Here is a 72089-nt window from a genome sequence, read left to right as displayed (position 1 = left end):
GGGGAAATTCTTTAACTCATGTATTTGCGCAATGACAATAGGGGATCCTATTTATTACTGTTCTGGTGAACTTATCAAACTGGGAGAGTGACGTAACTCTTCTCGTGTGCTGGATATTAATTGTACTTTCTGCAATTGGATACTGCTGATTATTAGAAGTAGATTATTTGTGTGCATATTTCATATATCGACCTTCATAGCTGCTGTACATTTATTGCTCTATTGCTTTTCTTATTTAACCACAGGGGTGTCCAGATCGTGTGTCTGATTGAGCCACAGAGAGTACCTCATGAATACAGGTATACTCACAAGACAATGGTATAATATGTAGAGCTATGTATTAGAAATCTGGATCTGATAAACGTCTTTCTGATTTTACAGAATAATGTATGGTGTTTAGAGATACAAGCTCAACACCCCTGCATTGTTGGACTGCGTATTTTTTATCTTTACAGGTTAGTGAAAGTATGGGTGACCACAGTAGATAAGATAGAGGGGCGTCATAAGATCAAGTAGTAATTACTATTCTCTTTTTTTTGTGTCTTGTTACAGGTCACCCTCCCTGCTGTCCCCATCCATTCCTTCCCCCGCTTAACCACCCTTAAGTCTGTGTGTACTTGTATCCAGACTTGGGACTGTTGAGAGGTAGACCCCTTAGAGCATCGGTTCGATCCTGAGGATACGTACAGGCTTGGGACAAAATTAATCAGCCCAAGAATAGATTTATCCTCCCAGTCGAGCTGATTCTAGGATGGCGACTTTAGATGACTTGATGGCAGCGCTGGCCCTGGTTCAGGTAGAGCTTTCGGCTTCACGCAATGAAACTGCTGCTTTACAGGCTAGAGTAGATAGAATGCAAAAAAATTCTTTCGATTTTGGGAATCCCACATAGCCGCAACCCAGTGCTATGGTACTAGAGATCCCTACTCCCATTCCTCTTGCCCCCCCCCCCCCAGAAAAATTCACAGGAGACATACACAAGGTACAGGTTTTTATCACTCAAATCCTCTTACATTTCAATTGTAAACCAAGTTATTCTCTACCAACCAAGCCAGAGTAGCCTTTCTTATCTCCTATCTTGCAGAGGATGCAGCTCAATGGGCAGTCCCTTTTGTCAGAAAGAATGACCCTATGTTGCATGATTGGAATGCTTTCAGGGAGGAATTTGAAAAAACCTTTGACCGCCGAGCAGATCCCTTTTCAGCAGACAGGGAATTGCTAGAGTTAAGACAGGGGAACAAGTACCTAATAGGGTATCTGAACAACTTTCGTAGATTGGTAGCTGAAACACAATGGCCAGAAGACAAACAATCAGCTATTTTTTTACCAAGGTCTGCATGACGATCTGAAAGATCTGATAGCTCAAGTGGACCCACAATCTCAAATGTGTTCTGCTTTGATTGAGTTAACCATGAGGCTGGATCACCGAATGAGAGACCAAAGAGGAGAAGGCAAGAGAAGGGAGAAATACCCACAGCGTTACGAAAGACCACGATCTCTCGATTTAGGAGGACGAACCCCAGAACCGATGGATATCGAAACAGTGCGAGCTTCGTTAACAGTGGATGAGAGGAACCATAGGAGAAAAAATGGTCTATGTCTGTATTGCGGAAAAAGGGGTCATTATTTGCGGGAGTGTCCCATCAATCCCAAGTTTAACCGGGCACGTCTGGGATCGTCTGTGGTTATCTGTGGTTATCGGAAAACTGCCCCGCTCGAGACTAGTAGAAGGGGAGTCTTTGAGTAAATCATTTATCCCTTCTCTAACTAAAGAAGATACAGCCTCTAAAGAACATTTTTTCACACCTATGGCGATCCATATTGATGATAGACTCTGTACTACACAAGCTATGGTGGATTCCGGTGCCACCAGTTGTTTCATGGATTCCCAAGAAGCCCAACGGTTGGGGGTCTGTCTTATCGCAAAAAGCATCCCTGAAAGGGTATTTGCTGTGGGCAGTAAACAATTTGAATCAGGTACAATCAGTCAAGCCACTAAACCTTACGTGGTGGAGTGTGTAAAGGATCACCAGGAGCTTTTATCATTCAACATTATTCATGGGGTTACCATGGCTATCTACCCATAACCCTAATATCGATTGGAGTAAAAGAACCTTGAGTTTGGATTCTGATTTCTGTAAAGAACATTGCTGGGTGACTTCCAAAAGAAACGTCCTCACCTGTGAACCTCCGTTGTACATTGCTACTGCTGCAGAGAAAGAGACAATATTGCCCGCATGTTATCAAATGTATGGAGATGTATTTGATGATCAAATGGCAGAAGTGTTACCCCCTCATAGGCCCTATGATTGTAGGATAGACTTGAAACCTGGTTCAGTGGTACCCTGTGGAAGAGTCTATGCGTTAACTGAACCAGAGAATCAACACCTACGCCAATATTTGGATAAGTATCTGGCTCTAGGATTTATTCGTCCGTCTATGTCACCTGTGACTTCTCTGTTATTTTTTATCCCTAAAGCTAACGGAGAACTAAGAACGTGCATAGACTCTCGTGCCTTAAACACACTCACTATATGCAATCAGTATCCGCTCCCGCTGATTTCGGTTTTGTTGGACCAGGTTAAGGGAGCAGTGATATTCACAAAACTGGACTTACGTGGGGCCTACCATTTGGTAAGAATGCGCTCTGGGGACGAATGGAAGACGGCATTCAAAACCAGATATGGCCTCTACGAATATTTAGTAATGAGGTTTGGCCTTTGCAATGCACCTGCCGCGTTCCAATTTTTTCTAATTGACGTCCTATGGGAATACTTGGATCAGATAGTGGTAGTCTATATTGACAATATCCTGATCTATTCAAAGAAAACCGAGGACCACATTAAACATGTGAGTCTTATCCTACAGGCTTTGAGAGAACACCACCTATATTGCAAACTCAAGCAAATGTGAGTTTCACGTTTCCACCGTATAAATTTTCGGAGTCATTCTCACACCATTGGGTCAAGAAATGGCAGAACGTAAAGTGACAGCTATAACAGAGTGGCCCAGTCCAAAAAATGTGAAGCATATTCAGTGTTTCATGGGCTTCGGCAATTTTTATAGGAGTTTTATTTTTCAATTCTCCAATAAAGCGGCCCCACTCACTCGTCTAACCAAAAAGAATAATCGGTTCCAATGGACCCCGGAAGCACAAACGGCATTTGATCGACTGAAGGAAGCCTTTGTCACCGCTCCCATACTAATGCATGCCAACCCCACCATACCATTCATAGTTGAAGCAGATGTGTCCTTAGGAGCTGTGCTTTCACAAAGAGATACTGTAACAGGGCAAATGCATCCGGCTGCATTTATGTCAAAAAAGCTGAACTGTGCTGAACAGAACTACTCCATCACATAAAAGGAGCAACTTGCTATCAAAGAGGCGTTTGGAGAATGGAGGCACTGGATGTTGGGAGCTCAACATACCGTAACGGTATACACAGATCATCGCAACCTCCCGTTTCTATAAACAGCTCGTCAGCTTACACCTAGATTACTTAGGTGGATGACATTCTTCGAAGAATATGACGTTTCGTCCTGGAAGCATGAACAAGAAGGGTGATGCCTTAACCCTACAAGATTCCTCAGTATTTCCTATTGTTAATCCTGAAAGACCCATATTGGAACCTCAGAAGGTGATAGGGGTTGTATATAATGACCATTTCCTACGTGGAGTTGCGAAAGGCCTTCAAACCTTCAAATGGAAGGATTGGTTAAAACACCATCCAGAATGGACAAAGAGCCAAGGAGTCGTGATGAAAGGATCTCAAGTGCTAGTTCCCACTCTCCAGCTGAGACAGACCGTCTTTCAATGGTGTCACACAGATCCTAGCGATGGTCATAATTGAAATGAAAAAACATGTGTAAAAAATCTTACGACAATTCTGGTGGCCTTCCATCAGAAAAGAAATCCCAGAATGGATCAAAACCTGCACAGTATGTGCTCAAAATAAGACTCCACCAGGTACACCACCAGGATTACTTCCACCTTTGCCCACTCCGGAGGTCCCATGGGAGAGGTTTTCATTGGACTTCATAGTAGGTCTACCATTAGATCGAGGTCACACAGTTATCCTGGTCATCATAAACTATTTGACGAACATGGGACATTTTGTAGCCTGTAAGTCGACTGCTGGAAGTTTAGCCTCGTTGTTGATGGAACATGTGGTAAAATTGCATGGCCTACCTACGGTGATCGTGTCAGACCGAGGTTCCCAATTTACAGCTAAATTCTGGAAAGTTTGGTGTTCAGCTGTACATATATTATCTGCATTGTCAACTAGTTTTCATACCCAAACGGATGGACAGACCGAATGACTAAATCGAACCCTTAAGCAATATCTACGTAGTTATGTTGATCACAACACAGACGCTTGGGTGGAATGGTTATGGCTGGCTGAAATAGCTTACAATAACGCACAACATCGCTCCACAAAACATTCACCTTTCCATTGTACATAGGGTTTCACCCTCGTTTTGTTCCCCTCACAGTGCCTGGGAGGTGTGAACGTATTCCAGAGGTACATGAGAGGATAGGACACATTCAGAAAGTATTGTTAAACACCAGGAAGCATCTTGTTCATGCTAAGGTTCAGTATAAAAAACATGCTGACAAACATCGTAGACCAGGGCCTACATATAATAGAGGGGATTTGATATGGCTCTCTACACGTAACATCCGTTTTTGGAGATATAGTGTATTCAGTCCCAGATATATAGGTCCCTACAGGGTATTGAAACATGTTAATCCAGTATCAGTGAGATTAGCTTTGCCCTCTCATATGCAAATCCACCCTGTGTTTCATGTCTCGTTGTTGAAACCTGCATATGGGCTGGCTCGAGCTAGGCCTTCACCTGTGTGGATTGATCAGGATGAAGAGTATGAAATGGCTAGAATCCTGGATTCCAGGATTCGATGTGGTAAACTTTGTTTTTTGATTGCCTGGAAAGGATATGGTGCAGAGGAGAACTCTTGGGAGCCTGAGGTTGCTGTGCATGCTCCTAGACTGGTGGCTTCATTTTTCAGGCGTCGCCCTGACAGCCCATGCGCCTGCCTGTGCTCTCCGGGAGGGAGATGTACTGTTGCGGGTCACGACATCAGCATGCACACAGGCACGCGCTGAGCTCCGTGGAAACTGCAATTCCCGGCAGTCTTGTTGCGGCGCATCATGTCGGACGTAGCGCGTCACACGTGATGCGGAAGTACGGACTTAACGGGGTGGCGAGAACCAGATGCTGCCGATTATTCTTTGGTCCGTGTTTCTTCATGCCGCAGATCCGTTTCCTCCTGGTCTGGTAAGGGTGCCGTTGGCACCACTCTTCTGTTATTCTGTCTGGATTCCTTGAAGGTGTGCAAGCTCTTATGTGGGACCTTGACTTACCGGAGCATTGTTGTTTCTTCGTTTTGGGCTGCATATCATCGGTTCTGCCACAGAGTGAATGCGAGTGAATTTGTGGATACAATCTTTGGCCTGACAATCTTTGCATTTATATTGGGCATACCTATGAGTGGAGATTTCCTTGATTTGGAGAACTTGTTTCCTTCAAGTTCATGCGGGGGAAATTCTTTAACTCATGTATTTACGCAATGACAATAGGGGATCTTATTTATTACTGTTCTGGTGTACTTATCGAACAGGGAGAGTGACGTAACTCTTCTCGTGTGCTGGATATTAATTGTACTTTCTGCAATTGGATACTGCTGATTATTGGAAGTAGATTCCTTGTGTGCATATTTCATATATCGACCTTCATATCTGCTGCACATTTATTGCTCTATTGCTTTTCTTATTTAACCACAGGGGTGTCCAGACCGTGTGTCTGATTGACCCACAGAGAGTACCTCATGAATACAGGTATACTCACAAGACCATGGTATAATGTGTAGAGTTATGTATGAGAAATCTGGATCTGATAAACCTCTTTCTGTTTTTACAGAATAATGTATGATATTTAGAGATACAAGCTCAACACCCCAGCATTGTTGGACTGCGTATTTTTCATCCTTACAGGTTAGTGAAAGTATGTGTGACCACAGTAGATAAGATAGAGGGGAGTCATAAGATCGAGTTGTAATTACTATTCTCTTTCTTTTGTGTCTTGTTACAGCTCTCCCTCCCTGCTGTCCCCATCCTTTCCTTCCCCCGCTTAACCACCCATTAATCTGTGTGTACTTGTATCCAGACTTGGGGCTGTTGAGATGTGGACCCCTTAGAGCATCGGTTCGATCCTGAGGATACGTTCATGCCTGGGACATACCCATTAAGCCCACAATGAAGCATTCTGGGATATGTAGTTGTTAAGGAAATGCATTTGATTAAAAACAACATGAAGTGCACATGTGTATCATGATATTTTCTTTTCTGTTACATGGATCTAGCACTGAAGAATGTTTTAAGGGCATTTGGCGGCATGCAACAGTAGCGATGTTCACCATAAGGAAATCACAAACAGCTGCAAGCATCTTGGAAGAGATTAACAGCAAGGTGTTTGAATGGCTTTGACCCAGAGGTCTCAGAATTGGATCTATTGCCAGGGACAATGGCAGTAATATAGCCAAGGCCATGGCCGATAGTGGATATTTCAGGGTCCTGTGTTTGGTGCATTGCATCAACCTGATTGTGCAGGACTTTTTCAAAAAAGAAGAGATAGCCTGCAACATACTGGGCTCCTGCCGGAGAATCAGCACTCATTTCATCACATTCTTTTAAAGCCTGGAACCAGTTGAGGATCATTCAGCGTTCTAATAGAGTACAGTTTAAAGCCCTCATACAAGAGGTGCCAATGCATTGAAACTTGAACTACAGCATGTTGCAATGTCTGTCTGAGCAGTACAGACCGATCACCGACTGTGTCCTACAAAGCGGAGGGTATGCAACTGGAAAAAGAGCATGACCATGGAGATATAAAAATTGGGGCTAGTCAAATGCTTGACACAAATGCCACTTCCTTTGAAGGTTTTCACATTGGAAGTCTGCAAGGGGAACAGTACGATGAGCCAAGCAATCTCATTGTTGCATCTCCTACAGGATCAGTAGAAAAAGGTGTTGCGAAGGTTCGCCGGTGAGATGAAGAAGCATATGTGTTGGTGCAGGGCTTGATTCTTCGCATGGCTGTTAATTCAAGGCTGCAAAGAAAAAATGTGTCATCCAAAGAGTACATAAATGCCACAATACTTGATATATGAATAAAAAATACTGGCCTCTTAAATGTTTTCTTCAGAAGGGGATGTTTCTCTTTGCAAGACTTAGATCGTCGATCAAGCAAGAGACCTGGAAGAAGAACAGCTAGAAGTTAGTGGCCTGGGCAGAAGTTCTAACATGCAGTCTTCAACCTCTAGAGAGGGAAGTGTTGTTGTCTCACAGCCATCACCATCATCGCCAGCAACAGCAGCAACAGAAGAATCAAACCCAACCTCTGCAATGGCTTGGTTTCAAGTACATGACTTACTTCAACCTCATAGGCGAAGGCAACAGAGGTCGAGCAAGTAGCAGCACCAGGGACCATTCATAGGATTGTCCAAGACAATCTGGATGACCCACAAGAGGTCTATCTTCATCGAAACCCATTGGTCAATTGCTATGGAAAGATGTGACAATGGCCAGAGCTCAGCTGGCTTTCAATTATGTATCTGACTTGTCCGGTAGCCAGTGTGTTTTCTGAGTGCAGTTGTCACAGTCAGAAGGACCAGTCTGTCACCTCAAAACGTAGAGAGATTGACAATGAACAAAATGTACCAACTATTCATACCACAAGATTACACTGTTCCTGAAAAAGCACAGGAGGAGGATGAGGGCGATTACTCAGGCTCAAACATGTTAGCCAATCAACTTCTACTTTCCTGACTAAGTAGACCAAAATAGAACTTTCATACATGATCGTCAAACTGCTGTGCAAAAAAAAGGGTTTGTTTGTTGCTTCCATGGGAAAAAGGAAGACACAATAGATAAATGTGCACCACACATGGAACAGGTAACTAATATTGCACCTATGATTGATATATTGAGTGGATGATTCATGTGGTAGCTGTGAGGGTGCTGTTCAACTAATTTGTAAACATGATTTGTAATATAGGGGGCCGGATGGATGATGCTGCCTGAGTTATTGCCTTGCTTTGACACTTTCCAAAATGTTGCTTACATAACCCACTTTGTTCCTGTAATTCATTTTTTCTGGTTCTTCAAAGAGCAGTCAGTTAATTAGCAAAGCTACACAAATGCTCAAACTCATTTGCTCTTCTTGTTCATCAACACTACAGGTCTATTTTTCTCAATCTCATTTGGGTCGAGACACTAAGTCAGGATGGGACTACCCCAACAGGCAGAAGAAGGATTTTAATGCCTATCTACTTCAAACAGAAACAACAAGACTGAAAGAGGCCTACTTATTCCTGTTGACAGGAGAGAGGTGCGTTGATTTGGGAAATGCTGTGTAGTGTGCTGGCTCAAATGTAAAATTCCTCTACTTTAAGTGGTTGGGGTCTGGGGTAGACTGTCACTGGACACACGTCACATGATGGACGCACTCAACTAAATGTTATAACAGTTAACATTTGTGAGACTGATCATCCAGGTGGTACATGTAAGTACTTGTTCGGGATTAGTGGTAAAAGTTTGTTCTCACATCTCAGTTAATCATGCATGTTTGCACCAGCCTATGATCTGCCCTCTTCGTTCTCATCAGCCATGAAGCTTACCTTCTCCATGACTCTACAATTTTGATATTTACCTTTTTTGCATTCCACAGGACTTCTCTTCTTCTGCACAACACGAAAGTGCCATAACACTCATACTTACCAGACTGGTTCAGCACTACACCCAAGAAGGATATTCAGAGAAGAGGGAATGCAGATTCACCGTCCATTTTGGCATTTATACAGTATTATTTGTCTTTTTTTAACCGTAACAATTTGTAGAACTGTTTCGGTCCTCACTATTTTGTATTTTTCAAACCTAATTAACAGAACAATTAGATAACTTTGGTCTCTGAGACTAAAAGACTGGTTTGCAATGCATTTAATAACAGAACTGTATCATTCCTTGATGTCCCCCAAAACAGATATGTTGATGAATCTTGTGTTTGTCTTTGTCTCACCTTTCCCCAACTTCCCTTTTCCATTTATTCATAAAACCCCTAACCTTCAACCCCCAGGTTGTGTGTTCTATTGAGCTGTGACTTAAGAATTTACACTATAAATGATTCACACACTTGGTGGGGTGGATGTGCTGAAAGCGACACCAACTCAGTGTTATGTGATTTTCTTAAATAAACAATAGCCCAAGCCAGCCCTACTTACCCCCTCAGGTATCAAAGGGACATCATCATCATAATGCAGACTGTTAGTCAGAACATGTCTGTCCCATGATAGGTAGTGCGAGAGTGCAAAATGTTACCTGATTTACAAAGGTAAAGTTACACTTTTGGTGTAAGTTTAATCTTGCAGTGTAACTGTACGACCAGCAGTAACTTTACATGTAGTAGCTTTATGAGTAGTGACTAGCTAGTAGTAACAGTTACACCAAAGTGATAGGGTTACTTACTACTCACAAAGTTACTACTCGTAAAGTTACTGAAGGGAAAGTTACTAGTCGGAAACGTAGACTGCAAGAGTAAAGTAGCACCAAACGTGTAACTTGTTTTTAAGATGGCTATTTGGGAAACCCTGCAATAAGGTTTGGAAAGTTTGAGAGAGGTAGCAGGCATCACTTGATCTATTCAGGTAAGAAGAACTAATTAATAACCTAATACTGAAGTTGTTCATGGGAAGGAGAGATCCATTAGATTGAGATGTCTATGTATGTTGCTGGCAGACCACATTAGTGGTCAATAGCTAGAGGGCAGGACAAGGATTGTAACTGAACTAACTAGTATACAGTATAACTGAGTAACTGACTGCTGCAAAACCTCATCAAGCAATAAAGTGAATCAGAATTCAAATAGCCAGTTTTCTGTTCCCAGTGCCACTATGGTGGTGGGGTATAATTAATGGACATAGGAAGAAGAAAGTAACCTACTGAAGAATAAATACATGGCAAGGGGCTTCAGCTAGTGAGTCTAAGGACAAAACATTGCTAGTGACAAACAAAAAACTAAAGCCCATTTTTTTCTCATTAGAAACCCATCCTCTCCACCCACAACAGGACCACTGCCCTTCACAAGCACAAAAGTCCCTTTCACCAACTTCCCTTCCCACCCACAACAGGCATGGCAGGGTTGGAGGCAGTCCTGGGTGGGGGTCCAAGGAACTGGAGGCCCATTCCTCCTCCGACTCCTCCTGGAAGGCCACCATGGCAATATTTCAGTGTCATGGCCTACAACTTTTGGAACCACAACTGGGTGGCTATTTCCTCCAGAATGGTTGCTGGCCAGCTCCAGCAGCAGGAATAGATATTTCAATAAAGTCAAAACAAAAATACGAATTGTGATGCTCAATGCAAATACTTATAAATACTTTTCTTTACAGTCTTTAGTGGCACAGTAGCAAAACATTGCTGGTCCCCTAGGGCTATTAGAATTTAATTTGGATGTGATGATTAGTCACAGCCCGGGCCACATTATTCCCACCCCTTCTTCACATAATGCAATAGCATTGACTGCAAGGAATTATGCCAGAACACCAACATAATCTAAAAGTGATTATATTTTGAAGGATTTCATAGTGAAACATGACAGACACTTTATGTGTGTTAATAAATTAGTTAGCTGCCATTAATGAATATAGCATATTTATGCACCACAATTAATACTTGACTATGCAACATTAAAAGAGCCATGCTGGTGGGTCTGCTTACTCTGCACCATGTTTTTGGAGCAGGTGTAGCATGTTACATTGTTAGCTTATAATTCCAAGAACCTGCTCTTCTCTGACTCTGTCTTCATTTCTAATCTTCAGTCCAAACTTAGAGGCTGACAGAGTCTGGCAGAGGAGATACTACGTCACACAGGTGGCAGATAACGGATATCCCTTTCGCCGTATTACAGTAGACAGTGAATAAAATATAAATGATGCACTGTAGTACAGTGAACGGGGCATACTTTATCTGTCACATTTTTCACAGAGTATTCCGTCCAACAAAGTCTAAATCAGGCCCTTAATTCCACATTACACCCTAGCCTCCACCACAAATTATTTTCAACAAATACCTTCACTTGGCAGTAGGGAAGTGGGGAAAGTTAGTCTACAGAGAAGTAAGTTATAGGGATTGGGCTAGGTAGAGGTTTATGTATGGCATGGTTGGGAGTAACTGATCATGTAAAATGCTTTTGTTTAGTCACATTGGTTGATAAAATAAAAAAAATTAAACCCTAAATCCATATTTGAAGCCATGAAATATAAGTCAGTTGGGCAGAAAAGTGTGGCACATGCCTAGATAGAATTTACATTTTTGAGTAGGCTGGGAAACAAAGAAAGAATGATGAAGTAAAGTATTAGTTGGTGACTGAGTGGGCACTGGGAAACACACCTTGTGTTCACTTTGTATGCAATGCAGACTTCAACATGCTGCAGCATACGCACATTTTACCGCCTGCACTGCAGCTCCAAATTAAACCGTGCTGAAGTTTTGGTGGCAAAATGCAGTGGGCAGGGACTGGAGGTGATGGGCAGGATACCTGCCTCACTTAACAAATGCAGTACTGTCAATAAGAAAGCAGGGTGACTTACCACTTGTCCCTGCCATCAATAGGACTTTTACCCCTCCCTCAACAGACTGGCCCACTTTGAAGTCCATGGCTGGCTCGCGCTTGTTGTGGCAACACAGGTGGTCTGTGTGCCTAAAGAAAAACATAATGCACCCATTCTAGATACCAGGTTGGTCATCTAAGTATTCCCTTTACACAAGGTACAGCAGCAATATCTCACTATTGTTAGGTTAGCTATCCATCAGCATTTTCTTTTATCGAAAGTATCACTTTGGAAAGTTTGTTTCTTTGTTTGTTGGTTGCCAACTTTTTAAAAACCAGGTAGTCATGATTTACTAAAAATGGTTTTCTCCTAATGGAGGCATAAAGGAAATGCATAAGGCTACAGAAGGATAAGGGGCGGAAGAGCATGCAAAGGATATATGGTATTGGTTGTGGTATCAATCCTGCCATGCTGCACTGCTATGAAAACTGATAGAATAAGACAACATTGAGGCCCATGACCACCATATTTCTATCCCTGTACTTTTTGAGTGTTTGTTCAAGTAAGCCTTCTCAACCAACATGTTTGGTGAATAGAATATTTGGGCCTGGCTGCGATCCTCTTTACATTACCAAAAATCTGTTCTCCTCTTAACAGTAGTACTACACAACAAGACATGTAAACAAGCATTTACAATGCAATGGTCTCGGCAGCATTAAAAGTAGAGCTATTGGCATTGCTCATGACATTTCTTTTTTTTTTCTTTAAATCATAAATAAATGGCATTGTCATTTACATTGCCAATACACAGCACTCTGCACTCAACAGCACACACCACTCTGCACCTGCACTCACTGCTCTGCACACTCACTCTGCATTCTGCACTCACTCCTCTGCACTCACTCCTTGGCACTCACTCCTCTGCACTCACTACTCTGCACTCACTACTCTGCACTCACTACTCTGCACTCACTACTCACTACTCTGCACTCACTACTCTGCCCTCACAACTCTGCACTCACTACTCTGCACTCACTACTCTGCACTAACTACTCTGCACTCACTACTCTGCACTCACTACTCTGCACTCACTACTCTGCACTCACTACTCTGCACTCTGCACTCACTACTCTGCACTCACTACTCTGCTCTCACTACTCTGCACTCACTACTCTGCACTCACTACTCTGCACTCACTACTCTGCACTCTGCACTCACTACTCTGCACTCACTACTCTGCACTCTGCACTCACTACTCTGCACTCCCTACTCTGCACTCACTACTCTGCACTCACTACTCTGCACTCACTACTCTGCACTCACTACTCTGCACTCACTACTGTGCACTCACTACTCTGCACTCTGCACTCACTACTCTGCACTCACTACTCTGCACTCACTACTCTGCACTCACTACTTTGCACTCACTACTTTGCACTCACTACTCTGCACTCACTACTCTGCACTCACTACTCTGCACTCACTACTCTGCACTCACTACTCTGCACTCCCTACTCTGCACTCACTACTCTGCACTCACTACTCTACACTCTGCACTCACTACTCTGCACTCACTACTCTGCACTCACTACTCTGCACTCACTACTCTGCACTCAGCACTCACTACTCTGCACTCTGCACTCACTACTCTGCACTCTGCACTCACTACTCTGCACTCACTACTCTGCACTCACTACTCTGCACTCCCTACTCTGCACTCACTACTCTGCACTCACTACTCTGCACTCTGCACTCACTACTCTGCACACTCACTCTGCACACTCACTCTGCACACTCACTCTGCACTCACTGCTCTGCACACTCAGTCTGCACTTTTCCTGTGTCAAGCAATTCATCAAATGATATTTTAGCCACTGGCCACCCACACACTCATAGTCACATCCAACACGGGCTTGCACTCATATTTAAACTGCTGTTTTAATACATCCACACTGTTTTTGCTGGGATACAATCAGATCTGTATGGGAACTAATATCTTCTTTTTTTGGCGATACGAATTTTACTTGTAGGATATCATTATTTCCACAGAAGAGGAGTCATTAGCTGTATATTTATACTAATGCACTTAATCATTGTATTAGATGTTTAGCTATTGTTTTCACACAAATCAATGTGGCTTCAAAACCCAGATGCCACAGTAAATGTAATTCTCGTAAAATGTTTTTCATGAAACATGGAAGATCATTTTTGGGTAAAATATGGATTTCAGTCTATGTGGTGACTAGGGAAGGGGAGCAACAGAAAATGCCCCCCGGAATCCCGCCGCGGCCGCACCGGAAGTCAGGCAAGGTCGCCTGTGACGGGGGCGGGGCCGCGTCCAGATCGGAAGAGGAGGTAGGCGGAGTCAATGCGTCTCGCGCCCCGGGGCTCCTGTGAGCGGTGGAGAGCCCCGGGGCCGCGCCAGCAGGAGGTTGCGCGCCGCGTGCTGACAGCAGAGTCCCCCGAGAATGGCCAGGTAAGTTCAAAAGGGCTGGGGGGGGCTTGGTGCACTCGTGTGTGTGTGTGTGTGTGTGTATGCTCGTGTGTGTATGTATGTGTGCGACAGTGACGGCGGCGGGGGAGGGGATGGGGGGCCTTGGTGCACTTGTGTGTGTGTGTATGTGTGTGGGGGGGGGTGTGTCTCTGTATGTATGTATGTGCGTGCGTGCGTGCATGGGCGCTTGTGTGTGTGTGTCTGTGTGTATGCGCATGCGTGTGTGGTGTTTCGAGCTTCCCAGGAGACAGCGCCTGGCCACAGCGCGCGTTCGCGTGCGTGTGGCAGTTTCAAATCGCCATGCGCGTGGCCAGGATTGTCTCCTGGGAAGCACACACGCCGACAAAAGGTTTTCGGCGGAGACGCCCTTCGCGCGGCTAGCCGAGACCTAAAAAGGGGTTGAGGGAAAGCTTACTAAAATTAAGCCCGGGCGGAGCTGGCGTAGTTGCTCTATGTGGAGTTCCACGGAGTTGGGCAAAAACGCCATAGAACTTCGCTCCGCGCCTCCACTCCCCCCAAATTAAATATATATTTTTTAAAATAAATAAGATACAAATAAATACACTTACCTTAGAGTGAATGCGAGTGAATTTGCGGATACAATCTTTGGCCTGACAATCTTTGCATTTATATTGGGCATACCTATGAGTGGAGATTTCCTTGCGTTGGAGAACTTGTTTTCTTCAAGTTCATGCGGGGGAAATTCTATAACTCATGTATTTGCGCAATGACAATAGGGGATCCTATTTATTACTGTTCTGGTGAACTTATCAAACGGGGAGAGTGACGTAACTCTTCTCGTGTGCTGGATATTAATTGTACTTTCTGCAATTGGATACTGCTGATTATAGGAAGTAGATTATTTGTGTGCATATTTCATATATCGACCTCCAAAGCTGCTGTACATTTATTTCTCTATTGCTTTTCCTATTTAATCACAGGGGTGTCCAGATCGTGTGTCTGATTGAGCCACAGAGAGTACCTCATGAATACAGGTATACTCACAAGACAATGGTATGTGTAGAGCTATGTATTAGAAATCTGGATCTGATAAACGTCTTTCTGTTTTTACAGAATAATGTATGGTGTTTAGAGATACAAGCTCAACACCCCTGCATTGTTGGACTGCGTATTTTTTTGTCTTTACAGATTAGTGAAAGTATGGGTGACCACAGTAGATAAGATAGAGGGGCGTCATAAGATCAAGTAGTAATTACTATTCTCTTTTTTTTGTGTCTTGTTACAGGTCACCCTCCCTGCTGTCCCCATCCATTCCTTCCCCCGCTTAACCACCCTTAAGTCTGTGTGTACTTGTATCCAGACTTGGGACTGTTGAGAGGTAGACCCCTTAGAGCATCGGTTCGATCCTGAGGATACGTTCAGGCTTGGGACAAAATTAATCAGCCCAAGAATAGATGTATCCTCCCAGTCGAGCTGATTCTAGGATGGCGACTTTAGATGACTTGATGGCAGCGCTGGCCCTGGTTCAGGTAGAGCTTTCGGCTTCACGCAATGAAACTGCTGCTTTACAGGCTAGAGTAGATAGAATGCAAACAAATTCTTTCGATTTTGGGAATCCCACATAGCCGCAACCCAGTGCTATGGTAGTAGAGATCCCTACTCCCATTCCTCTTGCCCCCCCCCCCCAGAAAAATTCACAGGAGACATACACAAGGTACATGTTTTTATCACTCAAATCCTCTTACATTTCAATTGTAAACCAAGTTATTCTCTACCAACCATGCCAGAGTAGCCTTTCTTATCTCCTATCTTGCAGAGGATGCAGCTCAATGGGCAGTCTCTTTTGTCAGAAAGAATGACCCTATGTTGCATGATTGGAATGCTTTCAGGGAGGAATTTGAAAAAACCTTTGACGGCCTAGCAGATCCCTTTTCAGCAGACAGGGAATTGCTAGAGTTAAGACAGGGGAACAAGTACCTAATAGGGTATCTGAACAACTTTCGTAGATTGGTAGCTGAAACACAATGGCCAGAAGACAAACAATCAGCTATTTTTTTTACCAAGGTCTGCATGACGATCTGAAAGATCTGATAGCTCAAGTGGACCCACAATCTCAAATGTGTTCTGCTTTGATTGAGTTAACCATGAGGCTGGATCACCGAATGAGAGAACAAAGAGGAGAAGGCAAGAAAAGGGAGAAATACCCACAGCGTTACAAAAGACCACGATCTCTCGATTTAGGAGGACAAACCCCAGAACCGATGGCTATCGGAACAGTGCGAGCTTCGTTAACAGTGGATGAGAGGAACCATAGGAGAAAAAACGGTCTATGTCTGTATTGCGGAAAAAGGGGTCATTATTTGCGGGAGTGTCCCATCAATCCCAAGTTTAACCGGGCACGTCTGGGATCGTCTGTGGTGCACAATACCAAAACGTTATCAAAAAACTGCCCCGCTCGAGACTAGTAGAAGGGGAGTCTTTGAGTAAATCATTTATCCCTTCTCTAACTAAAGAAGATACAGCCTCTAAAGAACATTTTTCATACCTATGGCGATCCATATTGTTGATAGACTCTGTACTACACAAGCTATGGTGGATTCCGGTGCCACCAGTTGTTTCATGGATTCCCAAGATCCCAACGATTGGGGGTCTGTCTTATCGCAATAAGCATCCCTGAAAGGGTATTTGCTGTGGGCAGTAAACAACTTGAATCAGGTACAATCAGTCAAGCCACTAAACCTTACGTGGTGGAGTGTGTAAAGGATCACCAGGAGCTTTTATCATTCAACATTATTCATGGGGTTACCATTGCTATCTACCCATAACCCTAATATCGATTGGAGTAAAAGAACCTTGAGTTTGGATTCTGATTTCTGTAAAGAACATTGCTGGGTGACTTCCAAAAGAAACGTCCTCACCTGTGAACCTCCGTTGTACATTGCTACTGCTGCAGAGAAAGAGACAATATTGCCCGCATGTTATCAAATGTATGGAGATGTATTTGATGATCAAATGGCAGAAGTGTTACCCCCTCATAGGCCCTATGATTATAGGATAGACTTGAAACGTGGTTCAGTGGTACCCTGTGGAAGAGTCTATGCGTTAACTGAACCAGAGAATCACACCTACGCCAATATTTGGATAAGTATCTGGCTCTAGGATTTATTCGTCCGTCTATGTCACCTGTGGCTTCTCTGTTATTTTTTATCCCTAAAGCTAACGGAGAACTAAGAACGTGCATAGACTTTCGTGCCTTAAACACAATCACTATATGCAATCAGTATCTGCTCCCGCTGATTTCGGTTCTGTTGGACCAGGTTAAGGGAGCAGTGATATTCACAAAACTGGACTTACATGGGGCCTACCATTTGGTAAGAATGCGCTCTGGGGACGAATGGAAGACGGCATTCAAAACCAGATATGGCCTCTACGAATATTTAGTAATGAGGTTTGGCCTTTGCAATGCACCTGCCGCATTCCAATTTTTTCTAAATGACGTCCTATGGGAATACTTGGATCAGATAGTGGTAGTCTATATTGACAATATCCTGATCTAATTAAAGAAAACCGAGGACCACATTAAACATGTGAGTCTTATCATACAGGCTTTGAGAGAACACCACCTATATTGCAAACTCAAGCAAATGTGAGTTTTACGTTACCACTGTAGAATTTTTCGGAGTCATTCTCACACCTTTGGGTCAAGAAATGGCAGAACGTAAAGTGACAGCTATAACAGAGTGGCCCAGTCCAAAAAATTTGAAGGATATTCAGTGTTTCATGGGCTTCGGCAATTTTTATAGGAGTTTTATTTTTCAATTCTCCAATAAAGCGGCCCCACTCACTCGTCTAACCAAAAAGAATGTTCGGTTCCAATGGACCCCGGAAGCACAAACGGCATTTGATCGACTGAAGGAAGCCTTTGTCACCGCTCCCATACTAACGCATGCCAACCCCACCCTACCATTCATAGTTGAAGCAGATGTGGCCTTAGGAGCTGTGCTTTCACAAAGAGATACTGTAACAGGGCAAATGCATCCGGTTGCATTTATGTCAAAAAAGCTGAACTGTGCTGAACAGAACTACTCCATCACATAAAAGGAGCTACTTGCTATCAAAGAGGCGTTTGGAGAATGGAGGCACTGGCTGTTGGGAGCTCAACATACCGTAACGGTATACACAGATCATCGCAACCTCCCGTTTCTAAAAACAGCTCGTCAGCTTACACCTAGATTACTTAGGTGGATGACATTCTTCGAAGAATATGACGTTTCGTCCTGGAAGCATGAACAAGAAGGGTGATGCCTTAACCCTACAAGATTCCTCAGTATTTCCTATTGTTAATCCTGAAAGACCCATATTGGAACCTCAGAAGGCGATAGGGGTTGTGTATAATGACCATTTCCTACGTGGAGTTGCGAAAGGCCTTCAAACCTTCAAATGGAAGGATTGGTTAAAACACCATCCAGAATGGACGAAGAGGCAAGGAGTCGTGATGAAAGGATCTCAAGTGCTAGTTCCCACTCTCCAGCTGAGACAGACCGTCTTTCAATGATGTCACACAGATCCTAGCGCTGGTCATAATGGAAATGAAAAAATTGTGTAAAAAATCTTACGACAATTCTGGTGGCCTTCCATCAGAAAAGAAATCCCAGAATGGATCAAAACCTGCACAGTATGTGCGCAAAATAAGACTCCACCAGGTACACCACCAGGATTACTTCAACCTTTGCCCACTCCGGAGGTCCCATGGGAGAGGTTTTCATTGGACTCCATAGTAGGTCTACCATTAGATCGAGGTCACACAGTTATCCTGGTCATCATAAACTATTTGATGAACATGGGACATTTTGTAGCCTGTAAGTCGACTGCTGGAAGTTTAGCCTCGTTGTTGATGGAACATGTGGTAAAATTGCATGGCCTACCTACGGTGATCGTGTCAGACCGAACTTCCCAATTTACAGCTAAATTCTGGAAAGTTTGGTGTTCAGCTGTACATATATTATCTGCATTGTCAACTAGTTTTCATACCCAAACGGATGGACAGACCGAAAGACTAAATCGAACCCTTAAGCAATATCTACGTAGTTATGTTGATCACAACACAGACACTTGGGTGGAATGGTTATGGCTGGCTGAAATAGCTTACAATAACGCACAACACAGCTCCACAAAACATTCACCTTTCTATTGTACATAAGGGTTTCACCCTCGTTTTGTTCCCCTCACAGTGCCTGGGAGGTGTGAACGTATTCCAGAGGTACATGAGAGGATAGGGCACATTCAGAAAGTATTGTTAAACACCAGGAAGCATCTTGTTCATGCTAAGGTTCAGTATAAAAAACATGCTGACAAACATCGTAGACCAGGGCCTACATATAATAGAGGGGATTTGGTATGGCTCTCTACACGTAACATCCGTTTTCGGAGATATAGTGTATTCAGTCCCAGATATATAGGTCCCTACAGGGTATTGAAACATGTTAATCCAGTATCAGTGAGATTAGCTTTGCCCTCTCATATGCAAATCCACCCTGTATTTCATGTCTCGTTGTTGAAACCTGCATATGGGCTGGCTCGAGCTAGGCCTTCACCTGTGTGGATTGATCAGGATGAAGAGTATGAAATGGCTAGAATCCTGGATTCCAGGATTCGACGTGGTAAACTTTGTTTTTTGATTGCCTGGAAAGGATATGGTGCAGAGGAGAACTCTTGGGAGCCTGAGGTCGCTGTGCATGCTCCTAGACTGGTGGCTTCATTTTTCAAGCATCGCCCTGACAGCCCATGCGCCTGCCTGTGCTCTCCAGGAGGGGGATGTACTGTTGCGGGTCACGACATCAGCATTCACACAGGCACGCGCTGAGCTCCGTGGAAACTGCAATTCCCGGCAGTCTTGTTGCGGCGCATCATGTCGGACGTAGCGCGTCACACGTGATGCGGAAGTACGGACTTAACGGGGTGGCGAGAACCAGACGCTGCCGATTATTCTTTGGTCCGTGTTTCTTCATGCCTGGCACCACTCTTCTGTTATTCTGTCTGGATTCCTTGAAGGTGTGCAAGCTCTTATGTGGGACCTTGACTTACCGGAGCATTGTTGTTTCTTCGTTTTGGGCTGCATATCATCAGTTCTGCCACAGAGTGAATGCGACTGAATTTGTGGATACAATCTTTGGCCTGACAATCTTTGCATTTATATTGGGCGTACCTATGAGTGGAGATTTCCTTGATTTGGAGAACTTGTTTCCTTCAAGTTCATGCGGGGGAAATTCTTTAACTCATGTATTTACGCAATGACAATAGGGGATCTTATTTATTACTGTTCTGGTGTACTTATCGAACAGGGAGAGTGACGTAACTCTTCTCGTGTGCTGGATATTAATTGTACTTTCTGCAATTGGATACTGCTGATTATTGGAAGTAGATTCCTTGTGTGCATATTTCATATATCGATCTTCATAGCTGCTGCACATTTATTGCTCTATTGCTTTTCTTATTTAACCACAGGGGTGTCCAGACCGTGTGTCTGATTGACCCACAGAGAGTACCTCATGAATACAGGTATACTCACAAGACCATGGTATAATGTGTAGAGTTATGTATGAGAAATCTGGATCTGATAAACCTCTTTCTGTTTTTATAGAATAATGTATGATATTTAGAGATACAAGCTCAACACCCCAGCATTGTTGGACTGCGTATTTTTCATCTTTACAGGTTAGTGAAATTATGTGTGACCACAGTAGATAAGATAGAGGGGAGTCATAAGATCAAGTAGTAATTACTATTCTCTTTCTTTTATGTCTTGTTACAGGTCTCCCTCCCTGCTGTCCCCATCCTTTCCTTCCCCCGCTTAACCACCCATTAATCTGTGTGAACTTGTATCCAGACTTGGGGCTGTTGAGATGTGGACCCCTTAGAGCATCGGTTTGATCCTGAGAATACGTTCATGCCTGGGACATACCCATTAAGCCCACAATGAAGCATTCTGGGATATGTAGTTGTTAAGGAAATGCATTTGATTAAAAACAACATGAAGTGCACATGTGTATCATGATATTTTCTTTTCTGTTATATGGGTCTAGCACTGAAGAATATTTTAAGGGCATTTGGCGGCATGCAACAGTAGCGATGTTCACCATGAGGAAATCACAAACAGCTGCAAACATCTTGGAAGAGATTAACAGCAAGGTGTTTGAATGGCTTTGACCCAGAGGTCTCAGAATTGGATCTATTGCCACGGACAATGGCAGTAATATAGCCAAGTTTCACAACAGTATTAAGTGATATGCACTCCTATTTTTATCAATTTAACTTCAATATCAACTAATTATATCTGGTGCTGACCCATATCTTGACTGGCCCCTAGTCAAGTTAGTATAAATGAAAACAATCCACAGAAACCTGTGTTATGGGGAGCACTATTCACTCATTCACAATAACGTGATTTGTTTTTTCTTATTTTGCATCCATATTCAGTCCAACTTAAACATAATAAATTTATCAACCTTATGATTCATCAAAAGTTCAAACTTAATGTATCCACAGTCTTATTGATCAGACTGAAAACCTTAACAAACAGGAAAAGTAAATGCTCATCAGACGGTGATCGTATTTCCTTTCTTCAAAGTTGTTTTTATTCTTCTTTTTCATCAATAAATGCGACAATCTGAGTTCTTCAAACAACTCTCCATTATTCAACAAATGAAGACATGTCCCAATGCATTTCGGTATGCACCTTCGTCAGGGGAATGCACTTCACTAAAACAATAGAACAAAAAAGTCGGCAACGGTCAAAGTCCGTGCTTTTCCTTTTTCGGTCTTCAAGACCCCAATTGTAAATCTTTGTGGCGCTATAACAATCAAGTCGTGCCTTTAATCTCTATCTTTTTAATCGCTCCGCGTTACTCTGGGGTTCTCTCGTTCTGTGGCTCTCTCGTTAGCTAAAAAGAAGAATAAAAACAACTTTGAAGAAAGGAAATACGATCACCGTCTGATGAGCATTTACTTTTCCTGTTTGTTAAGGTTTTCAGTCTGATCAATAAGACTGTGGATACATTAAGTTTGAACTTTTGATGAATCATAAGGTTGATACATTTATTATGTTTAAGTTGGACTGAATATGGATGCAAAATAAGAAAAAACAAATCACGTTATTGTGAATGAGTGAATAGTGCTCCCCATAACACAGGTTTCTGTGGATTTTTTTCAGTAATATAGCCAAGGCCATGGCCGATAGTGGATATTTCAGGGTCCTGTGTTTGGTGCATTGCATCAACCTGATTGTGCAGGACTTTTTCAAAAAAGAAGAGATAGCCTGCAACATACTGGGCTCCTGCCGGAGAATCAGCACTCATTTCATCACATTCTTTTAAAGCCTGGAACCAGTTGAGGATCATTCAGCGTTCTAATAGAGTACAGTTTAAAGCCCTCATACAAGAGGTGCCACTGCATTGAAACTTGAACTACAGCATGTTGCAATGTCTGTCTGAGCAGTACAGACCGATCACCGACTGTGTCCTTCAAAGCGGAGGGTATGCAACTGGAAAAAGAGCATGACCATGGAGATATAAAAATTGGGGCTAGTCAAATGCTTGACACAAATGCTACTTCCTTTGAAGGTTTTCACATTGGAAGTCTGCAAGGGGAACAGTACGATGAGCCAAGCAATCTCATTGTTGCATCTCCTACAGGATCAGTAGACAAAGGTGTTGCGAAGGTTCGCCGGTGAGATGAAGAAGCATATGAGTTGGTGCAGGGCTTGATTCTTCGCATGGCTGTTAATACAAGGCTGCAAAGAAAAAATGTGTCCTCCAAAGAGTACATAAATGCCACAATACTTGATATATGAATAAAAAATACTGGCCTCTTAAATGTTTTCTTCAGAAGGGAATGTTTCTCTTTGCAAGACTTAGATTGTCGATCAAGCAAGAGACCTGGAAGAAGAACAGCTAGAAGTTAGTGGCCTGGGCAGAAGTTCTAACATGCAGTCTTCAACCTCTAGAGAGGGCAGTGTTGTTGTCTCACAGCCATCACCATCATCGCCAGCAACAGCAGCAACAGAAGAATAAACCCAACCTCTGCAATGGCTTGGTTTCAAGTACATGACTTACTTCAACCTCATAGGCGAAGGCAACAGAGGTCGAGCAAGTAGCAGCACCAGGGACCATTCATAGGATTGTCCAAGACAATCTGGATGACCCACAAGGGGTCTATCTTCATCGAAACCCATTGGTCAATTGCTATGGAAAGATGTGACAATAGCCAGAGCTCAGCTGGCTTTCAATTATGTATCTGACTTGTCCGGTAGCCAGTGTGTTTTCTGAGTGCAGTTGTCACAGTCAGAAGGACCAGTCTGTCACCTCAAAACGTGGAGAGATTGACCATGATCAAAATGTACCAACAATTCATACCACAAGATTACACTGTTCCTGAAAAAGCACAGGAGGAGGATGAGGGCGATTACTCAGGCTCAAACATGTTAGCCAATCAACTTCTACTTTCCTGACTAAGTAGACCAAAATAGAACTTTCATACATGATCGTCAAACTGCTGTGCAAAAAAAAGGGAAATAGAAAAATATTGATATCTTTGATGTCTGACTTATGCAGCCTACCATGTATTCACATGTATGGACTGGAGTGGATTTAGACCAGGGGGCACGGAAGAAGCCTCTTCACTTGCTTAAAGGACATGAAAACAATGCCTCTCATCCCTATCCTTCTTATTTCTTTCCCTAGCATGGCTGCCAATAAAGATCAATATTTAAACTAGACTGCCATTGTTTGTTGCTTCCATGGGAAAAAGGAAGACACAATAGATAAATGTGCACCACACATGGAACAGGTAACTAATATTGCACCTATGATTGATATATTGAGTGGATGATTCATGTGGTAGCTGTGAGGGTGTTGTTCAACTAATTTGTAAACATGATTTGTAATGTAGGGGGCCGGATGGATGATGCTGCCTGAGTTATTGCCTTGCTTTGACACTTTCCAAAATGTTGCTTACATAATCCACTTTGTTCCTGTAATTCTTTTTTTCTGGTTCTTCAAAGAGCAGTCAGTTAATTAGCAAAGCTACACAAATGCTCAAACTCATTTGCTCTTCTTGTTCATCAACACTACAGGTCTATTTTTCTCAATCTCATTTGGGTCGAGACACTAAGTCAGGATGGGACTACCCCAACAGGCAGAAGAAGGATTTTAATGCCTATCTACTTCAAACAGAAACAACAAGACTGAAAGAGGCCTACTCATTCCTGTTGACGGGAGAGAGGTGCGTTGATTTGGGAAATGCTGTGTAATGTGCTGGCTCAAATGTAAAATTCCTCTACTTTAAGTGGTTGGGGTCTGGGGTAGACTGTCACTGGACACACGTCACATGATGGACGCACTCAACTAAATGTTATAACAGTTAACATTTGTGAGACTGATCAGCCAGGTGGTACATGTAAGTTCTTGTTCGGGATTAGTGGTAAAAGTTTGTTCTCACATCTCAATTAATCATGCAAGTTTGCACCAGCCTATGATCTGCCCTCTTCGTTCTCATCAGCCACGAAGCTTACATTCTCCATGACTCTACAATTTTGATATTGACCTTTTTTGCATTCCACTGGACTTCTCTTCTTCTGCACAACACGAAAGTGTCATAACATTCATACTTACCAGACTGGTTCAGCACTACACCCAAGAAGGATATTCAGAGAAGAGGGAATGCAGATTCACCGTCCATTTTGGCATTTATACAGTATTATTTGTCTTTTTTTAACCGTAACAATTTGTAGAACTGTTTCGGTCCTCACTATTTTGTATTTTTCAAACCTAATTAACAGAACAATTAGATAACTTTGGTCTCTGAGACTGAAAGACTAGTTTGCAATGCATTTAATAACAGAACTGTATCATTCCTTGATGTCCCCCACAACAGATGTGATGATGAATCTTGTGTTTGTCTTTGTCTCACCTTTCCCCAACTTCCCTTTTCCATTTATTCATAAAACCCCTAACCTTCAACCCCCAGGTTGTGTGTTCTATTGAGCTGTGATTTAAGAATTTACACTTTAAATGATTCACACACTTGGTGGGGTGGATGTGCTGAAAGCGACACCAACTCAGTGTTATGTGATTTTCTTAAATAAACAATAGCCCAAGCCAGCCCTACTTACCCACTCAGGTATCAAAGGGACATCATCATCATAATGCAGACTCTTAGTCAGAACATGTCTGTCCCATGATAGGTAGTGCTAGAGTGCAAAATGTGACCTGATTTACAAAGGTAAAGTTACACTTTTGGTGTAAGTTTAATCTTGCAGTGTAACTGTACTACCAGCAGTAACTTTACATGTAGTAGCTTTATGAGTAGTGACTAGCTAGTAGTAACAGTTACACCAAAGTGATAGGGTTACTTACTACTCACAAAGTTACTACTCGTAAAGTTACTGATGGGAAAGTTACTAGTCGGAAACGTAGACTGCAAGAGTAAAGTAGCACCAAATGTGTAACTTGTTTTTAAGATGGCTATTTGGGAAACCCTGCAATAAGGTTTGGAAGAAGAACTAATTAATAACCTAATACTGAAGTTGTTCATGGGTAGGAGAGATACATTAGATTGAGATGTCTACGTATGTTGCTGGCAGACCACATTAGTGGTCAATAGCTAGAGGGCAGGACAAGGATTGTAACTCAACTAACTAGTATACAGTATCACTGGGTAACTGACTGCTGCAAAACCTCATCAAGCAATAAAGTGAATCAGAATTCAAATAGCCAGTTTTCTGTTCCCAGTGCCATTATGGTGGTGGGGTATAATTAATGGACACGGGAAGAAGAAAGTAACCTACTGAAGAATAAATACATGGCAAGGGGCTTCAGCTAGTGAAAGTCTAAGGACAAAACATTGCTAGTGACAAACAAAAAACTAAAGCCCATTTTTTTTTTACATTAGAAACCCATCCTCTCCACCCACAACAGGACCACTGCCCTTCACAAGCACAAAAGTCCCTTTCACCAACTTCCCTTCCCACCCACAACAGGCATGGCAGGGTTGGAGGCAGTCCTGGGTGGGGGTCCAAGGAACTGGAGGCCCATTCCTCCTCCGACTCCTCCTGGAAGGCCACCATGGCAATATTTCAGTGTCATGGCCTACAACTTTTGGAACCACAACTGGGTGGCTATTTCCTGCCAGAATGGTTGCTGGCCAGCTCCAGCAGCAGGAATAGATATTTCAATAAAGTAAAAACAAAAACACGAATTGTGATGCTCAATGCAAATACTTATAAATACTTTTCTTTACAGTCTTTAGTGGCACAGTAGCAAAACATTGCTGGTCCCCTAGGGCTATTAGAATTTAATTTGGATGGGATGATTAGTCACATCCCGGGCCACATTATTCCCACCCCTTCTTCACATAATGCAATAGCATTGACTGCAAGGAATTAAGCCAGAACACCAACATAATCGAAAAGTGATTATATTTTGAAGGATTTTATAGTGAAACATGACAGACACTTTATGTGTGTTCATAAATTAGTTAGCTGCCATTAATGAATATAGCATATTTATGCACCACAATTAATACTTGACTATGCAACAATAAAAGAGCCATGCTGGTGGGTCTGCTTACTCTGCACCATGTTTTTGGAGCAGGTGTAGCATGTTACATTGTTAGCTTATAATTCCAAGAACCTGCTCTTCTCTGACTCTGTCTTCATTTCTAATCTTCAGTCCAAACTTAGAGGCTGACAGAGTCTGGCAGAGGAGATACTACGTCACACAGGTGGCAGATAACGGATATCCCTTCCGCCGTATTACAGTAGACAGTGAATAAAATATAAATGATGCACTGTAGTACAGTGAACGGGGCATACTTTATCTGTCACATTTTTCACAGAGTATTCTGTCCGACAAAGTCTAAATCAGGCCCTTAATTCCACATTACACCCTAGCCTCCACCACAAATTATTTTCAACAAATACCTTCACTTGGCAGTAGGGAAGTGGGGAAAGTTAGTCTACAGAGAAGTAAGTTATAGGGATTGGGCTAGGTAGAGGTTTATGTATGGCATGGTTGGGTGTAACTGATCATGTAAAATGCTTTTGTTTAGTCACATTGGTTGATAAAATAAAAAAAATTAAACCCTAAATCCATATTTGAAGCCATGAAATATAAGTCAGTTGGGCAGAAAAGTGTGGCACATGCCTAGATAGAATTTACATTTTTGAGTAGGCTGGGAAAGAAAGAAAGAATGATGAAGTAAAGTATTAGTTGGTGACTGAGTGGGCACTGGGAAACACACCTTGTGTTCACTTTGTATGCAATGCAGACTTCATCATGCTGCAGCAGACGCACATTTTACCGCCTGCACTGCAGCTCCAAATTAAACCGTGCTGAAGTTTTGGTGGCAAAATGCAGTGGGCAGGGACTGGAGGTGATGGGAAGGATACCTGCCTCACTTAACAAATGCAGTACTGTCAATAAGAAAGCAGGGTGACTTACCACTTGTCCCTGCCACCAATAGGACTTTTACCCCTCCCTCAACAGACTGGCCCACTTTGAAGTCCATGGCTGGCTCGCGCTTGTTGTGGCAACACAGGTGGTCTGTGTGCCTAAAGAAAAACATAATGCACCCATTCTAGATACCAGGTTGGTCATCTAAGTATTCCCTTTACACAAGGTACAGCAGCTATTTCTCACTATTGTTAGGTTAGCTATCCATCAGCATTTTCTTTTATGGAAAGTATCACTTTGGAAAGATTGTTTCTTTGTTTGTTGATTGCCAACTTTTTAAAAACCAGGTAGTCATGATTTACTAAAAATGGTTTTCTCCTAATGGAGGCATAAGGGAAATGCATAAGGCTACAGAAGGATAAGGGGCGGAAGAGCATGCAAAGGATATATGGTATTGGTTGTGGTATCTCAATCCTGCCATGCTGCACTGCTATGAAAACTGATAGAATAAGACAACATTGAGGCCCATGACCACCCTATTTCTATCCCTGTACTTTTTGAGTGTTTGTTCAAGTAAGCCTTCTCAACCAACATGTTTGGTGAATAGAATATTTGGGCCTGGCTGCGATCCTCTCTACATTACCAAAAATCTGTTCTCCTCTTAACAGTAGTACTACACAACAAGACATGTAAAAAAGGGGTGAGGGAAAGCTTACTAAAATTAAGCCCGGGCGGAGCTGGCGTAGTTGCTCTATGTGGAGTTCCACGGAGTTGGGCAAAAACGCCATAGAACTTCGCTCCGCGCCTCCACCCCCCCCCAATTAAATATATTTTTTTAAATAAATAAGATACAAATAAATACACTTACCATCTCCTTCCTGCACTCCTCCTCCTCACAGAGGTCTCTGCAAACCCCTACGTCATACGCACGTCGTGGTAGGACTGCGCGTGTATGCCAGGGCTCAGCACTCCCCTCTGGTGCGGAGTAGGAGTTTTGCCTACACTCCGCGTTCCCCACGGAATGCGGGGTAGGCAAAAATTCACAGGCTCTGCCAGAAAAGCGGAGTTCTCCACCCAACGTTAACTAAAATAGAGAACAGAAGAAAGCTACAGACAGGAGAAAGTCATCATCAGAAACCGTAAATATAGAAAATACAGGGTGTAACAAATATTAGAATGAGAGTTGAAAAAAAGTAAATAGTAAGTATACGCAAGGCGATAATTTTACTAGTGGGAATGGAAAGTAAGAAATAATACATTTGACGTACTAGGGCCAGCAGAACCATGAGCTAGTGGTGGTGGTGGTGGTTGTTCTATCCACCCCAGCGCTAGTGATGGTGGCAGCAGCTAGCTGAGATGCCTTCCTTCCCATGGGTGCTTAAGAAAGAAAGAAGATAAAAAACAATCATTAGTCGTACTCTCTACAAGAAACATTTTGACAGGCACTGCATTGTTATTTTTAAATCAGATAGCCTGTTCCTAGTTTCCTAAGCCTAACCTAAAATTACATTTTGAACTATTCATGCATTCTAACGAATGATCTTTGCTCTTCCGGCACTTTTGATGAGTCAAGTCGGTCTCCCTTTAAGTACTGCACATCAGGCAGATTGGGAATATTAGCTAAATAAAGCCACAGAGAAGAACGCTAACACCGCTGATATGCTACTATTGTAAGGGTGAGTGACATGAGTTGACAACCCTTAAATCAGCCCAGGCGAGCACCTGACTAGCTCACACTGGAACAGAATACTGGTGGTATCATTCACTTGACACCCACTCCACTCCTACATTCCTACACCCTCCCTGTCAAGCTTGCACCATGACACACTACTCTAACAAGCGTTTGTGTTGCCCTTGCCTCTAAGGATTGGTTTTGTGCATGGAGGTGTCCATTCCTGCACAAAAAATCCAGGGTTGTGTGTAACATGGTACCCTTGCACCCTGTTGCAAGGGTGTCTGCATTGGCGCTAGGCATGCCTAAGTACACCAGCACAGGGAGAGACCAGAAATGTGACATATCTTGAGAAATACCTGTGTTGCATTCTTGCCCTCTCCCACAGCAGGTTGTCTTACTGCCCTGTGCTGTGTGAAATTATGCTAACTCTTGGCCCAGCAGCAAAGTGTATAGATAAACCCCAGCATATTTACATGCCCACTCTTTTTGGAACAAAGACACTGAAGGCAACTGCAAGGACTCTCTGATTCAAAAAAGTCAATTTGATATGTGTGTTATGTCATTATGTGAGTTGCACACACTAAAACCCCTTGCCTAAATATAGTACCACGCCCATAAATAAAATGTTCTCTTTGCTCCAGAGGGAACATGTAACCACTGGCCCCAATCATTGCTGCGAAGATGTCACTTGAGATGTCAACAGAGATATAACTGAGCATGTCACGAGTGATGTAATATGTGACGTCATCAGCAGTGCATTACGGGGGCGTGAGTTATAGTTAGGTCAACTGACTATAACCGATGAATTTCTATGGTTTTGGGCGAGTGAAATCTCCAACTAACTATAACATCCCTGAAACCTATGTTTTTTCAGTGAATTTCTAAGCTTTTTAAATGCTAATTTCTAACTATGCCTACAAAGGTAGGACATGTGAAGAAAGAGGAAGAAAAGTGCAGAAAGAAGCAAGACAAATACAGAAAGAGGCAACAGAAGTCCAGAAAGACGAAAAAAAGTGCAGGAAGAAGAAGAGATGTGCAGAAAGAACCAACAGAGGAGCAGAAAGTCCTCCTGTGCCCCCAACTTTTTGATGATGGGTACTGGTGGTAACTGACTCTGACTAATCAGGCCTAGAGCCAGTGCTATGCTAAAATAGATTTAGAATACAGTGAAAACACCTACATACACTAGGGAACACTATGCGTTGGGGTACCGCTGTGATTAGCATGACCTCTGTATTTGCCATGAGTTAATGCCTTGGTCATTGCATAAGTACATGAGTAGTGACTGGATGATTAGAGTGCTACAAGGAGAGTGCATGGTGATTTTATAAGTGCTTGGGTTTTGGCGCAGTGATCGGATAACCACATAGGATTGGCTGGGTGATTGGAGGACTGCATAGGTAGTACCAGGGAGATTACTGGACTGCATAGGTTGTTCTCAAGGTATTGCAACAGTGCATGTGTTAGTGACTGGTTCATTGCATGAGTATATGAGTACTGAGTGGATAATTAGACCACTGCAAGGAGAGTGCATGGTGAATTTATAAGGTCTTAGGTATCGGAGGAGTGTTTGGATTAGTACATGGTAGTGGATAGGTGACTGGAGGAGTGCACAGGGAGTAACAGTGTGATTGCGGGACTGCATGGGTACTACCTGGGGAATTGAAGGAGCAAATGAGAAGTGTGAAAGTGGGTACAGGACTTTATGGGTAGGGCATATGGGATTGTAACAGTGATCAGTTAGTGCCTGGATCATTGCATGAGTACAATGCTACTGACTGAAAGATTAGAATACTGCTAGGAGAGTGCCTGAGTGAATTTATAAGTGCTTGGGTATTGGCGGAGTGTTTGGATTAGTACATGGTAGTGGCTGGGTGACTGGAGGACTGCACGGTGATAGAGCGCGCAGGTCACCCGACCAACAATTTCACCATATGCACACTTGGGCCCATAAATTTAATTTACCATATTTATTAATCGGGTAACCTACACTCTACTACCAGCAACCCTTATTTGTTCCTACCTATTACCTATGTACCTGACTTACCGAATCCATGTCACAGGTACCTATGATCACAATGGATCAGGGAGCTAGCTGAAAAAAGATAAGCAGTCACCAAAATACAATAACATTTATAATATTTGTACTCTTTATAATAACCACAGACTCAGGAAGTTTTGAAAACCTTTATCTAGTTCTCGTCCAAGTCGGAAAGCGGAAAATTCACAGTAAGTAAACTATCAATGACCAAAATCATGAAAATCGTATAACCGTGCAGAAAATAGATTATGCCAACCATTTAGAATTCTAAAGGGTAGGTAAGAACAGGGAGCATGCTAATAAAAGGTTTCAGAGATAAGACTTGGTATGTTGTGTCCAAAGGACGTGAAAATAAGGAACCTGATAGAATGTCACAGTTTGAGTATTTCCAGAAAGGAGAAATAACGCTAAGGAACTGAATTTATAATGATGTAATTTGCAATAACCAAGTAGCTATAGGGAAGGTAAGAAGAGTGAAACACGCTAATAATTCAGAGTAACCACGTTAATTCAGCTAAAGGTGGGTAAAGAAAAGGAACATCCATATTTCATGATCAGTATCCACAAATTGAGTTAAAGGATGGGGAAAAATGGAACATGATAATAAACAGCTAAAGGTAAAACTTTATCATTGGTCAGCACAGGGAGGGTATGAAAAGGAACAAATGTGCAAATAAGACTTTAGCAGTTTCAAAAAGCAAAAAAAGGATGTAAGTGTATCTCCTGCACGGATTTATATTTACCTAGAACAGTGTAGAGACCAACCCTGGCCACGGGTCAGTTAAGGACAGGAGAAACCCCAAGGAAATGCAGTCGCCAGTAGGCCAGCAGGTGCAGAATGGAAACCCAGGACAGGAAAACCAGATTAGGATCAGGACAGGACCACCAAGGTAAGACCAGCACCCGCAGTTCAGTTGCAACGCCTGCGCTACACCCTCTCTGCAGCTATCAGTCAAAACCCCGATTGGGTTCTCGAATTCCCCAGCAAAGTGCTTCACCAGCACTTAAGGTTCTCAAAACCCCGATTGAGTCTGTGAGTCTGTCTGACAGAGTGCTCTGCAGCACCTCTGTTTCTCGATCAGCTATTGAGTGCATAGGGTCAGTGACAGGTCAGCTATTCGGACAAGTCGGACAAATTCTCTAGCTAATATAGGCTAGTTATACTGTTTTCGGGTCAGTGTACCACCCCCCAAATGTTGCAAGTGTAAGAATCCCCAATTTCGTTTGGGCAAAAGAGAGGACAGGTCATCACACCTCCTAGGATTTGACTTTCTCTAGCCCATAATTTACATTTTCTGGGCACGCCTTCCGAACTTCAGGTTCACATGACGATTTAAATGTCTGAAACAATGGACAGTCTATTAATTTATACATTGTAGTTCTTTTGTCATCTCCTTAGTAGGGTCAGACGAATGGTTCCCAGGCACATCTTGGCTAGTGCTTCCATCTGGCTTGGTTTCAAGAACACCGAGCTCATCCCCTTGCGGAAAGCAGTCATGCGCAGAAGGGATTTTCAACATGGAGTATCCCCGTCCCTCATGCCCAAGGATTACGATACATGAAAAGTAAATAGAAACAGCTTTAGAACACAGAATAAATGAATTCACTGTATACCATGAATCCCTCCCATTATTTCATAATAACTATAGCATTAGAATTAATGCAAAACAAAACAGCATAGCGAAAGCAGCGATGCAAGCTTCAGGCATGTGAGAACACAAAGCAGCCGTTTCAGATCTACTGCGCAAGTGCAAAAGGTTTCCCACCAAACTGATAGTACGTCACATCACATGGGTATGACCGACGCATGCACAGAAGAAATTCCCGCGTAGCAGCAGCCATCTTAGTTGCGAGCATTTTAGGATTAGTAAACACATAGGCAAGCGTCTCTGGGACACCCAAAATGTCAGAATAAGGGCAAATTAGTAAGACAAACAGGTTGATTAATACTATTAGGGTTATTTTGAGGTTCATGAGTACAAGCAAGTCGCTTAACGTGCGAATCCTTGCTCCATCAATCCCCTCTTTGATGATATTCTATATCATCACAAATTAATAGAACCAGATGCCAACTTTTCACATTTTACCCAGTTCAATCTCCTCAAACATTCGGTTCAGTTTTTTCTCAGTCTCTTTATTAGGGTGAGATTTTTTCACCCTTTTATAAATCTGATTATTTAGTTCTTCTAATTCAAGCTCATCAACAATTCTTTTCACACCTCTCTTGTTCACAGTATACTTCTTTTGGTGTTTTCGACATTTGCAGCAAATTACTATTATAAACATTACTAACCCTATTCCCGCAATCGGCATCAGTACTTTACTCAAAAGACTTTTACCTAAGTTAGAAAACCAATGACCTACAGCAGAGAGACCATCAGTAAGTCTCTTCCAGGCACTGTCAACCTCCAGTGGTTTAAGCTCTTTTTCCAAATTAGTAATGTTCCTCACATACCCTTTTATTTCCACACTTTTGTCAGGTATGTAGGTGCAACAATGTTGCGCTTTCAGCATTCTGCAGACTCCGACCTCCTTTGCCAATAATGTATCAAGAGCAAGTCTGTTTTGTAAAACCATTGATCGGATCGCAACCATTTCGGTATTGACCATCAGGAAACCTCCAGCAGTGTCAGTTGATAACCAATCTACTACTGTTGACAATTTGCAAATTCTGTGTGTATTCAGAGTCACTCCCACTGCAGGTATCAATGCACTAAATATATCACCTACTATTTCACCAACACTTTCTCGTTTACTACGTACTAATTCATTAGTTCTTTCAGTGCTTCCAGTGATTTTCCCCACATGGTATATCTTTGGGAAGACAATACCAAAATAACAGCTTCCGTACCAATGGTCGGGCAATTTGAAATAGGCCTTGTTCCCACATATATAATAAATTCCAGGAAACACAGGCTCTGACCCATCTTTGAAACCCCAACCCACAATTACCTTGTAATTGTGTTCGCTTTCACTGGAACCAATGAAGATATTGTTATAATAACTTGTTCTTTCTCTGTGAAGACAAAGTTTCCCCTTTTTTTCGAAATCCAGTAACATAGCAGCATTAGCCCCACCATTGGAGGTGCTCTCTATGCTTTCAGCCCATTTAGGGGTTTTCTGATTTTTGTCTTTTGCTTTCTTTTGGAAACTTTCTCTTCTTTTCTCTACCATATTCAGGAACATTTTCTCCTTTTCATGTAATGAACAGGTCAAGTTAATTTTGTGTGCGTCATACATATCTATTTTACCTACAGTTAGAAAATAGTCACTCATGTATTTAGCTACATCTCTAGTTGTAGGTACAGGGTTCAGGTTTCTTCGCACAGGAAGTTCAGAAAATGTCACATCAAGGTTTGAGTAATAATACTGTAAAGGTCCTCTTCCTTAAAATAAACTAGTTAGTATACTACAGGAGATTCCATATGTTAATGGCAAGTGGTGGTACGCCACACCTTCAGCAACCGAAGTAGGCAGCTTCATACAGACATAACAGTCGTCTATTTCCATAGCTTCTACATAATGTACTAACAGGTTTGCGAAAACATTTAAATGGGTTTTGTTCTTGATCTTATTATAGTGTAATCCTTCCTCATCTGGTGCTTCTAAATCTAGTTTTGTTTGTTTAAGGCTTAGTGGCTTCTCTTTTGCATCTACTCTTTATGGTGTATTTCTAGTGTGTGATTATACAGTGTCCTCGGGTAAGTGATTATTTGGGTACAGGTTTGGGTCTTTACTCATCATAGAAGGAATGGCTATTGTTAGTCCTATCCAAAGTATCAGTACTATCGCTACACTACATAAACATACTTGGCAGCATGTTTTTAAACAACTTCGTCTCGGTCTCCCATTCACAGAAGAATCAGACATTTTTACTCAAAAGAAGCTTCACCCCTCTTTGTAACTCTGCAAAGTTTGCTTACTCAAGCAACTTTTCAGGTTGGTTCTGCTTCTTCTTCGGCTTGGTCAGCAATCAATTCTTCATCACTTTCGTCACTTATTTCCAAATTTTCAAATTCTTCCAATACAAAGTAAGTCCACTCAGGACTCTGGAACTTGTTATTCAGTTTCTTTATACGAGCCCTCCTTCTCTTTCCTTTTATCACAGCTGGGTCAGTTTGACTTGATACTTCATTTATTTGCTCAGGTTCTTCGTTTATTGTCTTTAATCTTAATCTCAGTCTTTTCACAAATCTAGGTACTGAATCACCTTTTCTGAGTCTTTTAACTGGCACTGTCTCTTGACTTTCTTCAAACACTCTTTTTTTTCGTTCAGTTGTGGCACAATTATTTCAAGTTCGTCTTCAGTATTTCTCCCTAACTGACTAGGTCCAGGTCTTTCATCAGTTTCTTCTGCCTGGTTCCTAAACTGGCCTTGTTCAGGTGTCTGCTGGATTTGACTTTTGTTTGTATCGTTTTCTTCTTCCTGAACACAATTGTCTATTTCTATCTGGTCCTGTTCAAGCTCTTCGACCTCTTTATTTTCTTCTGCTTGAACCTCTGCCCTAATTTTTAGCTGTCCCTTTTCTGGCTCAGGTGTTCTTGGTGGAGTGTCAATTACCTGTTCTTTCCCTATCTGGTCCTCCTTAGAATCAGATTTGACTCGGATTTCGATGATCTGAGTACCTTCTTCTATACTGTCTCGTCCTCACTATCCCACTGTCTATATATATATATATAGATGAATATCTCACAGGATCTATAGTCAGGTCAACTATTGGGATCCAATCATCTTGACTGGAGCTCGGTTGTTGTTCTTCTTCAGCTACTTCAGGACCGATATCTTGGGACCCCTCAGCTGCACAACCTTCAGCCTCAGTTTCTTCAGGTTCAGTCACTCTTTTCGTATGGCTGGCATGGATCCAGCGAGGTACTCCTGCACACTTCACAGCGGTGGTGGTTACTAGGATCACCTGTCGTGGCTTTCCCCACTTTGGTGCAAGGCAACTTTTCCGAGTGTGTTTTTTTATTACGACCCAGTCACCTGGATTCATGTCATGTGCTGGAGTCGTCGGCCTGGGGACGGCGTCTCCCCCAACCTGGTGAGAGATAGAACGCACTTGGTCAGCCAGTTCTTTACAGTATTCTAGTACCAAATCATCAGAAATGCTTATCAGTTTGTATCCTGGCACCCATGCTTTCCGCATTGCTCTTCCCATTAGTATCTCATGGGGACTCAAGCCTGTGTTCCGATCTGGAATACTTCTGAGTCCCATCAACACAAGTGGCAAAGCATCAGGCCATTCCAATTGAGTGTATTCACACATTTTTCCCAATCTTACTTTAATTGTGCCATTCAGTTGTTCTACCACTCCAGAAGCCTCTGGGCGATATGCACAGTGCAGTTTTTGCGTGATTTTGAATGCTTCACAAATCTGTTTTATTATTTCATTTTGGAAATGACTTCCTCTGTCAGATTCAATCGTGACTGGGAAACCGTAACGAGGTATAAGCTCCCTAACTAATAACTTAGCTACTGTAATGCTGTCATTTCTACGTGCAGGGTAAGCTTCCACCCATTTTGAAAATAGGCAGACAATGACAAGTAGGTACTTCATTCCTCGACAAGGGGGTAACTGAATAAAGTCTAGTTGTAGTCGAATAAAGGGGCCCGCTGCCTTTTCAATTGTTCCTGGTAATACCACAGTTTTCCTTCCAGGGTTAAATTGCTGACAAACCAGACACCTCTGGCAGAGTGCCTCTGCTATGTTTCTGAATTTCGAATTGAACCATGTCTGGCAAAACATGCGTCTCTTCCCAAGTGTGTGTCTCCATGTATCAACCTAGCCATAGGAGCAAGCAGACAGACTGGCAACACAGGCATACCATCCACGTAAACAATGACATCATCTTCCACCCTTCTCTGGCACCCAAAGTTTCTCCACCTTTGTTTTTCCTGTGGCTCTGCGGTGTCCTGTAAGTCTCTCACTTCCTCCCATGTATTCACTCCCTCTAGCATCATAAGCTGGCAGCTGTTTCCGTTTCCCCCAACCTTTATATTGATTGCTATTCGGTATCTTGCACAATGTTGGGCTAACTGGTCAGCATATCGATTACAGGCTGTCACTTTGTCATCGCCAGATTTGTGAGCAGCACACTTGACCACAGCCAATTCTTTTGGTAACTGGATTGCTTCCAGTAAATCCTGCACGTAATTTCCATTTCTGATAGGGGTGCCTGAAGAAGTGAGGAACTCCCTTTGCATCCATAGCTGGCCAAAGTCATGCACAACCCCATAACTATATTGGCTATCAGTATATATGGTTATTTTCAAGTTCCTCCCAAATTTGCAAGCTTTTGTCAAAGCAACCAATTCAGCTACTTGTGCAGACTTGACTCCATGTAATTAGGATGCTTCCACTGGACCTCCCAATGTACACACTGAGTAGGCAGCGCTTAGGCCTCCTTCCTCATGTCTCATGCATGAGCCGTCTACATACAGCTCATAATCTTCATTAATTAAAGGGTCTTCTTTTATGTCTGGGCGTGGTTTTGTACTGAACTCGGTCAAATCAATGCAGTCATGTTCAGTTTCCTCCCTCACTTCAGCTGCGAATGAATTAGGAAGTAAAGTAGCTGGATTCAGAATATTACATCTAGCAATGGTCACGTTTCCTGCACCTACAAGGATTCTCTCATACTTAGTCAGCCGACTATGTGTGAGATACTGAGTTTTAGTTCTTGTCAGCAAAATCACAACAGAATGTGGAACATACACTGTTACAGGATGTCCCATAACAATGGATTCACTTTGTTCAAGACTCATGCAGGTTGCAGCTACGGCTTTGAGACATCCAGGTAATCCAGCTGCTACTGGATCCAATGTGGAAGAAAAATATGCCACTGGACGTCGGGTCAAACCATGAATTTGGGTTAGGACTGAAAGTGCACAATTATCTTGTGTGTCACAGAAAAGTGCAAAATCTTTTGAATAGAAAGGCTTTCCTAATGCAGGAGCTGTACACAGACATTCTCTCAGTCTTACAAAAGCAGTCATGCTTTGGTCATCCCATTCCACAGCATCTTTTTCTCCTTTCTTTGTCATCTTTATCAGTGGTCTTGCCAGGACTGCAAATCCCACAAACCACTGCCTAAAGTATCCTACAACTCCTAGAAATGTTCTGATATCTTTCTGGGTGTTTGGCAATTCCATGTTTTGAATTATTCTAATTCTTTCTGTGGTAACTTTCCTGATACCTCTCTCTATCTGGTGCCCCAGATATTTTACTGAAGAGGCACAGAACTGCAATTTTTCTGGCGACATTTTATGTCCACCTTCACCTAAATGGTTCAGTAAGGCAATGGTGTCGACAACACAGTATTTCCTGCTCTTAGACGCCACCAAGAGGTCGTCTATATATTGCACCAGGACTGATTTTCCAGGCAATACCAAGGTTTCAAGGCACTTTTTCAGAATCTGATTAAAGATTGAAGGGCTTTCTGTGTACCCCTGAGGAACACGATTCCAGACATAGACATGGCTGTCGAATTCAAATGAGAAAAGAAATTTGCTGTCTGAGTGCAATGGAATCGAAAAGAATGCATGACATAAGTCAATGACGGTAAACCATCCAGCATTCCACGGTATTTGGTATAGAATCACTGCAGGGTTTGGGACAAAAGGACAGCAAGGAACCACAATTTTATTTACCTTGCACAGGTCCTGTACGACCCTGTACTTACCACTAGGTTTCTATATGCCAATTATCGGTGAGTTACAAGGACTGCTCAATACTTCTTGCAATATGCCTGCTTCTAGCAACCGTTTGATTTCAATAGCCACTCCTGCTTTCACTTCTGCACTCATTTTGTACTGTTTAGTATTTGGGTAGATTGCATCTTCTTTTATGGCTATTTTGATAGGATCAACATTTGCCATTAATCCTACATATTTTCCAGTAAAATCCCATACCTCTGGTTTCATTGTCTCTTGGAGTTCTTCAGGTAAGTCCTGCATTGTCAGTCTTTTAATTTCTGAGTCGGGTCTTGCTAACATTAATTTGTATATTCCATCTTCATCTGGGGTCTGAATTTCGACGCCATTTGGAGTGCAAAATATGGTACAATTCATTTTGCACCACAAATACCGTCCCAATAAGTTTACAGGACTGAAATCACAAACAGTAAATCTATGCATTTCTTTAAAATTCCCAATTTTAATTTCCATAGGTTCTGTAACTGGGGTACTAATTAGCTGATTAGAAACGCCCACTACTTGGATCGCTTCTCCCGAGAGGGGTAGGTTTAGAACGTCTGCTGTTCTCACAGTAGAACGGGTAGCACCAGTGTCCAACAGAAAGGTGACGTCATTTCCTTCAACCTTTCCTTCAATGTATGGCCCTGACTGGTCCACCGGCAAGGAGGCGCCAAGCACGCACTCCTCGTCCTCCCCCCTCAGGCACCGTCACTAGGTGTCGTCACAGAGAAACGTGTCATTTAACAAAAATTGTGACGTTGCTGCATTTCTATCCTCCCTTCCTTCCCAACCTTCAGTGTCTTCACTCTGCTGTGCTTTGCTCCTATAATTTGGCCTAGGTGCACGAGGCAACTGATTCTGTTTTACCTGCTGCTGGGTCTTCCGTGGAGTTTCTTTCTGCGTCTGTGGATTCAAATCATTAATTTGCACATTACCATTCTGTACAGCCTTACACTCGTCTCTCCAGTGACCTATCTTTGCGCACCCGTGACATGGGAACTTCTTCCGGGCCTCTTCTCGGCTAATTTTTACCCTCGGCTTTCCCCCACCTCCAGTACCCTGACTCTGATTACTAGTAATCTTATTCAGCTGCTGTTCTTGGTGCTCTGCTAATTTAACCTGTGCCCACATGACTTTTTCTTTCAATTCTTTTCGTTTATCTGCCAGCTCATCCTCGCAATATTTAGCATACTTCAGGACTTCATCGATTGGTTTAGCTTGCCAGCAGATTTTATTGTCTTTGATCCACTGTGAGATTTCAGGCCTTAACCCTAACACAAATCGATAAATGAAATGGGTCATGTCTTTCATCTCAATGTTATCCAGACTGCTGTATGTCTTGAACACCTGTAACAGTCGTTGATAGTATGAATGCACAGTCTCATCTCGATTTTGGGTAGTTCTATCAATTCGGGTCAAATCAGTTTCTTTGGCAGGCACCTTTTCTTTCAGGTACAATATTACCTGATCGTATTTCCGCATGACATCCCCTGAAGGAGCCCCTGTCTTAGGGTCCCTCGGGAATTCTTCACTAGGCCAATCAACAGCGATTTTACATTCTGTCCACAAATCTACAGGAACTACAATGTCAAAGAAACCATCTAAGTCTTTCAGGAGCCATTTTTGGACTTTCACAAATCTTTCAACCTGTCTGTACAATACTTTATATCTGCCAATATCTATTCCCATATGTTAGAAAGGCGAACCCGGGGGAGGCAGAAGGTGTCTGACTGACCACCCCTGGGTCTACCCCTCCTTCAGAGAAGGGACCGAGCGTTGTTGAGGGGCCTCCGGCGTGAGGGCCCTCTCCTAGAATCGTACAGCAGAGTAACCACACCCCTACAAATGTACACCACACGTAGATAGAGTTTTCAATCTTTATCTGGCAATAAGTATCGTTTCAATATATACAGCAGATCCCGAGATATGGAAAGTCTCGTGACAAAGGGCAAGGTAGCGGGACAGTCTTATAGATGGTCGGTTGCAAGGAGACTCTACGCACAGCTCTCAATCCTCAAGCTGGGGAGCTCCGGAAGGTTGGGCCGCGGCAGCGCCAGCAGGCTCCAAGATGGTTCAGCGAGTGTGGACCGCGGCAGCGCCAGCAGGTTCCAAGATGGTTCCGCGAGTGTGGACCGCGGCAGCGCCAGCAGGTTCCAAGATGGGTTAGCGAGTGTGGACCGCGGCAGCGCCAGCAGGTTCCAAGATGGTTCAGCGAATGTGGGCCGCGGCAGCGCCAGCAGGCTCCCAGATGGTTACAGCGAAGATGGACCGCGGCAGCGCCAGCAGGCTCCAGGTAGAACAGCAAGGGGAGTTCATCTCAGGGTCAGCCGCGACAGCGTCAGCAGGGCTTCTCGACTCCGGGATACAACTCCCGTCCTACTCCGGGGCTGGCCCAGATATAGGTCTGGAGTCCTTTGATGTCCGGACCCTCTCGCCTGGGGGTCAGAGGGGCCGGGATGATGGTGTCCAGACACCCAGCAGGGGGGTGGAGCCATCGCTCAGGGAGGCCGAAGGCTGATCGAAACCAGGCATCCGGGGACGGTCGGAGAGCCATCGAAACTCCCCTCTCCTTGTCTCTGGTTGAGTGGCCACTCTACCACCCGGAGGGTTCTTGGTGCCTTGATGGCGGGCTCGCTGGGGCCGTGGCCGCGGCTGGTCCGGGACCACGTGTCTGTGACGTGATGGGCCCAAGATGGCGTCGGGCCTGGAATGAGGGTCCGGGGTGGGCACCGGACCGGTAATGCTGGGGCGGCCCGAGTGTGCCGTGTCAGTGGTTGTGGGCCGCCGGGTGGCGGATCTGGTGGTTTGTAGGTCGTGCAGAGGTGTGCCCGAGGCCGACCCGGGCTGGATGGAGGGCCGATGTCGTCCGGGGCCCGCCATGCGGGAGGGGTAGGACCACGCCACGAGGCCGGGTCCAACACACGTCCCCTCCAGCTGAAGGCAGGGGAGAGTCACCCATCTTCTTGGGGATTCTCCTCGCCAAGGCGGAAGAATCTGGAGAGGCCGTCAGCGTTGGCGTGGTCGTTGCCAGGGCGATGCTCCACGGTGAAGTTCATCCCTTGGAGGGAGATGGACCAACGTAGCAACTTCGGGTTTTCGCCCCGCATCTGCATCAACCACCGCAGGGGCCGGTGGTCGGTCTGTACTCGGAAGTGGGTGCCGAAGAGGTAGGGCCGGAGCTTCTTTAGGGCCCATACGACGGCGAATGCTTCCCTCTCGATGGTGCTCCATCGTTGTTCTCAGGCCAGCAGGCGCCGGCTGATGAAGGCCACAGGAAGGTCGACTCCATCAGAGTTCATTTGGGAGAGTACGGCCCCAATGCCGTGTTCCGAGGCGTCAGTTTGGACGATGAACTCTCGGCTGTAGTCGGGGGCCTGGAGCACCGGGGCGGTGCACATGGCAGTCTTTAGTGTCTCAAAGGCTACTTGGCACTCGGGGGTCCAGTGAACCTTCGGGGGTAGTCTCTTGGAGGTTAGTTCTGTGAGGGGCCCCACAATGCTCCCATAGTCCTTTATGAACCGCCGAGAGAATCCAGTGAGCCCCAGGAAGGCTCGGACGGCGGTCTGGGTGACGGGGGGCTCCCAGGCCTGGATGGCGTCGATTTTGGGTTGAAGGGGAGCCACTTGGCCGCTCCCCACTTGGTGTCCCAGATAGGTCACGGACCCTTGACCGATCTGGCACTTGCTGGCTTTTATTGTTAGTCCGGCCCGTTGGAGGGCCGTCAGGACCCTCCAGAGGTGGGTCAGGTGCTCGTCCCAACAGAGGCTGTACACCGCAATATCGTCCAGATAGGCGGCACTGAACTCTTCCAGCCCTGCCAGCACCCGATTCACTAGTCTCTGGAAGGTGGCCGGAGCATTCTTCATGCCGAAGGGCATCACGTTGAAGTGGAAGTGGTAATCGGGGGTCGAGAAAGCGGATCGTTCTTGTGCCCCTGGCGTGAGGCCGATTTGCCAGTATCCGGCCGTGAGGTCGAAGGTGCTGAGGTACCTGGCGGCTCCCAGGCGATCGATCAGTTCATCCGCTCGGGGAATGGGATGGGCGTCGGTCCTGGTGACGGCATTCAGTCCCCGGTAGTCGACACAGAACCGCAGCTCCGGGGGCACCCCGGGGGCGGCGGCCTTAGGGACCAGGACAACGGGACTGGCCCATGGACTGTCTGAGGGTTCGACTACCCCTAGGGCTAGCATCTTGGAAACTTCGGCTTGGATGCAGGCCCGAACTCGGTCGGGGACGCGGTAGGCTCGGTGCCGCACGGGCGGACTGTCCCCGGTGTCGACGTCGTGAACACACCACTGGGTGACCCCGGGGGTGAGGGAAAATAAGTTCGCAAATTGACCCAGCAGTTTCTGGCAGTCCTGGCGCTGTTTGGGTGTCAGCGCGGGAGAGAGGGAGACCCCCTCGACGGAGCCATCTTTCTCAGAGGTGCTCAGGAGGTCTGGTAGAGGCTTGGAGTCGTCCTCTGCTCCGTCATCGGTAGCCAACAACAGGCTCAGTTCGGTGCGGACAAAGTGGGGCTTGAGCCGGTTGGCGTGTAGGACCCGGAGGGGGTTCCGGGGGGGACTCCATGTCCACTAGGTAGGTGACAGGGCTCTTGCGCTCCACCACTTTGAAGGGCCCCGTCCATTTGTCCTGGAGGGCGCCGGGGTCGACCGGGGACATGACCCAGACCTGCTGGCCCGGCTCGAATTCAATGGACGAGGCATTTTCATCATACCAGCGCTTCATCTCCTCTTGGCTGGCCTTCAGGTTGGTTTCGGCCAGTTCCCGGAACTTCCCAGTCTGGTTGCGGAGAGTCAAGAGGTATCGGAAAACATCGGGCGGAGTATCGCAGGCGTCCAGCTCCCAGCCTTCCTTGACCAGGCTGAGGGGGCCTCGCACAGGGTGTCCATATAATAGTTCAAAGGGGCTGAACCCCAGGGACTTCTGGAGTACCTCCCGGTAGGCGAACAGGAGGCATGGCAGCAGAACGTCCCATTTGCGCCGGAGGGGCTCTTCTAGGCCCTTGATCATTCCTTTCAGGGTCCTATTAAATCGCTCCACTAGTCCATTCCCTTGAGGGTGATACGGGGTGGTGAACTTATACGCGACCCCGCACGGTTGCCACAGGGACCGCATATATTTCGATATAAAGTTTGTGCCCCGATCACTTACGACCTCTCGGGGGAAGCAGACTCTAGAGAAGATCCCCATTAGCGCCCGACCCACTACGGGGGCTGTGATAGTCCGGAGGGGGATAGCTTCTGGGTAGCGGGTGGCATGGTCCACCAGGACGAGGATGAAGCGGTGCCCCTGAGAGGTTGGAGGATCCAGGGCCCCACGATGTTGATCCCTACTCGCTTGAAGGGAGTGGTCACCACGGGAAACGGTTGGAGTGGGGCCTTGATTCTCCCCCCACTCTTTCCACTGGCTTGGCAGGTCGGACAGGTTCGGCAGTGGTTGTACACATCGCTGCGCATCTTCAGCCAATAAAAGTGGGTCACCAGGCGGCTGTAGGTTTTGTCCTGCCCCAGGTGCCCGGCGAGGGGCACATCATGTGCCAGGTTTAAGAGAAAGTCCCTGAAGTGGAGGGGGACGACTAGCACTCGGCCGGCCCCCAGCTCGGCGATCTTTTGTTCACTGTACAGGAGGTCCTGGTCCCAATAGATCCAGTGGGACCCCGAGGAGTCTCCTGTGGCTTGCGTGGTGGCTTGTTGTCAGAGTCCCTCGAGGGAAGGACATGTCTTTTGTTCCCGACGGAACTGCTCGTGGGTGGGGCCCCCTTCTTGGCGCCACTGGGCTAGTTCGGGAAGGGGCCCGAGCTCGGGAAGTTCTTCATGGCTGGGGCCCTGCGGACCCAGTTTGGGCTCGGCTGTGGCGGGTGGGGGAGGTGCCGGCCATTCAGGTTCTTCGGGCAGATTGTCTTCGGTTGGGACGGCGTCCCGGGTGGACATGGAGCGGGTCGTTACGCAAACCCATTCAGGAAGGCCTAGCATCCCCAGATGCTCTCTTCGCTCGATCTGTGCCCAGGGGGAACTTTCCAGGTCGTTCCGTAGGAGGCAGTCCACCGGGGCATCGTCTCGGACGGTGACTTTCAGCATGCCGGACACTCCTCCCCACTCGAAGGGGATGCGAGCCATCTGGCACAGGCTCTCGGAATTGTCCGCTGACCGGACAGGGCACAGAACGTGGGGCAAGATTTGTTCTGGGGTCACCAGATGGCAGCGGACGGCGGTTATGCTGGCCCCCGTGTCACGGAGAGCCTCGGCCCGGCGTCCGTTGATGGTGACCCACTGGCGGTACTTCTGGGTGTTGATCGGAATCTGGTCTCGGGGGATCATGTCTTTGTCGCCCAGGTAGGCGAGGCACATGGCCGCGGACTCCCATTCTTCTGGTTCCATAGGGACCTCTTCTTCTTCATCCTTTTCTTCGCTCAGAGCGGCTGCAGCAATTTGTCGACCGGGGGGCCCGGTGGTGCCGGGCCGCTGGTTCATGGGGCAGAGAGGATCATTGGCATAGTGCCCCAGCCGCTGGCATCTGTGGCATGTAACGTTGGGGCGTGGCCCTGGTCGGGCTGGATGGGCCCCCCTCGGGCTGGAGGCTGGTGTAGAGGAGGCGGGCGAAGACCCCGGCGGGAGGTCTTGGCCTCGGCTGATGCCAGACCCGCCGCCTCGTGGCCGGTGGTTCCCCGAGGACCCTCGTCCGTATTCTCCTGTGGTGTTCCGGTGGACGCGGTTGCTTGCCCACCAATCTGCTTCGACCGCTAGCTTTCGCGGCTCGGTCAACTTGCTGTCGAGGAGGTGCTGTCGTAGTTCAATGAAGCAGTTGTTGGAGAGGTGCTCCCATAACATAAGGTCGACCAACTGCTGGTAGGTAGTGACCTGACTGCCTTTGACCCACCCCTCGAAGGCTCTGCTAAAAAAGTTCACATATTCCACCCAAGTGGTACCGGGGATTTTTTTACAGTCTCGGAACCTCTGCCGGTACATTTCGGGGGTGAGTCCGTAGCGCGTGAGTAGGGTCGTCTTCATGTGTTCATAGGAGGTCATTTCGGTGTCAGGGAGTTCCAGCAGGGCGTCCCTCCCTTCGTTGATGACCTTTCCCCACAGGCCGGCGCCCCAATCCTTCAGGGGCACCCGATGGGCGGTCATGGCCATTGCTGGATATCATCGTTCTTGTAGTATTCTTTGACTACATCTTTCGGTAGGTGAACCTTGGTGTCCACGGGAGGGGCCGAGGTCTTGGCCCCGGCCGCGCTATCTTCGTTGATCTGGGCCTTGATTTCTAGTTCTCTCAGGCCTCGTTCGTGTTCATATGCTAGTCGTTTTTCTTCGAGGTCACGTTGTCTCCGTTTCTCTTCTAGATCCCCCTCCAGCCGTAGTTGCTCGAGGGCTATCAATTTCTCCGCTAGCTGGAGTTCTCCGTCTAGCCGGAGTCGTGCAAGCTCCAATTCGTGTAGCCGGTTGCGCTCTCGTTCTCGAGCGTCTTCATAGATGAGGTCCGCGTTTAGTGTTGCGGTTCTTTCCCCCGTCGGGGGTGCGCTGGTTTCCTGTTGCCCGTTCGGGCTATTCTCCTCTTGGGGTGGTCTGTCTCGGGTTTCCACCCAGGCTTGTAGGGCCGATTTGAAGTCCTCTTTTGTGCTCTGGCCAGTGGTAGCAATACCCATGTCTTTACAGAATTGTTTTAGTTCTTTGTGGCTGTATTCTTCTATCTTCTCTTTCTGGAATTCGGCAGGTAGGTTGGTTCCTTGGGTCATCATGGTCTCTGTGTGTTTTTCCGTCGTAGCGGGTAGATCACTCTCTGTACGATTTTGCGTTGGCTCGGATCGCAGCGCCTGCCACCAATGTTAGAAAGGCGAACCCGGGGGAGGCAGAAGGTGTCTGACTGACCACCCCTGGGTCTACCCCTCCTTCAGAGAAGGGACCGAGCGATGTCGAGGGGCCTCCGATGTGAGGGCCCTCTCCTAGAATCGTACAGCAGAGTAACCACACCCCTACAAATGTACACCACACGTAGATAGAGTTTTCAATCTTTATCTGGCAATAAGTATCGTTTCAATATATACAGCAGATCCCGAGATCTGGAAAGTCTCGTGACAAAGGGCAAGGTAGCGGGACAGTCTTATAGATGGTCGGTTGCAAGGAGACGCTACACACAGCTCTCAATCCTCGAGCTGGGGAGCTCCGGAAGGTTGGGCTGCGGCAGTGCCAGCAGGCTCCAAGATGGTTCAGCGAGTGTGGACCGCGGCAGCGCCAGCAGGTTCCAAGATGGTTCAGCGAGTGTGGACCGCGGCAGCGCCAGCAGGTTCCAAGATGGTTCAGCGAGTGTGGACCGCGGCAGCGCCAGTAGGTTCCAAGATGGTCCAGCGAGTGTGGACCGCGGCAGCGCCAGCAGGTTCCAAGATGGTTCAGCGAGTGTGGACCGCGGCAGCGCCAGCAGGTTCCAAGATGGTTCAGCGAGTGTGGACCGCGGCAGCGCCAGCAGGTTCCAAGATGGTTCAGCGAGTGTGGACCTCGGCAGCGCCAGCAGGTTCCAAGATGGTTCAGCGAGTGTGGACCGCGGCAGCGCAAGCAGGTTCCAAGATGGTTCAGCGAGTGTGGACTGCGGCAGCGCCAGCAGGTTCCAAGATGGTTCAGCGAGTGTGGACCGCGGCAGCGCCAGCAGGTTCCAAGATGGTTCAGCGAATTTGGGCCACGGCAGCGCCAGCAGGCTCCCAGATGGTTACAGCGAAGATGGACCGCGGCAGCGCCAGCAGGCTCCAGGTAGAACAGCAAGGGGAGTTCGTCTCAGGGTCAGCCGCAACAGCGTCAGCAGGGCTTCTCGACTCCGGGATACAACTCCCGTCCTACTCCGGGGCTGGCACAGATATAGGTCTGGAGTCCTTTGATGTCCGGACCCTCTCGGCTGGGGGTCAGAGGGGCCGGGATGATGGTGTCCAGACACCCAGCAGGGGGGTGGAGCCATCGGTCAGGGAGGCCGGAGGCCGATCGAAACCAGGCATCCGGGGACGGTCGGAGAGCCATCGAAACTCCCCTCTCCTTGTCTCTGGTTGAGTGGCCACTCTACCACCCGGAGGGTTCTTGGTGCCTCGATGGCGGGCTCGCTGGGGCCGTGGCCGCGGCTGGTCCGGGACCACGTGTCTGTGACGTGATGGGCCCAAGATGGCGTCGGGCCTGGAATGAGGGTCCGGGGTGGGCACCGGACCGGTAATACTGGGGCTGCCCGAGTGTGCCGTGTCAGTGGTTGTGGGCCGCCGGGTGGCGGATCTGGTGGTTTGTAGGTCGTGCAGAGGTGTGCCCGAGGCCGACCCGGGCTGGATGGAGGGCCGATGTCATCCAGGGCCCGCCATGCGGGAGGGGTAGGACCACGCCACGAGGCGGGGTCCAACACCATACTAGCTGCAGTGTCCATTAATTTCTCATGATACACTCTGGTATTCCGGGTTATACTTTTGCAAATGAATAACAATTCCTCTTCATTAAGGGTGTTCAGTCTGTCCAAACCCACATTCCCAGCCATAAGTTCCTCTAATTCTATTCTCAGTTTGTATATATCCAACGGTTTTGGCTGAGGATTTGGTTTCTCTAATTCTCGGGTCCATCTGTCTATTTCTTCAGGCGTCACTACCGTAGCATTTCTAGTACCTGAAGATGACTCAATCTGAACTTCTCTCAAAGTAAAAGGAATGTTCTTCCTCTGTGAACTCCCTTCTGGCTCCCTTATCGGTAAATCCATCAAGGAAATCACAGATTCACATTCACTTGCCTGATCATCTACTATCAAGGGCTCTTTTCTCTGCTGTACTACAGATGGGGTTATAATTGGAGTTTTCGGACTACTTTGCTTATCCCCGTACAAAGGAACAACTGGTCCAATAGTTACTGGGATTGTCAAAGCCTCAGGACTGGTATTCAATTGGGAAATTTTCTGAATTAATTCTGTTCTTTGTTTAATTAAAGCCTCTCGTTCTCTATCCTGCAGCACCTTATCCATGGAGGTTTCATGTACTATCTGTGGAATTAAGGGAGGGCCATAACTCGGGGCACTTGGATTTGTCATACTTGGACCCTCGCCATAATTAGGTTTCAGGAATGGATTTCTCGTGCTTAAGGATCTTGGTTCCTCACTATAAGGTGGTGGATTTTTCATTAACAAATCCTCCAGATACTCATCGTCTGAATCACCAGTGATCATTAAATGTTTTGTTTTCTCTGTCCTTTTCCCTCCCATGGGCTCCTCTACTGTTAATACAGGGTATAGTCCTTCTACCATCATGTTCTGTATCCATTCTTTCATTCTTTTTTCTCTGGTTTCTTTCTTTACCTTCGGATAAAATTTTGCTAACCCTTTGTTAATTCTGGGTTTGTCTCGCTCAAAAGCCTCTATTTCCCATTCTTCTAAGGCCTCATATTGCGTTAGTCTAGGTCTGGGATGCAAATCATTCGTTCGGGTTCTCAGGTTAAACAAAATTCGGCCATTAAATGTACCTTCTAAGGGAAATGCTAAAATTCCGTCATCTTTAGTGTATTCCACCCAATTTTCCAGCCATACACAAGCATGGTAGCCTCTATCGAACAACATAAAGGATGCGGGAGTATTAGGTGGTGGAATAATAACACCTTCTCTAGTTTTAATGGGTTTGTCTTTCTTGAAATAATTCTTTACTTTGTCTACAAATGTCATTTTTCTCTTGCTTCCGTACATAATGTTATTTCTATGGCCTTTCCACTGATCTCTCCCAAAACCTTGATATCTTGGGTCAGGTCGAGTTTCTGGATGGGTTTGATGCCACATATACTTTTTCGCAAATTATTTTGTTTACAAAAACCACTTCCAATACAAATGCGTCTTTTATCTTTCTGTAACCAATCAATCGCGGAATTTCAAACAATTTCAACCAATGGGTGTGCGGCGTTTTCTCGTGAAACGAGTTCTCACGCTCCTGTGCTCACCCCTCCTTTACAATGCTGTCTCAGCTACACGCCCGCTGTCTCGACCAACATCAGTGCGGCACTGAGCGACGTCAGCGCAGCTCCGCACTGACTCCCTCCTTCACAAGGTACCGTAATATTTAATTCTTCATTTAAAGTGCAAGTGCTCTGTTTATTTTACAACGCAAAAACATTCGCCACTGTACTCGAGTGTCTAGAAAGAAAAGATTTGTTTCACTGCAAGTAAATCCTTTTCGGTTTACTTCTCATGTACTGCTAGTAGATCCATTCTGTCTACTCTCCACACAAGCATTAGAGAACCTGCTACTCCTTATATTCATCCACTCAGGTTATATACTAAGCCAAAAGTTTCACCAGTGAACCCCTTTGCTATCAAACAAGCTTAGATGAACCTGCTACTCCTTCCGTGTGACCCTTACTAGGTGATATCACAATAGAAGTTTTGCCAGCGAACTCTTTGCTATCATTTATTCATATACTTATACAGAAACCCTAATTAGTGCTTCCAGTTCTGCACAACCCGCACCAATTTTCCTCGAGCAACTGACCTCATTGCGACGTGGCTTCTATTTTAACACTCGCTATTCTGCCCCCGGGGATTCCAGACAAACATATAACAGTCACTAACGAGTTTGGTTAGAACATATATCAATATAGCAAAAAACGCAGTTGATGGACAGAATGTAGAACAATGTCATACATTCACCCCAGTACAAGGATCTGGGCCTAAATCCATCGTTATTTTGCACTCCACACCACCCTCGGTTAGACAATGGCTATATGCAAATCAGCTCTGACCCTGTGCCTCATGGGAACAGTCCAGTCCGAACTACCAAGCCATGTCTTTCCCAGACCGGAATCAAGCATCCAAGGACCGGTTTCTGGCTATCAGCCTTCATTCAGCCTGGATAGCTTGACTCCAGTGGTGTGGAGAGCCTGGGACTCACGTCTGAGCATCCCCAGCCCACTCGGGGTGAAAATTGCAAAAAACACAGTTGATGGACAGAATGTAGAACAATGTCATACATTCACCCCAGTACAAGGATCTGGGCCTAAATCCATCGTTTTTTTGTACTCCACACCACCCTGGGTTAGACACTGGCTATATGCAAATCATCTCTGACCCTGTGCCTCATGGGAGCAGTCCAGTCCGAACTACCACAGGGTGGTGTGGAGTGCAAAAAAACGATGGATTTAGGCCCAGATCTCTGTACTGGGGTGAATGTATGAAATTGTTCTACATTCTGTCCATCAACTGTGTTTTTTGCATAGATCAATATAGCAGCATATCAGAGAAAACTTTAAACATTTCATAACATTTCAAACAATTTAAAACAATTTTTCATTTGATCGATCGATTTTAGCAGCAAGTTTTATTATCACGGTTAGCAGCAGTTTACCTATCTACCTATCTTAACTAATCCTGCCTACCTTTAACTAGTCCCTAACCATAATTCTGCTACCAGAAAATTACTGATAGAGCGCGCAGGTCACCCGACCAACAATTTCACCATATGCACACTTGGGTCCATAAATTTAATTTACCATATTTATTAATTGGGTAACCTACACTCTACTACCAGCAACTCTAATTCGTTCCTACCTATTTCCTATGTACCTGACTTACCAAATCCTTGTCACAGGTACCTATGATCACAATGGATCAGGGAGATAGCTGAAAAAAGATAAGCAGTCACCAAAATACAATAACACGTATAATATTTGTACTCTTTATAATAACCACAGACTCAGGAAGTTTTGAAAACCTTTATCTAGTTCTCGTCCACGTCAGAAAGCAGAAAATTCACAGTAAGTAAACTATCAATGACCAAAATCATGAAAATCGTATAACCGTGCAGAAAATAGATTATGCCAACCATTTAGAATTCTAAAGGGTAGGTAAGAACAGGGAACATGCTAATAAAAGGTTTCAGAGATTAGACTTGGTATGTTGTGTCCAAAGGACGTGAAAATAAGGAACATGATAGAATGTCACAGTTTGAGTATTTCCAGAAGGGAGAAATAACGCTAAGGAACTGAATTTATAATGATCTAATTTGCAATAACCAAGTAGCTATAGGGAAGGTAAGAAGAGGGGAACACGCTAATAATTCAGATCAACCACATTAATTCAGCTAAAGGTGGGTAAAGAAAAGGAACATCTATATTTCATGATCAGTATCCAAAAATTGAGTTAAAGGATGTGGAAAAATGGAACATGCTAATAAACAGCTAAAGGTAAAACTTTATTATTGGTCAGCACAGGGAGGGTAAGAAAAGGAACAAATGTGCAAATAAGACTTTAGCAGTTTCAAAAAGCAAGAAAAGGACGTAAGTTTATCCCCTGCACAGATTTATATTTACCTAGAACAGTGTAGAGACCAACCCTGACCACGGCTCAGTTAAGGACAGGAGAAACCCCAAGGAAATGCAGTCGCCAGTAGGCCAGCAGGTGCAGAATGGAAACCCAGGACAGGAAAACCGGATTAGGATCAGGACAGGACCACGAAGGTAAGACCAGCACCCGCAGTTCAGTTGCAACGCCTGCGCTACACCCTCTCTGCAGGTATCAGTCAAAACCCCGATTGGCTTCTCGAATTCCCCAGCAAAGTGCTTCGCCAGCACTTAAGGTTCTCAAAACCCCGATTGGGTCTGTGAGTCTGTCTGACAGAGTGCTCCGCAGCACCTCTGTTTCTCGATCAGCTATTGAGTGCGTAGGGTCAGTGACAGGTCAGCTATTCGGACAAGTCGGACAAATTCTCTAGCTAATATAGGCTAATTATACTGTTTTCGGGTCAGTGTACCACCCCCCCAATGTTGCAAGTGTAAGAATCCCCAATTTCGATTGGGCAAAAGAGAGGACAGGTCATCACACCTCCTAGGATTTGAGACTCTGATTCAGAGACTCTGTCCCTCACCACCCCTTGTTGTAAATATTTTTGTCCACCCTAAGCGTGGAAGGGTATACTCAGACATGAGTCCCTTGCTCATTGCACCATCAGGATTCAAGCAAGCCGGGCCGAAGACGGCTGTAATGCCAGAAACCGGTCCCCGGAAGCTTGTTTCCTTCCCAGTGTAACAATTGGCTTTTGTAGTTTGGTTTGCCCTGTTCCCATCATGCACTGGGACAGGAACAGACTAATTTGCATACAGCCAGGTTCTGACACTGGGATGGTGCATTGAGCTAAAAAACGGTGTTGGATCTAGACCTGATCTCTTGACTGGGTGAGAGTATTCTGCTTAATTTAGAGACTCTGTCCCTCACCACCCCTTGTTGGAAACAGTTTAATTAACATTTTACCTGGATTTGTCAATTTGTGGACTGAATTAATTAGACCACTTCCATTTCTGTCTTTGGCATATGCTGGAGTATGCAAAGGCAGTATAAGGGAAAAGTGTCATTAATTGTGCAAAGGTATCCTTTATTAGGATTTCCAGTCCTACCAAAGTTAGTGTGTCTAGGTCATTTCCACCACAGTGCACAATCATGAGGTCAGGGCACTGGGAATCCACAATGCTTTTAATGAAAAGCAGTAATTGATTGCACTTCACCCTCTCTTGCCAAACCAAGGGGTCGATTATGATGGCGGACGGACCTGCGTCCGTCCGCCACCCCCGAGGTGGAGGGACCGTACGCAGGGGCAGGGGCGTTCCCGCTGTTGGGATAGGATGTGACTGCCACAATGGCGGTCACATCCCGTATATTTAAAATTGCGGCGGGTGCTGCTTTAAGCAGCACCCGCCGCAAAATTGAAAATGCATGCTGTGCATTTGCATGCACAAAGTGGCAGGCACCGCGTGATGCCTGCCGCATTGTGCATGCAACTGCAGGGGGGTACCATAGGTACCCCCCCATGTGCACCCCCCACCCCCACTTCACCCTGGGGGCCCGCAATGGGCCCCCAAAGCAAGGACCGTATGCCTTTTTGTGGCGGCATTGCCACCACGGAAATGCATAGCCTCCAGCACTTCCTAATATGGCTGGCGGTGTCTGATAGACACCGCCACCATATTAGAGCTATTCCGCCGCAATGCGGTGGACGGTCTTCCCGTCTGCCACGATCCCCCCCGCCATTGTAATATGGCGGGGGTGAAATAGGTGGCGGACGGGCAAGGATGGCAGACGGATCGCCACCGCCTGCATGGCGGTGGCGATCCGTCCGTTATCCTAATTGACCCCAATGTGATGTCCACATTAGGCAAACCCAAGTTCCTGTCAATACTACTAGCCCAAAAGACATAGAAGTGGCCCACAATCCACACTCTAACCATTTTAAAGTGAAGGAGAAGTAGCAGACATCAGAAGGAGGGGATAAATGAGACAGTTTTCTAAATGAAAGGCAGTTAAAATGAAGGTGTGCTCCTGTTTTTTTTTTTTTTTTTTAATACTTGATTGGGTGCTGTGACTTTGGAAGTAAATAAAATTAGGTAGTGTCTTGAAAGTATAAGTAACTAGATCTATGATTGGCTGCAGGAAAAATAAATAAAGTATAATGCAGACATGGATGCGGTTTTAATTCTGTGCTGTAAACCGCACCTGCTGAAGCTCATTTTGTAACTAGTATAGCCCTTCTAAAATGTGCTACAAACTTGTGACCTACTGGTTCTAGTGGGTTAATATGGAGACTGTACTAAGGATGTTCTGGGCGAAGGGTATTAAAGAGAGCCTGTTTTAAAAAATGTGAAATCTTTAGACTAATTGTTGTGTAACAAGGATTACATTTCCTAGTGAGAGCTTGCAAATAAAGTGTACTGTACTCTTAAGTCATAAAAGTACCACGCTAAATATGGTTTTGTACTCCCTTTTTTCTTCCAAATTCCTCATGGCGATCGCAAATAGTTCAGATTATGCACAAAAACTACCACATTGGACTTCTTTATAAAAGTGTATGAAAGGGTTCAGACATACTAACCATTCAGAAGTGGAATTACAAAAAAAAGAAATTAAAGATATGTGTTTATTTGCTGTCTTCCGCACTATCAGAGAGTGCAAAGTTGAAAAGGTAGCAATTAATGATTGATTTATATAAGAATGGTGTCCCATTCTTATGCTTAATTTTTACATTTCCTGAGAGTATTGTACCTATTTGTTAAGAGAAAAAAAGATGATCAACAAACTCAATTTTCAGTTATGTGAATTACATTATATTTGAAGAAAAAAATGCTTAAAATGTATATGTATATCTGAGGATGTTAAACACAGTATAAAATATTTTGAAAATATATTCAAACTACATGAGATGATCTATGAGTGGTAGTGTGATTCGTTTTATATATGTATTAAAAGGTGAGTAAGATGCTTCATAAGTGCATAAGTATGTAACAGTTTGTTTCATGTGCAGACTAGATATGTGAAGAAGTTGGTTCACAATGTGTTGCCTTGGAATTGTATATGGTACATCTGCTGTTGCACTGCATGGTCTAATTGCTAGAAAGAAAACTGTATGTTGAGGATTAAACTTATACTCAACAGTGCATTAGAAGATGTGGGAAGATTTACATGTCTACGTATGATGTGCTATTCACAAGAAATATTTTTCTTTGAATTCTGGGACTTGTAGTTCTGTTTATTGTATTTTAAAAGAAGAGTACCAGACACAGAATTGGAAGGAAAGAAGGAAACATCATGCACTGTAGGTATAGATCACACATGAATCTGTGAAACTTGCCAGAGCAGGTGTAGGTAAACTATAGGGCAGATTTGTATGTATTTAGCTGACAAGATATGCTATTTAAACTAATACTAAGTCGGATGTGAAGTATGAGAGTCATAGGCATAGTTAAACATGTAGTGTTTAAACATGGGTCAAGCCTACTACTTCTAACCCCGTCCATTCGCTATCACTTGCAGCTTCACTTGGCATGTAAAAGCTGTTTGGCAAGTGTTAAACACACGTTTTAGTTGACACACAGGTCACCTCTGAAATACACTGTAGATAGGCTTATAAAGCATGGTGCCTTGTGTTTACAAGGTGAGAGATGTCCTTTTGAGTTCCAAAAGTTACTTGTGCACTTGCAGGCCTCTGTGCCAAGTACCTACTAATGCAGATGAGTACACATTTTACAGAAAACTGTAGACTGTTCTTTAAAAATGTAGTTTTCAATTAGATCGACATGTTCATTTTCTATAAATTAAACTATAGCGAGAAACATTTACAAATAAAAACATAGCAAGTTCTTCAGGTAAAGCTCCACTTGAGAAAATTAGAAACAATTCTATATTCTTAGGCTGAGCAAATAGAAAGTAAAAACGATCCATCTAAGAATGCATTTTGAAAAATTATCTGAAATCCATAACAAAAGTGAACACATCGAAAATACATTGGAGTAAAAAACGAACTTCAGAGAAAGTGACAACTAAACTGGCATCTCCTTCTAAGACCAGAGAGCATGGTTCTGTCCTTTAAATACATTAAGTATGGAAATGCGCAATAGCATCAATCACACAACCAATAATACACCCATACTCTCACTAACTTATGCACCGAAAGATCCAAAGCAGCACCCACACTACAACTCACAGACACACACAGGCTATGATACAGCCAGGGGCAAAGCCAGAGACACATTCACACAGTCACTCACAGACCCACTCACTCACTAATACATTGATTGAGATAGTCATTTACACACTCCCACTCAGAGACCAGCACACACACTAATACACCCACTAACAGATCCAAATTGTTGATCATACGACTATTGTGAAACATTGCAGGTTAAAGTTTTGGAACATTTATTTGAAAACCTTAGAAATTCATTGAAAAAACAATGGTTACAGGGTTGTCATAATTAGGAAATAAAATGGAAGAAACTTTAGAAATTCACTGAAAAAACAAAGGTTACACGGATATTATTGTTAGGAAATAGAATTGAAAAAATCCTTCGAAATTCACAGAAGAAAAAAAAAGTTACAGGGACGTTATAGTTAGGCTCAGATTTCATACATACAAAACCATTTATATTCAGTAGTTGTTACCTGAGCTACCAGTAACTTACGCCCTTCAATGCACTGCTTATGACCTCACATATTACATCACTCACGACATGGTCAGTGACATCACTGATGACATCTCAAATGATAGCACTGATGATATCATCCAGAGCACCACTCATACACCTACTCACACATGCAACCACTTACATACTCTTACCGGGCCTGCTGCTAGAATACGGGGAAGTTGGTGCTGCACCCAGAAAATATGTGTGCCAACCTTCCCCTCGCTGAAGATGGGTCAGGGCTGCACCCCAGCCTGCCTGCAGCACCCACAAGGGGTGAGGATAGTGATGTCTGCTTCTGTTGAGTCTTCTGCCATTGAGAGGGAGTTGGGAATGGCAGGTGGAAGGAAAGAAACGGGAGGACGGACAAAGAAGAAAAGCCAAGAAAAGAAGATAACATTTTAAAAAGTCACAAAAGCACAGACATGTAAATGCACACAGGGAAAGACAGACAGTAATAAGGAAAAGGTGGAATTGGGAAGTGGGTGACTAAATGGGGTGGATTGGGTTGAATTGGAGTGGGATGGAATTAACAGCAGGGAGAAGGGCAGGCAGGGAAGCAGGAGCAGGCAAAACAAAATGGCTACATGCTAGTGAACCGTGTGTTTCCACTTCCACTGATTTTTCAGTGCAGAAGGTGCTGAATCACAGGACGAGCAGCGCAATGGGAATTTTCCACCCATTCACTGTACTCCGAGGAATCTCACAGAGTTTTTTTGTAAATCCACTGAATTCTGCGGAGCATAATTCTGCGAGTTCCATCATCAAGTACAGAAATATCAACGTACACATACATAATACTTCAAACTATAAACTACTATCAGATTGTCAAGGTAAGCATGCACAAGAATGTACTTGCTAAGTTCCTGATTCCTTGTTTGTTGGAATCAAGTTGCTTTTTATCACACTAGATAAATAACTGAAACCTGGGGTGCGTTATTTATTGGGTGCAATAAATAGCACCTACAATGAGTATCTCGAGAATAACATGTACATTTTGGTGCTTATCACGGCAACATCTGCATTGGACGTTCATACAGTCCACCTTTCCCCTGTTAAATTCAGGCACTTTTGACCTACAAGGATGTAACAAAGGGTGAGATTTTTAACACAACCAGTAATTACGGGGTGATGTAAATACAACCCAACTTGTCATTCTGACCACTACACATACAGGGGTTCACACAGGGGTTAAAAAACAATGACACATTCGTAATCAGGGCCTTACTATTCTAACTCTGTATCTACTTACCTAGGCAATATTATCTACTTTATATATGTTTCAGGCTGATACTAAAAACTCGGGGCCTGATTCACTAAGGTAAACTTAGACGTTTGGACTAAACTTAGACCAAACGGCTTAGCAGCCCATGCCGGTAAGAGCGGTGGGGCAGTGGGGCCGTGTGGGGGAGTTTGACAGACAAGGGAAAATTAATAATTTATTTAGTTTTCCCTCGTGGTCGTCTGTCGAATCCCCTCCCAACCCGGGCCCACCGCTCTTACCTGCACAGGCCACGGCTGAGGCTATTTTTACGACTTTGGAAATTCACAAAGGGCATATATGAGTACTATCTTTATGTCCGCACTCGGGCCGAATCTCTGCCCGAGTGCGGACATGAAGATAGTACTCGTAAATGCTTTTATGAATTACCAGACTCGTAAACGTAGACGTCTGGCCTAAGTTTAGACAAAACGTCTAAGTTTACCTTTGTGAATCGGGCTCTCAGTATTATGGTACAAGACAATCCACAAAAGGCCATAAGTGTTTAGTGGTCTTTCACGGTTGTCAGCTGCGTACAGGCTGGGTTTAGGCAAACAAAATGATTCCCACCAACTTTTAACACGCATTGAAAACCCCAAGCCATATCCACACTGGACACCCACAAAACAGGTGCATAGCTTGTTACAAGCTGGTAGAGTGGAACGAATCCCCTGACTCAAGCATGATCCGGGTTAAATCCATTAATGAACACTTTTTCCGTAAAGCACTGTCAACACTGATGTGAAATATTGGTCAGCTTTAATTAATGTACCTTGCCACTCAAGTCTTCGAAAGGGCACACAGCAGAACAAAGCTGTCTGTCAAAAAGCACTGTGAAAGAGTGCCTACATAGCATGTCTTTCTCGGACGCATTTTTAAAGTGCTCTGAAATAACCGCGGTACAGTGGCGTAGCAAGGTCATGTGGTGCCTGGTGCAGAACATTTCTTGTCACCCCGGCTTGACAAAATGGCAAAAATATGTGTTTAAAACTCATTTTTTCCCCCCTCACAGTGATGACACCCGGGGTGGCCCGCACCAACCGCACCCCCTTCCTACGCCACTGCAGCCATATCAAACACAGGAGCTGCCTCACATATCTGCACGGAACAATCAGCGCCCCAATTGTGTAGAGCAACAACAATGGTTCACTATGGAAATAGTGTGCAGAAACAGCAACAACAATTACAAATTGTTTCATTGATCACTCAATGATCCTCTAACATTCAATAACCCAAATGAACAAGCATTTACAATGCAACGGTTTCGCTTTTGTAAAAGTTAGAGCTTTTTTCATTGCTCATGACAAATTTTCTTGTATATGTTGTTGTAGAAATCTGATGAGTAAATGGCATCTAATTGATAATGACAATAACTTAATGTTTTTAATTGTGAGTAGTGAAGAGTTGTATTAGGGTTAGTAGTAGAGAGTGAGTATTATTTGAAGGTAGAGTAGTAGAGAGTGAGTATTAGAGAATGAGTAGTACAGTAGTAGGGAGTGCTGGTGATGAGAGTAGTAGAGTGAGTATTATAGAGTTATTATAGTTGTAGAGAGTAGAGAGTGATTAGTATAGTGTGACAAGAGTATGAGAAAGTGAGTATTAGAGTAAGTAGTAGTGAGTAATAGTGAGTAGTTATTGTTAGAGAGTGCGCGTACTAGAGGAGTAGAGCGTGTGTTAGAGTATTATATTTAGACAGAGTAATAAAGTTATTAATAGAGAGTGAGTAGTGATGTGTACAGTAGTGTAGTTATTAGGTATTTTTGTGAATAGTGTAGTGTGAGTACAGAGTAGTTGAGCGAGTAGGCAAACTTAGTGAGTTATAGAGTAATAGAGAGTTTAAGAGAGTGAGTAGTAAAGTTGGAGTAGTTAGTGTATATTAAAGAGTGAGTAGTAAATAGTGAGTAGTGGAGTGATAAGTGTAGTGAGTAGTATAGAGTATTAGTGAGTATATTAGTAGAGAGGCTTTAGAGGCACCAAGCATCCATTTCATTTCTCCTTTCCAGATGACTTGACATTTATCCCAAACACCTGGACATGTTTTCAAGGTTAAGAAAAGCAGCCCTCAGAAATCCGAGGCGCCTGGTCACCCTTATCTTTTATGTAACTAATGTAATCCTAAATCCTTATGTATCGCAACTGATCCGTTTGTAAAGCGCTCTGACATCTTCGGGTAATGTTCGCGCTATAGAAAATCGCATTAAAGAAATAAATACAAATAAAAAATGTTTTTAAAAAAAGAGCAACCAGGCGTGGAATGGTGCTACCGAGCAGGCAATGCTCGATTACAGCAGCTGGGGAGCGACCCTGCTGTGGGAAAAGTCACCATTTTAACCTCGTTCTCGGAGGGGTAGCGGGCCGTAGAACACGTTGGAGAAACGGCTGGCCCAGTGACATCACGACAGACCCCTTAAGCCAGCCTGACTGTAAAAAAAATTGAGGCTGGCAATGTCAAAACTATATGTTGCCATCACTATGGGATGCCGGGGTAATGTGCGGCGTAGTACTACATTATGTGACGTTTTTTATTTAAATTGTTTACCGGCTTTCGTCGCAGCCTCGTCTTGAATAATAAGGTTGAGATGAGGGCACCAAGGCTATCTAGGCAGCTTAAATATAGTTTGGAAATTGTAAGACCGTTGGGCGGGATATCATATCGTACAAAGCGAAACTCATTCCGATTTGTAAAACCGTTGCTGCAGAACCAGAATGGTGCGTCATAAAACACAGAGGAAGGACTGTGGTTGCTCATTCAATTACATTTTACGGCGTTCCATGTACTGAGGATATTTTTTTCAACCTACTGTACCATTTGACATTGAAGCAACGAGTTCAATAAGGAATACGAACCGATCATACCATTTTTAACCAAGAAAACAAATCATAGTTTAGCTGAATATTGTGAGTTTTTCTTTATTAAAATATTATTCTTTAAAAGACCAGGTGTTACTGAGCTTCGAGAGAATTCGGCGAGGAATTCAAGGGGCTGAGCATCAATACAGGTGAGAAAACACCGGAGGAGGGTCGTTTTGACAGGCGGCGGACGAGGTTGTGGGCGAGCTTGAGAGGTAAGAGACAGCGCAAGAAGGGCTGTAAAATGGCGTAGGAGGGGCAGGAAGGCAGGCGTACGTAGAGTGGATGTGAATCCTGCTTCATGGAGGGATACAAGACAGGGAAGAAGAAAACGGGGTGATGTTGACACAGGGATGTCAGAAGGGTGTGGCAGTGAGGGGAATTTAGGGGATGACGTATTAATGTGGGGTGGGCAGTGGAAGCAAGTGGGTGTCCAGAGGGTAACCATTTGACAGGCGAATACTTGGCCAAAGGGGTTTACCTAATTTTTCTAATTTGCTTTACGTGAACTCTAAATATCTGGACGCCATGTGGAGTTAATACTGTATTAGGCAGAAAGCCATGGAGTTCAATGTGCAATGTTTGTTTGTGCTAAGCTTTGCCTTCTGAATCGCGGGTTTGAGGAGTAAAGTGGGTAAACGATTTTTCGTAAATATTTTATACTAACGTTTTGTTCGCTGCCAACCTATAGCTTTCGATACATTTAAATCCAGATGAAAAATTGAGCGCCGTGTGCTCCTTATTTTCTGCAAGTGCACGTGTAAAAAGAATGCAGAAAAGGAGGTTCTTTTTTTACTTTCCACCTCCTTTAAATGATTCGCTGGAGGGCGAGGTTGCAAGGAGAGAAAACAAGTCAGGCCCGGGCCGTGCTGTGATTGGCTGACGTCACGGGGGTGTCCCGGGCCGGCAGCCAGTCACAGCGCGGCCCGGGAAATGACGTCACGGGGGTGTCCCGGGCCTGCAGCCAATCACAGCGCGGCCCGGGACACACGCCAACAAGGGGCGGGGCTTAAAAAAAGACCTAGAAACGCCCCCGAATCGCGTTTTCACTGGAAAACGTGATTGACGGCCAATCTCTTCCAATGGCTAGCCTCCATTTATGGAGCTAGCCAATGGAAGAAGGGGCGGTTCCAAGTCCCCACTCTTGAGATTACATTAGATTTCGCCTTGGGCGGAGCAACTGCTACGCAGTTGCAACGCCAGGGCGAAACCTAAAAACACATAACCACTCAGCTCAATTCCATCACAGATGTAATATTTAATTAAAGCAGGTTTTTTGAAAGAAAAAAAGTTCTATTTTCTCTCGTGATCACACGGTGCAGTGAATTAGACAACTATTAATTGAACATTTGAGTATATAGAGTATAAGAGAGTCCATGCTAAAGGTTGGAGTAATCCAGTTAAGGATTTCTAAGAGGCTAATACAAGTCTTCTGTTTTAAATGTCATTAGTGTTAAGAATATTTCGACTCTGCCTTTACTTTAGGACCATATTTTAAACCAATGAAAGTATTTTTGCCCACGAACATTCTAGAAGATGCAAATTTAGTGGTGGCATCTCTAGGACAAAATAATAAGAAAAAACGTGTAACTGGTCCCTCCTGTCATTCATCAGTATGGGCACACAGCAGAAACAGGCCGTCGTCACAATGCACCCAGGCAAATGTGTCTAAAGGGCACATCTTTCTGAGATGCATTACTAAAAGTTCCATCAAATAACATACTCCACCCCCCCCAAAGTTTGATGATTACAGTTTGTATTTCTCTAATGTATTCAATGCGTGAAGGGAAGGACGGAATATGAGGGAAAACAAGAAGACAAAAATGCAATTTGGAATAAATATGGAAATAGATGATTTCTTTCGCCACTACTTACGTAATTATTGTGTCACGTGAGTGATAGCAAAATGGTCGTATTCAAACATGAATAGCACAAATGTATCCATGTCAATCATACACAATATTTATTATGAAAGAGTTCTGCAAAAATGTACACAAACTTCTAAAACCCATATTAGGGGGCATGTGCGAGGTATGTAAAGAAAACCATTTTCTTCAGATTTTGTGCACTGCTCATTCTAGAGCAAATATTTCAGAATTAGATGGCATATACATGAGTCTGAAATCTCTGCCAGTTCCATACTCCTGTAGTTAAATGTCACTTATGTGTCTGTTGTTAATGGCTCAATTAGCTGCAGTGAAAAGTTTGAGTAATGGCCTCAACTAACAAAGATACTTGCTGTAAATTTGATTGGCAATGACTGCAACCTTCCTCGTGTCTTAATTGTCTAGTTGTAGGCAATGCTACACAAACTGGAATTCTAAGATCTGTGTAACAGCAAAATGAATAAGTTCCTCTGTTTCAGTGCTCTGCGTATGGGGTTGGCACGGTACTAGGTCCGTTGTCATGGTGCACTGGACGCTTCTACTCGGGACTCAATGTGCTTTGCACTCACTTACTCTCAAAGTTGTCAAGCTAGACAAATGGGGCATCTTCCAGCAGCCATTTACTTCAATCAAGGGGGTATTGCATTGCCCACTGAGTCTACAGCCCAGCGGTTTGTGAAGATTGTTCCATTCTCTTTCCCTGGCAAGTCACAAAGTTAGATTATGCTAATCAACGTATCCCACAGGAAGGGGAAGACACGAGGGAACAGGTGTGTGGAAGCCAAATAAAACGGTCCCTGTTTGTCTTTCATAAGTAGATACACGCCATTCAGAGTGTGGGTATCCTAGAGGCCTGTGGTACCCTAGAGGCCTGTGGTAGGGTCGCATCCGAACTGTCGTTGTTTAGACCTGCACTCCTTGAGTACTCAAACTCTTATTTATGTGTATTCACTGTTCAGTTTGGTAAGGGAGTGCCCTGCTAAGGGTCGTCCCCACAACCCTGTCTGAAAACTGCACTGTCGAGGCTTGGAAGAATCCAAGTCTGCAGGGTTCTCTACCTTAGTCCCTAAGGTTTCTCTATTGGTATGCTTACATTAATGCAACTGTAAATGTCAAAGTTTATCAAAAAGTAACCAAGTAGACAATTTTTATGTTTATGCCAATTTATATGCTCTTATACAAGCTTACGGATTGAAAAATTCATTCACATATTTTAAATTGCATCAACATTTCAATGAAATGCCACAACCTGTGGTTTACCAAATAAGTAAAACAATTAAAAATAATAATTCCCAATGCATTTCGGGTTTCGTTGAACCCTTCCTCAGGGGTTTTAGTTTGTTGAATTAAATCAAAGGTCCATGACTTGAGGTGCCAAGGCGTGATTCTATAATGTAGAGAAATGATACAACACAATATAACAATATACATCTGATAACCATGAGAGTTTCCATTCTTATTCTAGAATTCGCACATCCAACAGTTCATGCGTAAGTAAGAGATTGTTTATTATGTGCATACAGAGTGCAAACAATAGCTACCGGAGTAGTGATTTTAGTGCGCTGGGTGTGTGGTGATTATAATGACATTATTCCAATGCACCTTCCGGTGAATGTGATGGAGTGCTGTAGTCTATAATAAAGGTAAACTAGTCAATTTCAGTGACATTACTGAATATACTCACTGAAGGAGATAATGATTCATGCGGGATAAATACCCACGAAGAATTAGACTTCCGTGTACTCCATCTGAAAGAAACGATAGAGTGTTGTGACCCAATGTTATTCGAAGCTTAGTACGTGACTTCCATAATGATATTTATTACTATCTTACCACGCCCGTTTACTTCTGTCGAGTGTCTGACTCCTCGAGAAACTCTTAAGATCGATGGTGGTAGTAGATCAAAAGATTTAATGTCCAAGGCGTTTTCTAGAAGCGTTAATGGATTGTAATTAGTACCCTCTAAACTCAACGGAAATGATAAAGTAATGCCCGAAACGCTAATTAGTTGTAAAAACCCTTACCCGAGCTGACCCGTTCACTGCGTTCTGGACTTTCTTTGTGCTTCTTAGGCGGTATTAAATGGTCCTGAAATTCAATGAGCTAAGTTTAACACTTAATGCTTAAATTATTTGCAACGTGTTTCGAAAACGCGCTTGTGGCGTGGAGTGCCTACCTTCCATTAGTCTTTCGAGAACGCGAAAAACCCGACGTCACTGACTTCCGTTGTATACATCCGGAGTAGCCTCTTCAAATATTTAAAGGGCCGGGGTGTACAAAAAAACTTGAAACAAACTTTATTAGCTATTGCCAGTGCAAGAGCTTGCATATTGTGTATATAAACAAAGTGTGTTAGTATATTGTGTGCGTTGATCGACTTTAAAAGATTAACGATGTATTTCATGATTGAATATAAAGGGTAATGAAATCTTGTGATCGACAAAAGATGGAAAATGAGAAGTGTGCGTTAAATCCTATTCCTAATGAAAATTGGTAATGACCGGTTGGATTGGAATGTGCGAATTCTTTACAATGGTTCTTGACCCTGGAGTCTGTTAAATATTACAATCGAGTATCAACTCATGTTTAATTCTTGTGATGGTAAATATTATTCTACATCATGCCTTTACAGTTCAGTATTAACTTCTGATCAAGGAATGACCTGGTTATACATGAGAAGAATTTTGATGACTCTACAACATCACGGCCATTTAGTACATGTTTTTAAACAACTGAATGAACATGAAGTATACATTTATAAAAAACATGATAATTCGTATTGGTCATTGAGTCCCCCTGGACTCATGGTTCCTAGAAATTTTATCCAAAATGTTTCTCTTCTGGCTAAGAGAGTGTGATGTTCCTTGCCTTTTGTGCATTCCACCTTTTCTAGAACTGTGAAGCGGACCTGTGGGATGTTGTGTGCCTGTTGTATCCAATGTGTTGCTAGACTAGATGACATGTGACGATTACGTATCGTGCTTTTGTGCTCTATTATTCTGGGTTTGATTTTTCTGGATGTTCTGCCGACATAAACTAGGCCACATGGACAATGAATGGCATAAATTACTCCCATGGTGTTGCAATCCACATTATGTTTCAGCTTGATGCTTTGGCCTGTTTTCGGATGTGAAAAGGAGTTTCCAATGATCACATTGCTGCATTGTCCACAGTTATAGCACTTGTTCATGCCTTTGTATCTGTCGTGGCTAGGAGTTCCTTTCTTTTTCAACAGTTCTCTTAGATTCTTCGAACGTGTGTTGGCGAAGATGGGGGTATCCTTGAATAAATCCTTAAAATCCGGTTAATTTGCAATCATATCCCATCTCTGTTTAATGATGCGTTTGATTGTGTTGGCTTGAACGGATTGTTTTAGGACAAAAACCATACGTTTCTTTCATGGTTTTTTTTGAGGGTCTAAGCAACAGTGTTCTGTCCAGTACTGCTACCTTTTCTTGTGCTTTCTCTAGTACTTGTGTGGGGTATCCCCGTTGTTTATATCCCTCAACCTGCTTATGTGTTAAATCAGCACAGTGCTGGGGTTCCCAGGAGATCCTTTTTATGCGTATCAGTTGTGACGTAGGCAAATGATCTTTAAGCGTTCTGGGGTGAGCACTAGTGTAGTGCAAAGCGTTGTTGACATCTATTGATTTCCGAAAAACTGTGGTGGAGATGCCTTGTCCAGTTTTGTGAATTTCTATATCTAGAAATTGAATCCGCTCAGTTTGTATGTTATGCGTGAATTTGATTCTTGGGTTTTTCTGATTGATCTCCAATATCTCATTCTCCAATGCTGTTCTGCTTCCATTCCACATAATGAGGAACTCGTCAATAAATCTTAAGAACAACAGTGTATGTGTCTTCCAAATCGGGTTATTTAAGATGTATTCTATTTCAAAATGAGCCATGAATGTATTCGCATAAGATGGCGCTCCAGGAAAACCCATGGATGTCCCTGTGCGCTGTAGGAAATATTGAGTTTTCCAGGTGAAGTAACTGTGGTACAGTGAAAAGTGCAATAGATCCAATAGCAGTACACATAGATCTTGATCCAAGTCTGAGCTCAATAATCTCCATTCCATGGATTCCAATCCTTCCATATGTGCAATTGATGTATGTAAGGCCACTACATCTACAGTACAAAATAAGGTTTCCTCTTTGACCTGATCACTCACCGCTGCGAGTTTAAGAAGACAATCTGTCGTGTCCTTGATGTAGGTAGTCCATGACTGTACCAATGGTTGCATATGATGATCTATGAAACGTCCTACAGGTTCATGAATGGAACCACATCTTGCCACGATGGGTCGAAACGGTCGATTAGTTGGATGTTTGTGAATTTTTGGTAACATATATATGTGGGGTATCTGTGGTGTAGTAGGTGACAGGTATTTTCTAGTGTTGATGTTGATTAGTCCCTTTTCTTCAGCTTTGGTTATGATTTCCTCCAAGATCTTTGTAAACTCATTGGTGGGATCATGGTCCAATCTGATGTATGTGTCAGTGTCAAGAACATGTTCGTCCACTTTCTGTTCATAGAAAGTGGTATCCATCAATACAAGAGCCCCACCCTTATCAGCTGGTTGAAGGGTGATTTGAGTGTCATGTCTTAGATCATTTAAAATCCTCATTTCTTTCTGCGATAGGTTGGTGATTTTGGGTTTGTGATAACTGACTTTCTCTAGGTCCTTTTTAACGAGTGTTTCAAAATTATCCAATGTCTTGTGTGACGTCGCAGACATGAACTTGCTCTTTTTTTTATTTAATTTTTTATATCTTTTTGTGTCCTCATATATGCCACCAGTAGATAATTGCTCTAAGTAGACGCTCTTCAGGCCACTGACACAAACCAACTTTTCCAGCCCTCTTGTTTGTGGATAGCCAGTGAAGATTGCCCAGAGGTAAGGTTGTTACCCGTCCAACTTCCTCTCGTGATGGTACTTGCTGCATAGGAAGGACAGGACGACAAAACCTCTGGCATAATCATTGGACTAAGTCTCACTCCAGGCAATCAAGGCTGACCACAGATTAGCAGACTTTTCTCCACCACATAAAATATCCAATTTACTCACCACCATGATGTTTTTAAGGCAGTCTGCAAATGTCGGAGGGAGTACCGACTTCCACACTTTGCAGATCTCTCTTCTAGCAATCACTATTACATAAAAAATAAACTGTGATAAATTGCTGTTAATGTCATAATCAAGTGGGAGACCAAAAAAAACCAAACTTGGAGTATATGTAAGCGAAAATGAAAGTACCTCCTCCAAAAACCCACAAACTTGTCCCCAAAAGTTACTTATACTGGAACATTCAAAAAACATATGTATGTCATTTGCTTCTTGTGACTTACATCTGGGACAAAAATATTGAACTGAAGCCATCTTAGAAAGTTTCGCTGGAGTCCAATAAACTCTATACAATGTATATAAATGATTTCTTCTTAAATTAGAAGGTTTGATTATTTTTTGAGACATAGAAAAAGAGTCTGTCCATAGTTTAACTAGATTGTCCGAAATCTGGACCATGGAAGGGTCCCATAATTTAGTAATCTCTGCCTCTAGATTATCCTTATTGTCTATGAAGATTTTATACCATTGAGCAGTCTCCCCTTTTCTAACCGTAGTACTGCTAATTAAGTCTAGCAGGGGGCTCTCATCCTCGAAATCCCAAGCTTGGCTTCCCCACCAGGCCGACAATTGATAGAACTTAAATCTCGTGAGAGTACCCCCGGTTAAACCTGCTAGCGTTTCCCATTTTAGTACTCTTGATGCCTCACAAAAGTCCCCCCATTTGGAGAGACCAGCTCTCTTTAACGGAAGTGCAAGTTGGTCAGTCAAACATTCCGGGGTACCAGGGGAATCCCAGATCAGGGCATATGAATGATAATAGTGTATACCTAACATCCTACATATCTGTAGCCAGTTATGTAAAACAGCCATCAGAAGCTTCAGCCGAACCTTTTTAAAAAAAATTTGATCGCCAAATTTAAACGTGAAGAAGTCAGCCCCATATGGAAGATCTAACAACATGGCTCGAAAGAGTATACCATTAGAAGTAGAGTCTAATTTATTGGCTAAAAGTCTGAAATTTTTGAACTGGAAAGCGTAGCAGTATAATAGTAAATCTGGGAGAGCGAGACCACCTATTTTTAGTCCTCTCCTCAACTTCCTCCAAGCTATCCTAGGAGATTTTGTCGCCCAGATAAAAGAACCTATCCTACCCTGCAAGTTGAGAATATCTTTCTTGTTAAATGTTAAGGGAATAGAATTAAAAAGAAAAGTTACTTTTGGTAAGATCATCATTTTAACCAGATTTACTCTACCATAGATATTTAAAGGCCGGGAGTTCCATCTGGTCAAAAGTTTCCTAACCTCTTTTATCACTACTTCCCAGCTAGTCTTGGGAATTTCTTCTAGTTTATGATTAAGTTGAATACCCAGGTATCTCATCTTGGTCTTAGCTTCTGGAATAGGGACTGGATTATTCCAACACATGATATCAGTTTTATCCCTATTAATGCTGTACCCTGAAACAATACCAAAATCCTCAGCGAGTTGAAATAATCTCGGAATTGCTTCTAATGGGTTTGAAGTATACAAAAGAAGATCATCTGCATATAAGGCTGTCTTAATTGTTAAATCTCCTATTTTAAAGGGGTGAATTATAGAATCCTGTCTTAAAGAACACACAAAAGGCTCAATATATATATCAAATAATAATGGAGATAAAGGGCATCCTTGCCTTGTCCCTCTTCAAATATTTAACCAGTCTGACAATCCACCATTCACCAAGATCCTAGCTCTCGGACCCCTATATAAAGTTCTAATTCCATTGATGAAAATCTCTGGGAAGCCAAACTTCATCATCGCTTTCCAGAGAAAAAGCCAATTCACTTGATCGAAGGCTTTGGCTGCGTCTATTGCGACGATAGCAAGAGGCTTCTTTTTCTCTGTTGCGTAATCTATAGCGGCAATTACTTGGAATGTAAGCTCGTTCAGTTGGCGACCAGGAATAAATCCCCTCTGGTCGGGATGAATGATGGACTTTATGACATTAGCCAACCTGGTTGCTAAAATTCCAGAATATATTTTTAAGTCAGAATTTAGGAGTGAGATGGGGCGGTATGATTCTATTTTTTCCGGATCTTTATTCGGTTTCGCAATTAATGAAATTGTAGCGTCCAACCAAGAAGATGGTATTTGTTCTCCCTGGATAAAAATTTTATTAAATAGTTTCTGAAGTGGAACTAGAATTTCTTCAGTGTTTTCTTTGTAAATCTCTATTGGGAGTCCATCAGGACCTGCAGCTTTATTTCTTGCCATCTTCTTTAGTTGAAGTCTGATCTCTCCCACTGATATATCCTTTGCCAAAAGAGCTATGTCTAAATCCTTTAATTGCGGTAAATCACTCCAGATCGACAAAGTGTCCAGCTCATCCATTGGCCGGTTAGTTTTATCTGCATAGAGTTCTTGATAGAATGTTCTGGCTTCTTTCCCGATCTCGTCATCTTCTGACAAGACCACTCCAGTCCTTCGTTGTATCAGAGTTTTAATATTATTTCTGGTTCTCTCCGACCTAGCTTTCCACGCCAGCAAGGACCCACACTTCTCCCCATATTCAAAATTACGTAATTTACTAACTTCCCATTTATCTTTAAGTAGTTTTTCAGTTCTTAATCTGAAGTTTAATTGTAAATCTACTAGTTCTTTTTCCAATCTTGGTACGTTAATTCTATCATCCAGGGTAGCAGAGAGAAGCTGTTGTTCTTTTATTTTGATCAGTCTAAGCTCCTTAATATCCTTTTCCTTGTTAAGCTTCCTATTTAAGATCATTTGGGAACTATATATTCCTCTTAAGTAAGATTTAAATGCATCCCATACAATGTTCTCAGGAGCAGTTCTATCATTAAATTCGAAGAATTCTGTGAACTTTTCTTTAACTTTGATGTTGAATACTTCATTTAACAAAATAGTCCTATCCAGTGTCCACCTGTGTTCTGAAAAATTCTTCTGAATATTGATATTTAATTCAACCACTGAATGGTCTGACAAACCAATCGGGATATAAGAGATAGAATGAGTGTTCGCTAGAAGCAATTGATCTAATAAAAAAAAATCTATTCTAGAGAACTGATGGTATTTTTTACTGTAAAAAGAATATTGTTTTTGTGTTCCATGCTTAACTCTCCACACATCAGACAGCGTATAGTCTTTCATAATGTTCTTCAAGATCGAGAGAGATTTTTTTGGGCAATTATATCTAGATTTGGAGGTGCGATCTACTTCAGGATCTAATAGCAAGTTAAAGTCGCCCCTAACACAATAGGGATTGTATATTGGATCATATATTTTTCTAATTTCTGGAGAAAACTAGGATTATCCTCATTCGGACCATAGTAAACCCCGCATAGAAATTTAACCGAGCTTATTGAAACCACGGCAGCCAAACACCTCCCTGACTGATCTGTGGCCCAATCATGCAGTATAATTCCCTTATTAGCGCTAAATATTATTGCAACCCCTCTCGTCGTGCCCGTTTGTTTTGAACAGAGAATCTCCTGAACCCATTTGAGTTTAATAAATATTTTCCTGCATTCCTCTGCTTCCAAATGTGTTTCTTGTAAGAGGATTATGGAAGCTCCAGTATTTTTTAGATAGTGAGAGATATTTAATTGTTTCTTGCGGCTCCCTAACCCATTCAGGTTCCAGGAAAGGATTTTAGTACATCTAGGTTGAGCCATCATGTGATCTTACTATCCTTCTGTTCATGGCCGAAAAAACATGATAGCCTGTAGTGACATTTAAATTCGAGAAAATAAAGTTTTGTGACAAATTAGGACTTTTTTTTTATCTGATTTTTTCCCCCATCCCTATGAACCCTTCCCCCCCTCCCTCCGGGGAACCCTTCCCTCCTGATTGGCGAAATTACGCCCTAGGAGGCCCTGAACCTCCGCTGCCCTACCCATATATGTGAGGAAGTGTCGGTCTCTGATTTCCCTTATGTACATATATATATATATATATATATATATATTTTTTTTTTTTTCCCCTTTTGGATTACTTTTTTTTTTTCTCCCCCCCCACACGTAAGCACACCACGTTGTTTATAAGGTTTTTTTTTTCTTAAACCAATACTGCCCCCACACCTTTCTTAACTAAATTAAACTAGGAGAACGGTTACATCTTAATACAGTTACTCTGTCTGCTCCTTCCTCTCCT

At 43.9% G+C, this 72089-nt stretch overlaps 1 long non-coding RNA gene across 2 annotated transcripts; it reads right to left on the bottom strand.

The window, feature by feature from the left end:
* Nucleotides 1–28790: 28790 nt before the first annotated feature.
* On the bottom strand, nucleotides 28791–64957 carry LOC144819681 (uncharacterized). 2 transcript variants are annotated; one of them, XR_013607509.1, is made up of 4 exons: nucleotides 64893–64957; nucleotides 64702–64797; nucleotides 64553–64616; nucleotides 28791–28906 (listed from the first exon to the last, which is right to left on the bottom strand). It is a non-coding gene; the product is annotated as an uncharacterized LOC144819681 (long non-coding RNA). The 2 variants fall into 2 exon arrangements; XR_013607508.1 differs by lacking the exon at nucleotides 28791–28906 and adding an exon at nucleotides 64159–64255.
* Nucleotides 64958–72089: the final 7132 nt, after the last annotated feature.

This window comes from Lissotriton helveticus, chromosome 2_1 (genome assembly GCF_964261635.1).
Source record: "Lissotriton helveticus chromosome 2_1, aLisHel1.1, whole genome shotgun sequence".
Classification (NCBI taxonomy): Eukaryota; Metazoa; Chordata; class Amphibia; order Caudata; family Salamandridae; genus Lissotriton; species Lissotriton helveticus.
Note: the sequence above shows the minus strand (reverse complement) of the source record. Positions and strands in the feature narration are given on the sequence as shown.